General features: G+C 42.4%; 1 protein-coding gene and 1 long non-coding RNA gene across 5 annotated transcripts; one reads left to right on the forward strand and one right to left on the reverse strand.

Annotated features, from left to right (window-relative positions):
• Positions 1-252: 252 nt before the first annotated feature.
• Positions 253-38,019, reverse strand: lrrc38a (leucine rich repeat containing 38a). Its single transcript, XM_085444148.1, has 2 exons — positions 37,392-38,019; positions 253-533 (listed from the first exon to the last, which is right to left on the reverse strand). Exons 1-2 carry the CDS (start codon positions 38,017-38,019, stop codon positions 286-288), a joined length of 876 nt encoding a protein of 291 aa, XP_085300274.1. The 3' UTR covers positions 253-285.
• A 17,353-nt stretch (positions 38,020-55,372) lies between these two features.
• Positions 55,373-58,100, forward strand: LOC146684952 (uncharacterized). Of its 4 annotated transcripts, XR_014917272.1 has the most exons (6): positions 55,373-55,457; positions 55,552-56,028; positions 56,515-56,635; positions 56,887-56,925; positions 57,101-57,222; positions 57,299-58,100. It is a non-coding gene; the product is annotated as an uncharacterized LOC146684952 (long non-coding RNA). The 4 variants fall into 4 exon arrangements; XR_014917271.1 differs by having other exon boundaries at positions 55,373-56,028; positions 56,510-56,635; XR_014917269.1 differs by having other exon boundaries at positions 55,373-56,028.
• The last annotated feature ends 13,989 nt before the right edge of the window (positions 58,101-72,089 follow it).

Here is a 72,089-nt window from a genome sequence, read left to right on the forward strand (position 1 = left end):
ACTTCAATTTATAGTCATTGATTCACCATAATTCCAGTGTTTTTCATTGCAAACATCCCCATCTATAAGTACTTCAGTTTTAATAAGAAGAATGACATTGGCTCTTCTGTTCCTAGTAAAAATAAATTTGGTAATCATCTGCTAAAGGTTTTTCTGTTCCTGTGTTTTCATGGCAGTATTATTTAACACAGCATTTTCACCTTCTCCAGCTTGCTCTCATTTTTGTTGAGCTTTCTTATTGGATACTGGCATGCTCCTAATAATCCATTTCCCCTTCTGTGACCATCAGTCATTTCCTTCTCCCTCATCTCCTTTACTGATTTTGCTTAGACGCTGGAAACAGTGGACTGTGGAAGCAAGAAAAAAGCTGGCCATGATGGCAGCCACAGAAACACAGATGCCAGAAAAGATGACAATGAGGTAGTCAGCGAGGGTGAGAATCCTATGGCACGGTCTGAAACTGTCTTCAGAAAGTAAACTCAGTGGTACCCGACGTCCATCCAGAGGCAGGGTGCAATCTATCCCTTCCAAACCTGAAAAAAAAACCCCAAAACAAGTCAACCAGCTGACAGACAGACACTGAATTTTCTCAAAGTCAGCCAACAGCAGCTTGCCTTAACTATAAGGCTAAGTGGGTGTACAGACCAATGATGGCATTAAACCACGCCCACAATGTTGTACATGACCTAACACCTGAAATAGCTGACTGGTTATTTTAAAAGATATGTATGAAGTAATTGCATTCATGATTCACTTTAGTTTTATCAATATAGTGACAATTCACCAAATTTATCTCAGGACAATTTTGGAGGTCAATAAATGTTTAGTGTATGTTATTATATCATTATGTGATATTATATGAATTTTTCAGTTATTTAAGGGGTTCAACCAGACTATTGCATTAACTGTTTGGGAATTACAGCCATTTTTATACACAGTCCCCTATTTGCAGACCCTCAAAATTTTAAACATTAAGAGATGGTTTAGGTGACCCACTGAATTGGGGTGGAGAGTTTACTATTCTGCCATTGTGCTAGGTCTACACACTTTTCAGCATCACAAGGGCTGTCAAAAAGAAAGAAGGAATGGGCTAGTGCTGTTATTTGCATAACATTCACCTCCTCACTACGTACGACTCTGGATACTGTAGCTCCTGTGAAAACTAAGGTCTCTAATCAGAAGTACCTGACTCCGTGGTATAATTCTCAAACACGTACCCTAAAGCAGATGACTCGTAATCTGGAGAGGAAATGGCGTGTCACAAATTTAGAGGATCATCATTTAGCCTGGAGAAATAGTTTGCTGCTTTATAAGAAAGCCCTCCGCAAAGCCAGAACATCTTACTATTCATCACTGATTGAAGAAAATAAGAACAACCCCAGGTTTCTCTTCAGCACTGTAGCCAGGCTGACAAAAAGTCAGAGCTCTTTTGAGCCAACAATCCCTTTAACGTTAACTAGTAATGACTTCATGAACTTCTTCACAAATAAAATTTTTATCATTTGAGAAAAAATTACCAGTGATCATCCCACAGATGTAATATTATCTACAGCTACTCTTAGTACCACTGATGTTAAGTTAGACTATTTTTCTCTAATTGATCTTTCTGAGTTAACTTCAATAATTACTTCCTCCAAACCATCAACGTGTCTTTTAGACCCCATTCCTACAAAACTGCTCAAAGAAGTCCTGCCATTAATTAATTCTTCGATCTTATATATGATCAACCTATCTCTAATAATCAGCTATGTACCACAGGCCTTCAAGCTGGCTGTAGTTAAACCTTTACCTAAAAAGCCATCTCTAGACCCAACTGTCTTGGCTAATTATAGGCCAATCTCCAACCTTCCTTTCATTTAAAAAAAACCTTGAAAGAGTAGTTGTCAAGCAGCTAACAGATCATCTGCAGAGGAATGGCTTAATTGAAAGTTTCAGTCAGGTTTCAGAGCTCATCACAGCACAGAAACAGCTTTAGTAAAGGTTACAAATGATCTTCTTATGGCCTCTGACAGTGGACTCATCTCTGTGCTTGTCCTGCTAGACCTTAGTGCAGCATTCGATACTGTCGATCATAATATCCTATTAGAGCGATTAGAACATGCTGTAGGTATTACAGGTACTGCACTGCAGTGGTTTGTATCATATCTATCTAATAGACTCCAGTTTGTTCATGTAAATGGAGAGTCCTCTTCACACACTGAGGTTAATTATGGAGTTCCACAGGGTTCAGTGCTAGGACCAATTCTGTTTACACTATACATGCTTCCCTTAGGCAGCATCATTAGAAGACATAGCATACATTTTCACTGCTATGCAGATGACACCCAGCTCTATCTGTCCATGAAGCCAGATAACACACACCAATTAGTTAAACTGCAGGAATGTCTTAAAGACATAAAGACCTGGATGGCTGCTAACTTTCTGCTTCTTAATTCAGATAAAACTGAGGTTATTGTACTCGGCCCTGAAAAGCTTAGAAATATGGTATCTAACCAGATTCTTACTCTGGATAGCATTACCTTGGCCTCCAGTAACGCTGTGAGGAACCTTGGAGTCATTTTTGACCAGGATATGTCCTTCAATGCACATATTAAATAAATATGTAAGACTGCTTTCTTCCATTTGCGCAACATCTCTAAAATTAGAAATATCCTGTCTCAGAGTGACGCTGAAAAACTAGTTCATGCATTTATTACTTCCAGGCTGGACTACTGTAATTCATTATTATCAGGATGTCCAAACAACTCGCTGAAAAGCCTTCAGCTAATCCAAAATGCTGCAGCAAGAGTACTGACAGGGACTAGAAAGAGAGAGCATATTTCTCCTGTTTTGGCTTCCCTTCATTGGCTTCCTGTTAAATCCAGAATTGAATTCAAAATCCTGCTCCTCACATACAAGGTCTTAAATAATCAGGCCCCATCTTATCTTAATGACCTTGTAGTACCATATCACCCTATTAGAGCACTTCGCTCTCGCTCTGCAGGCCTACTTGTTGTTCCTAGAGTATTTAAAAGTAGAATGGGAGGGAGAGCCTTCAGTTTTCAGGCCCCTCTTCTGTGGAACCAGCTTCCAGTTTGGATTCAGGAGACAGACACTATCTCTACTTTCAAGATTAGGCTTAAAACTTTCCTTTTTGCTAAAGCATATAGTTAGGGCTGGACCAGGTGACCCTGAATCCTCCCTTAGTTATGCTGCAATAGACATAGGCTGCCGGGGGATTCCCATGATGCATTGAGTTTTTCCTTTCCAGTCACCTTTCTCGCTCACTATGTATTAACAGACCTCTCTGCATTGAATCATATCTGTTATTAACCTCTGTCTCTCTTCCACAGCATGTCTTTTATCCTGTCTCTCACCCCAACCGGTCGCAGCAAATGGCTCCGCCCCTCCCTGAGCCTGGTTCTGCCGGAGGTTTCTTCCTGTTAAAAGGGAGTTTTTCCTTCCCACTGTTGCCAAAGTGCTTGCTCATAGGGGGTCATATGATTGTTGGGTTTTTCTCTGTATCTATGAAGCGCCTTGAGGCGACTTTTGTTGTGATTTGGCGCTATATAAATAAAATTGAATTGAATTGAACATAATACAACATTAACCAGGAACAAATCATCCAAAGAGAAGTAGCACAAGGGAGAAATATGAGGATGGACGGACAGAATACACAGAGGGTATGAGGGAAGCAGAAACAGGTGGGAAAACAGCTGACAAACTGAACATAATGCACACAGATCAAGGGTGTATAAAAAATAAAACAGGAATTAACAAACACAGAGAACAACATTAATAAAACCAAAAGCCATACAAAAAGCCTCAGAGTCAAAACAAAACAGAAAAGAGTCCAGGGGCTTGGCCTGGAAAAGGAACTAAACTGTCACGGCTGGGGAGGCAAGCTGTGGGGTGTGGAGGAAGGAGGACCCAAGATGCAAGCAGTGGATGAAAATGCTTGTGAAGTTTATTTACAAGGTGGTGTAGTGGCAAACGAGCAGTGGGGCATGACAAAATAACTGAAGACACCTAAACTGGGAGAACTAAAATAACAGACCTGGGAGCATACGACAAAGGGATGAGAGGCAGACGAAGGGCAGACGAAGGGGAACGCAGAGGAACCAGCACCAGGCAGGAGAACACACAGGGCTTAAATACACACACCAGTAATCAGGGGATGAGAGACAGGAGGGCAACACAGCTGGGAGGAATCAGAGCTGACGGGACAGGGGAAAGGTAAACTGAACACACTCACATCAGACAGAGACCTTCACAATAAAACAGGAAACTCAGACACGGGGAACCAAACAAGACACAGAACTAAACAGACAGAATCACAAACAGACGGGGTGACACCATAGACAGACAGAGACACAGACGCAGACTCAGAGGCAGATCGAATATAACACATAGAACTCAAACAATAATAATCATCATCATAATAAACTAGAAAATGATAATAAACTAAAAGCGCTGGGTCACCGACCCAGGACCATGACATAAACAAAGGGTACCAAAAAGTTCAGGAGGCTAACCGACTGGCCAGTGACAGAAATGGAAGGACCCTGGAGGTGGGAGCTGCAGTCCACCCAGCCATTACTCAGAGTTTCTATCTGATTCTAAGAACCATACCCAAGACATTGCATTCCTGTAAATTAATTGCATGATGTGTGGCCAAATGTTTGTGCATGTAGGAAGTATTTCCCCTTTTTGCTGTGATCAGGGGTCGTTGCTCAACAAAAGTACTGTGTTACACATCACTTTTCTTAAAAAAAAAAAGCAGTACATTACCTAATTACTCGCTGTATAAAAGTAATTTGTTATACAATGTTATGGCATGGTGGTTAGCACTGTTGCCGCACAGCAAGAAGGTCCTGAGTTCAATTCTACCATCTGGCCGGGGTCTTTCTGTGCAGAGTTTGCATGTTCTCCCCGGGTACTCCAGCTTCCTCCCACAATCCAAAGACATGCAGTTAGTAGGGATAGGTTAATTGATCAATCTAAATTGCCCATAGGTGTGAATGTGAGTGCGAATGGTTGTCTGTGCCTCTATGTGTTAGCCCTGTGACAGACTGTCGACCTGTCCAGGGTGTACCTTTTGCTCTATGACAGCTGGGATAGCCCCCTGCAACCCTGGAAAGGATAAGCGGAAGTGAATAGATGGATGGATGTTATATACCTTTCCTGTTTCTATCCTGAAAGGCATTGTCTTATAATTACTAACCAATATACACCTTAGGCTACAGACCCACACACGCCAACACAAATCCCTATCTTTAATGAAGAAACTTAAAGAAGTCCAGTTGCTTTCCTTTCCAACTCCTTAGTGTACTTTCCCATCATGCGCTCATCCTTTTGTGTGATAAAAATAAAAGTACTGGCTATATCCACGATCTAGACCACTCCACTATTTTTCTCCTCTGGCACACAAACTGAAATCAGCTGATTGTAGAACAAGTGCAGGTAGAACTGATAAGAGGAATCGATAGGCAAGCAGAATAATGGGAACCAGTCCTGAGTTCTAGCTAGAGATGGCACGATACCACTTTTTTATGTCCGATACGATACCGATATCATAAATTTGAATATCTGCCGATACCGATATGAATCCGATATAGTGTTTTTTAATCAACAAAACTGTTTTTTAAATATCTTGCTGCATTTTGTATAAGTTCATACTCAAGTTTAAAACAACAACTACACTAAAGCTATTCTGTTATACCTGTATGCAAAAAAAATATTTCATAGTTCAGCAATACTGATCAATCTAATAAACTTAAACCTACACCATCCTCCCTATTCTGGTATTTTAAAGAGTACTTAGCATAAATATTAAGCAACCTAACTAATAGGGCTCCAACTCCCAGCAACAACAAAAATAAATAAATAAAAAATAAGGAACCACCCCTCACGCGCCACCTCATGATGCTTAATCGACGTAATCAACCTTAATTTGATGCAGTGTGAAAAAAAATGCACAGAAATCAATTATTTTTCAAGAAATATTAAATAGATTCAACATCTTTCTTCAACAAAATTGCAGACTGCACAGATGGTACCTTCCCAAAGGAAAAAGTACTATAGCTTACTAGGGTATATTAGACTTAATAGTTACTATATACAGTAATTGACTTCTATTCATTTTACATCAAATTAAAACTTTGGGTGTCAGATAATTATTTATTAAAAGCTAGACATTTTAAATGAGAATAAGAAAGAAAAGTATGTCTTTGTGCCCCCTTTTCCCTGTTAATGCCCTATCGGCCCCCCTGGCTAAACTTTGCTAGATCCGCCCCTGCACAGTTACCAGCAGTCAGCTACGTAGAAAAAGATCCTCGAGTAGAAAGTAATATTAAATACATTCTAACAACAGCTGATCAAGCTTAAACTTGCTGCTGTTGTTCAGCCGCTGGTTTCCTCTTTCTGGTGCAAAGTGGGCCAAAAGCAAACTAGAGACACGACTGGCGACAGAAAAGCCGATCAGCTGATCGTTAAGCAGTTTCATGATTGAAGTAGCAGCAAGAAGAGGCAGTCGCTCCATATATGGTTTGTTAAGCTTAACGCAGGAATGCTTTACAAACATTCAGAGATGGACTTACACACTTGCTTTACTTCTCTCGGGATAACTTTGTCGGAGATGAAATGCCGGGTTGCTAGCGAAGCTCCACATGCTATCCAGACCACCGACAGGTCCTGCATGCCACAGCCGCTCTATCACGTGATGCATACTGCTCCAACGTGCTAACGTTCTGAGGTGAGTTACGGCGTGTTGCAAGTTTTGTGAGGTGCTTTCGTGATATTTAATGGATCGGATTACATTTTTTATTTTTCTCCTATATCCGATCCAGTAATTTAGGTCAGTATCGGACCGATACCGATACGTAATATCGGATCGGTCCATCTCTAGTTCTATCACAGCTTTCTTTGTAGCTAACATTTATGTTCAGGTCTATAATTAATGGTTTAAAATGGCTTCATAGAAAAAAGGAGCTTTATCATTGATTCATTGGATTGTGAGTAATAGAAATGGTTACTGGTTTAAAAAAAAGTTGCAGCATAATTGATTGATTGGTTGATTGATTGATTGCTTGATTGATTTATTGGTCGATCGATCGATCGATCGTGCTGCAACTTTTTTTTAGTTGCAGCATAACTGAAACTGTAGAACTGCTCTGAAGCAAATTAGGATTTTAAAGTATCAAAGTAAGAGAAGAGACAAAATATCCACTCAACTACACAGAACATGACTAAATTACAATAATGAGTTTAGTCACTCATTGTTTCTCATTACATGCTTATAAGTAATACTGTAACTGTTAACTATTGTTACATATTTTGTTTTATCAGAAAAAGCAACTGATGCTGAGCAATATTTATTTGTATTTATTTATATATAAATAACATTCAACTGAATTGAATTATTGTAGAGCTCTTTTAGTTTCTGCAAGCCATGTTTAACAAAAATGCTATTACACTGTGTGTGTGTGTCATACTAACAACTTAAAAATATTTTTTTAATGTGTTTAGAGAGGCAGTTCAATTTTATTCCTCTGATGCCATATTATTCCCAAATGTGTGTGTGTGTGTGTGTGCGCGTGCCTGAATCACTGTAAGACCAGAGGAGGTTTTCCACATGAAAAGGGACTAAATGACCTTACTTGGTGTCACGTACAATTACAGCAGGCTCAACACTTGCTACAGTAGGCTGCTGTAATTCAGTGCTACCTGTGGTATCACCAGCCAAGAATAGGTGGCACAAGAGTACAAAGATATTTCTAGAGAAACTGAGTCCATCGGTTTTTGGGCAAGCACCATATTTTATAGTTTTCCTTCTGTACATGTCAAGGCTGGCTGAAGGAGAATCCAAATGCTGGACTTGAATGGAGAAAGTGTTTTTATTTACAGAGAAAACAGTGCCAACAATCCACAGTGTGTGTTCTTCCAATTCCCTGTGCCGTGATTCCTCTCCGTGATGCGTGGTAGTGTTTCGTCCTCCTCAGTGCCTGTGTTCAACAGTGTGCTGCTCCCTCCACACGTTTCCGTAATCACCCTGGAAACAAGAGATGCCACAATGAGTACCGTCCCATCCACCGGCCAACTAAACACGTTAAGCATTTCAACAAGAGAGCAATTGAAAACACGAGCTGCGTACTAACTGTATTTCTAGTTTAACAATCCTGCGCCGACTGCTGCGCCACAGCTCTCTTAAGTAGAGCTCCTTGATTTAGGCAGATCGGCAACAGGTGAGTGATTATCAGAGGTGTGGCTGGCTCCAAGGCAGGGACTCTCCAGGCCTGGTGGGGCAGCAAACCACAACAACACACACAAGGGAAATGAGGAACCAGGAGCAGATCACACCACAACCATAAATGATTAAGAAAGACGAATAAAACTATTCATTAAACTCAAAAATGACACATGATCCTCAGGTCACAGACCCAGGCCCATGACAGTACACCAACAAAGTAAAATTTAAATCAAAAATTTTGAAGTGAAACCTTTTAGCCCTAGTTCAGCCCTAGTTAAATACTAAACCGGTGGGACCCAAGTTGTCATGGTTTGTCGGCCCAGACTTAAACGCAGCACTCAGAGATGCAAGTAGCTGAAGGTGCTTCCTAGAGGTTGCTGTTGGCCACTCCAAAACAACCTGGATCTTTGCTGGGTCTGCTCTAATGTGTCCCTCCTCCACTATGTGTCCTAGGAATGAGATGGTGTCATTGGTGCCAATGAGATGGTTTGTCTGGTCAGTCTCACACATAGGACTCAGAGATACAAGTTTAGTGAGTTTATTTACAGTGCAGGTGCAGATTGTGCAAAGTCTTTCAGAAGTTCTCAGTTCAAAATTCAGTAACACTTTATAACATGACCCGCGAATAAGGTAAAGGACACTCAAAAAAATAATTCATTGGATGAACGTAATTTTATCTTGCGACTTATATTCCATCTAAACCAGGGGTTGGCAACCTGCGGCCCTTTAGTCCTTATAGTGCGGCTCCGCATGGTTTGGGAAAATAAATTAGAAGTATTTCGCTGAAGTGTATTTTATTTATGTTAGCTCCTTTTTAACTTGTAGTTATAAATTGGAAGATTATTGTGATATTGAAATATAAAAATAAAATTATCTTCTATTATTTTTTCATTGCTCAAAATAAGCATCACACTCGCTGAAACCGGTATACCCGCCGAAACGCCGTGCATTTATTGAGACTTTCAACCCCAGGTAGGCCAATTATGGATCTTTGGATCCACATTATGTCAGCAACTATTCTCCACCGTGAACTATGTTAGAAACGCCTCACAGATGACAGCTTACAGTCCTGCGTAAAGATGAAAGTGACTTCGTACAGCCCCGATTTGCAGACGCTGTACGCAGAGGTTCAGGAGCAGAAGTCCCATTGTAAACATATCACGGCAGACCCGACGATGTTTGCATGAACACACTTTTTAGCATCTCTCTATTGACCACTTTTCACACACGGTTGCTGTATGCATACAGCCGGCTGTAGCTTTGCAGCTCACAGCCCGACACATACCAAGACCGGAAACTGGGTCCAAATGGCTCTTTGGGTGTTAAAGGTTGCTGACCCCTGATCTAAACAAATCATGTTATATTAATCCATTTTGATTGGCCTGTAAATGGCCTGTATTTATATAGCGCTTTACTAGTCCCTAAGGACCACAAAGCGCTTTACATATCCAGTCATCCACCCATTCACACACACATTCACACACTGATTGTGTTGTTTCAACATGATACATGTTTGTAAGTGTAACATAATATTCACATTAACATTCAATTAATTTGACTTTTATTCAGTTAACATGTTTGTACCAAGTTAGTCTAATTAAATTAATTTAAATTCATGTTATATTGTTTGAACAATGGCACATCAAAAGTCAGTCTTATTACATGAACTAGTAAATATGTCATGGTCCTGCGGCCATGACTCAGTGACTTTGTGTTTGTGTTCCTTATTGTTATTATTCTCTTTATTATTCTTGGGCTGTTTTGGGATGGTTTGTGTTTTGGGATTTTAGATACTGGGTTTTGGGTTTGTGCTCCCTCTATTGGTCCCTGGTGTTAGTGTTCCCCTGTCTCGTCAGGTTAATCAGGTCCAGCTGTGTCTCCCACCTGTGTGTGATTTCCCAGTGTCTCTTTGTGTACTTATAGTGTGTGTTTTCCTCTGCTCCTCGTCGCGTCGTCTGTGTTCATCCTCTGTGTTACCCTGCGTACTCTGCATTTCTCCGTGAATCCCCTGCGTGCTCTCCCTGCTGTTCTCCCTTCATGTTCAGGTTTGCCACTCCCTTTGTGTAGTTTCTCCCAGTTTAGTTCATCCTTAGTTCTGTTTGCCATCTCCACTTTATGTTCAGTATTGTCAATAAATCACCTTCACATCTGAGTAAGTGCTGCATCTGAGTCCTCCTTTCCACTCTTCACACGGCCGCTGCCCCGGACCGTGACAAAATATTTGTTTGTTACACCAATGTTAATCTTGTTGAATTAACAAGTGTAATTTATGTCTGTAGTACACACCAATTGTATTTCAGTTAGTGTTTGTATTGCTTATGTAAACATTACTTTTAACTCAATTAATGAAACATACATAAACGATAACTTGCAAAACCATCTCTTTTATTTTGCTTGAACATTCTTAAAACAGTTGGCAGGATCTCAGTTCAGCTCAGCTTTCTCCCCTTCAACCATCTCATACTAAACTTATTAGCTAACTTCATAGGAAGTTAAAAATTGCGCCCACACTTGGAATGGCTCAAAGCTAAGAGATCACTGAGCTCACTAGCTGAGTAAATAACAAGTACATTTAACTCAGATCTTTCTGAGTTAACTTCAATAATTACTTCCTCCAAACCATCAACGTGTCTTTTAAACCCCATTCCTACAAAACTGCTCAAAGAAGTCCTGCCATTAATTAATTCTTCGATCTTATATATGATCAACCTATCTCTAATAATCAGCTATGTACCACAGGCCTTCAAGCTAGCTGTAGTTAAACCTTTACTCAAAAAGCCATCTCTAGACCCAGTAGTCTTAGCTAATTATAGGCCAATCTCCAACCTTCCTTTCATATCAAAAGTCCTTGAAAGAGTAGTTGTCAAACAGCTAACAGATCATCTGCAGAGGAATGGTTTATTTGAAGAGTTTCAGTCAGGTTTCAGAGTTCATCACAGCACAGTGGTTTGTATCATATCTATCTAATAGACTCCAATTTGTTCATGTAAATGGAGAGTCCTCTTCACACACTGAGGTTAATTATGGAGTTCCACAGGGTTCAGTGCTAGGACCAATTCTGTTTACATTATACATGCTTCCCTTAGGCAGCATCATTAGAAGACATAGCATACATTTTCACTGCTATGCAGATGACACCCAGCTCTATCTGTCCATGAAGCCAGATAACACACACCAATTAGTTAAACTGCAGGAATGTCTTAAAGACATAAAGACCTGGATGGCTGCTAACTTTCTGCTTCTTAATTCAGATAAAACTGAGGTTATTGTACTCGGCCCTGAAAAGCTTAGAAATATGGTATCTAACCAGATTCTTACTCTGGATAGCATTACCTTGGCCTCCAGTAACGCTGTGAGGAACCTTGGAGTCATTTTTGACCAGGATATGTCCTTCAACGCACATATTAAACAAATATGTAAGACTGCGTTCTTCCATTTGCGCAACATCTCTAAAGTTAGAAATATCCTGTCTCAGAGTGACGCTGAAAAACTAGTTCATGCATTTATTACTTCCAGGCTGGACTACTGTAATTCATTATAATCAGGATGTCCAAAAAACTTACTGAAAAGCCTTCAGCTAATCCAAAATGCTGCAGCAAGAGTGCTGACAGGGACTAGAAAGAGAGAGCATATTTCTCCTGTTTTGGCTTCCCTTCATTGGCTTCCTGTTAAATCCAGAATTGAATTCAAAATCCTGCTCCTCACATACAAGGTCTTAAATAATCAGGCCCCATCTTATCTTAATGACCTTGTAGTACCATATCACCCTATTAGAGCACTTCGCTCTCGCTCTGCAGGCCTACTTGTTGTTCTTAGAGTATTTAAAAGTAGAATGGGAGGGAGAGCCTTCAGTTTTCAGGCCCCTCTTCTGTGGAACCAGCTTCCAGTTTGGATTCGGGAGACAGACACTATCTCTACTTTTATACTTTTAAGATTAGGCTTAAAACTTTCCTTTTTGCTAAAGCATATAGTTAGGGCTGGAACAGGTGACCCTGAATCCTCCCTTAGTCATGCTGCAATAGACGTAGGCTGCCGGGGGATTCCCATGATGCATTGAGTTTTTCCTTTCCAGTCACCTTTCTCACTCACTATGTGTTAATAGACCTCTCTGCATTGAATCATATCTGTTATTAACCTCTGTCTCTCTTCCACAGCATGTCTTTTATCCTGTCTTCCTTCTCTCACCCCAACCGTTCGCAGCAGATGGCCGCCCTTCCCTGAGCCTGGTTCTGCCGGAGGTTTCTTCCTGTTAAAAGGGAGTTTTTCCTTCCCACTGTCGCCAAAGTGCTTGCTCATAGGGGGTCATATGATTGTTGGGTTTTTCTCTATATCTATGAAGCGCCTTGAGGTGACTGTTGTTGTGATTTGGCGCTATATAAATAAAATTGAATTGAATTGAATTGAATTTAGAATCTTTCATTAACAGCAATGCATGTAGGAGACTACAGAACTTCCAGAGCAACCAAGACATGCTGACTGAAAGAAATAGTCTGTAGAATAGTTTGCCAACAAAAAATAATATCCCCAAAGCAACTTTGGTAAAATGTAGTAAAATATGCATTGCAAGCAAAAACATGAATTTTAACACAATTTAACATTCAACATTCAAATTCAAATTTTATTTGTCACATACACAGTCATACACAGTACGATATGCAGTGAAATGCTTACACAACTGCTCGTGACCTAAAGAAAAATGAAAAGGCTATGAATAAGGAAATAAATATGAGAATTAAAAAGGGTAAATTTAACTGGGAAAGAATAAGATAAAATATATAAATTAAAGTTGAAAATAAAATAACTGTACAACAAAATACACAGTACACAGTATAGAAATATATAAGATATAAACATCTTATATATATATATATATATATATGATATAATGTTATATAATATATAACATTACTATAATGTTTCTTGCATACATACATTAGTGCTCCATTTAATCAGGCTGTATCCATTAATGATAACTTTAGTCTATTTAACGTGTGGAGAAAACATTTAACAAGTTTGAGAAGAACTGCTCCACTCAAACAATTTGTGAAAACCTGTGGGTACATTTCCCTTTGTAACAATTGCCCAGCTTGCACAAATCAGTGTTTACACTGCAAGTGTATGAGACTTTAACTTATGAACCAACAATCTTTGTATAATGCCAACTGAGCAAACCACATAGTACTTATGAACATTTTATAACTTACAATTTTGAACTTTAAAAGGTAAACTCATTGCAGAAATATGGAAAAATATCTGGCTTCCCTGAATCTGAAACCTCTGCCCATCTAGCTTCATGATAATCTTTTGCAAGACTTCAAAAGTGCATTTGAGCTCCGGTGGGTAGCTTAGGTTCAGACAGTATATCAGTCCAAATAACAGAGCACAAGCAATTGCAATGCTCCTCAAACCAGTGAAAATCTCCACACCTTCAATCAGGACACCGATGTTCTCTGGGTCATCTCCAGGCTCCACATCCTGCTGCTGTAGGACATACACTCCCATCACAGTTTGTTCCATGGCTTCAGTGTTGGCCTCAGTGTTCTGTGATGTGAAATATAATAATACATTTGTTTGAGTCTAGACATGCGGGGGAAAAAAAGGAATTCAGCAATCAGCGTGGATATGCTGATATCATATTTACCAAATTCTATGTCTCTGGTTTCACACCTCAGAAATTTGACATTAAACAAAACTAGGAAAAATTACAATACGTTTTTGTTGTACAGGGTGTCACATTTTGCTGTTTCATATATCAAAATTACCCCTGCATTAAATTACATAACACAGAACACCTTGTGAATGTAACTCACCGTATATTGCTTAACAAGTTTCTCGTGGTCTCGTAGTCACACAAGGACTTCAGGATGGATGCTCGTCTTGTATGTATTTTGTCATCCTAGGGAGAAAGGGAATCCATAATGACAATATTTAGCTTTCAGGCAGCAGTTTGAAAAAGGAATACTTAGTTTGGAAGGACCAAAAGGCAAGTACTCATATATCTCAACCAAATCAGACACAAAATGAGGCAACCAAACAGGTTTGTTTTTTCATTTTGATCAAGATTAACCATATGACTTTATCAATTACTTATTAACATAAGACTGACGCTTATATAATTCGTATAACAATATGAAAACAACTTAGGACTTTTGCCTACCATAAGTATAGATATTTTTACTCATAAAATTGGCATGTTATGGGCATAAAAAATTCTTAAACACAGGTCTAACCATTTTAGCACATACCTTGGAGATGGTCCCCATGATGTGTCTCATTTTTCTTCCAGCCCTTCACCTTTACCTCTAAAGATCTCCATCATGTGTAGTGTACAAGTCTAGCTCAGAAAGGAATGTAGATAGCAGCGGTAGTGTCGATATGCGCAAGAATTCCTTGTCAATCTGAAAAACATGAACATGACGCCAAAAAAACCAAAGAAAAAACTGATTAATAATAACAACAACAATACTACTAATACTACTACTACTAATAATAATAATATGTCAAACATATGAAACTTACCATGTATTGTTGAGGTGTAAGAATCTCAGAGCATGGGAATGTGGCTTTATTTTGAGACTTATTTCTGGGGAGAGAAATTATTTAATTAAAATACAATTATTACTCTTGATTAATTTGTGTTAATATCTACATACTGTGAAATGTGAAGACTGTTAGTCAGCCTTAATGCAGAGCACCAGAGAGCAGAGAAACTATGACCTGAACTAGGGGTGGGCGATATAAACGATATACGATAGAAACAATATAAATTTGGCAAACGATAGAGATTTTGACTATACCGCTCTATCGTGATAGCGCATGTTGATGATGTCATCAAGCTGCGCCTGTTTTGGTCGAAAGCATCGCAGTGGCTAAAACCATTATCATCTGCAAATTATGCCGACAGTCATAGCAAAGAGATGAAGCACTTTTGAAATATGGAGAAAGCCAAAAATTGCGCTTCCTCCACTTCCGTAACATTGATACATTAATGTTGAATTCTCTCACAGCTGCTCTATTCCCATGTTGTTGCAGTATATTAATAACTAACCTTGTATTGTGGATGAATGATCTCAGTTGTTCTCCTGACTGAAGTTTGGCCCATGTATAGCATCCTGCTATGCGATTGCATTTGTCCCTAACCACCAGAATACCTCATGTTAACTTTTATCGAGTAGAAAAAAAGTTGGCGTTCATCCTCCAGCTTCACTGTGCTAATGTTATGGTAACATAGCTGTGTTGCTAGCAATCACGTAGCACAACATTATATACCAGGTAGTCCAACTTCAGTAACCCTGCAAACGCCACTGCTGTTTAGTTTTCTCTCTTCATTTATGTCGGAAGTGGTAGCAGAGCTGTACGTTTTAATTAGTTTCAAAGATCTCTCAGTCAGAACATGGTATGTCATTGTAACAGAGTCATAAATCACATTGTTATAATTACACAAAATGTGTTCTAAACCCCCAAACTGCTCCTTTTATACCTGACTTTTAGGACCTCCAAGCCTGTAGTTGTGTTCATTATCAGTTAGAGCCCCTCCTCATTCTTTTCTTCTTCTTCTTTGGTGCAATACTATAAATACAGTGTACCCCTTTTGCCTCTCCCCTTTTCCTACAATTCCCCTGTGGGAGAGGTGGGTGTCATTTCTTTCCAACACCCTGAAACACACATAATTCATATTTAGCCACCCTGATGTTTATGATTGCGATGTTAGTTCAGTTATTGTCATTATTAAGCCTGTTTTTGTAAGATGTTATAAGTGTGTAGTATGTGTGTATCATAAATGTGTTTTAGGCGCCATAAATGCTAGCATGAATATATACTCCTTGCTAGCTTGGGAGCTGTGGTGGGTTGAGCTAACCCTCTTCCCCACTGTTTGTATTTGGTCTAGGAGCTGGAGTGGGCAAATTATTTACTTGGAGGTCTTTCTTTCTTTTACCTTTTTTATCAGGTATGTCGGATTTCATGTTGTTGTTTTTGTTTTATCTTATGTCAAATATGTTACGTGTAAATGCATATTTTATGTTTAATGTAAAAATAAATGCCGCCCTTTTCCTACAATTCCCCTGTGGGAGAGGAGCTGGAGTGGGCAAATTATTTACTTGGAGGTCTTTCTTTCTTTTACCTTTTTTATCAGACACAACGCAGAATCACACTGGTTACATCATGTTTAGGTGGAAACTAGCGAGCTAACTTCCTGCTAACTTCTAACTCCGTTAAATTTAATAACTTCTGTTTTCATGGATGCCTGGATATTAAACTTAATTGTTACACCTGGTAAAGCAGCAACACTGATGATTTTATTAAAGATTAAAGAATTTAGACCGAATTTCTCAGTGTTCGTTTGACTTTGGGACCTGAAATGGACAGAGTTTTGGACACAGATTACTCCGCAAAGCTCCTCACTACGGCAACCGTAATGCTCTGACAATCCATCAAGCAGTGCGGCTTACCGAAGTTGTACTAAAACATTTTTTAACAGTTTTCTGCACGCCCAAATCGGTTCGTGATCAGTAAGCACAACCAGAATTCATACATAAGTGCATACACTCTCGATTTCTGAGAAAATTAAAGGATTTTAAGTGTGCTTTATAGTGTGGAAAATACGTTATACAGAAGAAAAGAATATATCGCGATATATATCGTTACCGCACATGCCTCAAATTATATCGCGTTATGAATTTTAGGCCATATCGTCCAGCCCTAACCCGAACAATGATCTACCTAAATCATTCTGAATTCAAAAAATAAGTGAAGATATTACAAAAAAAAGAAAATGCACATGCAATTATTGTGACAGATTTTCTCTTACTCCTTGTTGTTAAATCCGCAAAACACTGGTTTAGTTGAATTCAACCCTTCATCCATCCAGTTAATGCGGTCGTTCCCTTACTAAACTCCACTGACAAAAACAGCAATTTTAGGTACAGCATCATAAAAAAATCACCAAAACTGTTTCGGTCAGTCTTACCACTGCTACCAACAATCACCAACTTCGGTTAAGGAGAAAGTAACCCTTCATTCAAGGCGTTATATGCGAAGACATTACTCTACGCGGCTTTCCCGCCGACATGACGCGCTTCAAAGTTAGCTAACTCCAGAGAAAAAACAGTCCTAACCTTGCAGATAACCATGAAACACACCTCATTCAAAGTCGACAGACACAAAAACCGAACTTACCAAAATAGCCTCGTCAGTTTTTGCTCTGTTGCAACAATTAGCGACTCTGGTTAAGTTGGAAAAAGTTGGAAGTGTTAGAGCGCAAGCAGTTTTTTTTCTCCCAGCGCTCGACAGGGAAGGTCCATTTCTCTGTGTCTCTGTAATTTCCTGCATCTGACGCCCTTGAAAAGGCATAATCTGTAAGTGTGCCAAAGCGGTTTATTGTTCCCACTTATTAGTACCTTGTTCAGCAAAGTAATGAGTTTCTTGTGTGTTTAGCGAGTTTGTTACATTACTAGCACAAGCTAGCTGTTAGCCCTTTGTTTAGCCTGCTAACATGAAGCATACCAGCATGTGGTGTTAGCTGTATCTCTTGACATGTGTTGATACTGAGATTGTGTAGTGACTGTTTACATAAGTCAACAATATTTAATGTAATCTTTGTGTATTTGTATGGAGAGTGAATACACTGTATTCTGTTTCTGTTATTACAGTTTTACAAAAAGAAAAATAAGGATCAGTAAAGCTCTGAAGAATGCCACACGGTCTCCTGAGTGTTTACTGAAGCCATTTAATGTTTAGCTCTCTGCATAAGCCGGATAGAGACATTCAGCTGAGGGCAGAAGAGTAAAAAGATTGTCCACGCATCAAGTGCACTGCCAGGATCCTGAGACACTCCACTCCAGCGACAGCAATCATGTCCAACCACAGAGACACCTCGCAGCTTTCACAGCTGGAAGTCAGGTCGGAATGCAGATCAGCAGCTTCACGCCGGTCAAACAGCTCAGCAGCAAGCCTTGCTGCAGCACGAGCACGAGCTGAAGCTGAAGCTGCTCGAGCAAGAGCAGAATACGCCAAACGCCAAATAGACATGGAGGTCGAAAAGGCCTGGATGGAGGCAGCGCTAAATGCTCTGAAGCAGGAGGGAGAAGCAGAAGCAGCACTTGCAGCCGCAAGGGTCCTAGAGGCTGCAGTTCTGGACCAAGCAGAGTCTGTGAAGCCACCAGACATTCCTGCCACAATAGCTGCGGCTGTCAGCCGCACTCAAGAGTACGTAGATACCCACTTCCACAACAACACTAATATGGAAGGTGAATCAAAACACAGTAGAGAGCAAAAATGTGACTTAGACAACACCCACACTACAGGGCCGGACATATCAGCAGCAGCTGCGCGTGGGTATCCCCCCAGTTCTCCACCCGTTTGGCAGCCCAAACTTCCACCTCCCCGTTGGTCCAACCATGTTGGCGCAGCCACACCACAACGACAAGCAGATGTATCAGACCTCGCTGCCCTCCTCTCACGTTGTGACCTACTGACAGCAGGATTGACAGTGTTTGATAACAAGCCAGAGACTTATCTAGCATGGAGATCTGTGTTTCACAATGCCACGGAAGATTTAAACCTAAAGAGCAGTGAAGAACTTGATCTGCTCACTAAGTGGCTTAGTGGGGAGTCTCTCCAGCATGCTCTGAGAATCAGGGCTGTCCATGTTAACAATCCAGAAACAGGTCTTCAGTGTTTATGGCAAAGGCTAGACAGGATTTATGGCTCATCAGAAGTTATTGAAGCTTCTCTGTTCAAACGCCTAGAGAGCTTTCCCAGAGTTACTCCGAGAGACAATCACCTTCTTCACAAACTTGCAGATCTCCTCCTGGAACTTGAAGCAGCAAAAAATGAAGGATATCTGCCAGGCCTCAGCTTTCTCGACACTCCAAGAGGCATAAACCCAATTGTGGAAAAACTCCCACATACCCTGCAAGAGTTATGGATCAAACAGGGGTCCAAGTATAAGAAAGAACACAGAGTGCACTATCCGCCTTTCTCCTACTTTGTTCAGTTTGTGAATAGCAATGCTGAAATGAAAACTGACCCCAGCTTCATTCTACAAAATTACAGCACTGGGCACATGAAGATAGAAAGGCCACTGGTGAGACAATCACATTTTAGAGCCCCGCTAACAGCAAGCAAAACACAGGTTGGCACACCCAGCAACAAATCTAACACTCACTCTCTTGATCCCGACAAACAGTGTCCAGTACACATGAAGCCCCATTCACTTGCAAAATGTAGAGGGTTTAGGATGAAAACACTGGATGAGCGGAAAAGTCTGCTCAAAGGGCTCTCGATCTGTTACAAGTGTCTCTCATCAACAGAACACAGGGCCAAAGACCGTAAAGCTGATATTCGTTGTCTGGAGTGCAAAAGCGATACCCACATCTCCGCCATACTATGGATTCAAGAAAACTGCTGTGGAAGTAGAGAAAGAATATGGCAGCGATGTATGGGAATTTATTGAGCGCCATTTTTATGTAGATGATGGGCTAAAGTCATTTCCCTCTCAGACCCAGGCGATTGACGTCCTTCACAGAACACAAAGGATGCTGGCTCAGTCTAACATCCACCTTCACAAGATCTCATCCAACAGCCCTGTAGTCGTCAGTGCCTTCCCAAGTGAAGATCTAGCCACAGGCCCGCAGGAACTCCAACGTGGACAACACGCCCCACTCATGCAACGCAGCCTTGGGTTAGGCTGGGACCTGTCGACAGACCAATTGTCATTTCAAGTTGAAATCAGTGACAGGCCTTTCACCAAACGTGGTGTATTGTCAGTCATCAACAGTTTGTATGACCCACTTGGCTTCGCTGTGCCAGTCAGCATCGAAAGCCGCTCCATTCTGAGAGAGATTTCTATGGACATTAGCGAATGGGATGCATCGCTGCCGAGGGAGAAACAGGACAAGTGGCAACAATGGAAAGATTCCCTAAAGCACTTACAACAGCTCAAGATCTCCTGCATGTATACAGTGGGGCAAAAAAGTATTTCGTCAGCCACCGATTGTGCAAGTTCCCCCACTTAAAATGATGACAGAGGTCAGTAATTTGCACCAGAGGTACACTTCAACTGTGAGAGACAGAATGTGAAAAAAAAAAATCCATGAATCCACATGGTAGGATTTGTAAAGAATTTATTCGTAAATCAGGGTGGAAAATAAGTATTTGGTCAATAACAAAAATACAACTCAATACTTTGTAACATAACCTTTGTTGGCAATAACAGAGGTCAAACGTTTACTATAAGTCTTTACCAGGTTTGCACACACAGTAGCTGGTATTTTGGCCCATTCCTCCATGCAGATCTTCTCGAGAGCAGTGATGTTTTGGGGCTGTCGCCGAGCAACACGGACTTTCAACTCCCGCCACAGATTTTCTATGGGGTTGAGGTCTGGAGACTGGCTAGGCCACTCCAGGACTTTCAAATGCTTCTTACGGAGCCACTCCTTTGTTGCCCGGGTGGTGTGTTTTGGATCATTGTCATGTTGGAAGACCCAGCCTCGTTTCATCTTCAAAGTTCTCACTGATGGAAGGAGGTTTTGGCTCAAAATCTCACGATACATGGCCCCATTCATTCTGTCCTTAACACGGATCAGTCGTCCTGTCCCCTTGGCAGAAAAACAGCCCCATAGCATGATGTTTCCACCCCCATGCTTCACAGTAGGTATGGTGTTCTTGGGATGCAACTCAGTATTCTTCTTCCTCCAAACACGACGAGTTGAGTTTATACCAAAAAGTTCTACTTTGGTTTCATCTGACCACATGACATTCTCCCAATCCTCTGCTGTATCATCCATGTGCTCTCTGGCAAACTTCAGACGGGCCTGGACATGCACTGGCTTCAGCAGCGGAACACGTCTGGCACTGCGGGATTTGATTCCCTGCCGTTGTAGTGTGTTACTGATGGTGACCTTTGTTACTTTGGTCCCAGCTCTCTGCAGGTCATTCACCAGGTCCCCCCGTGTGGTTCTGGGATCTTTGCTCACCGTTCTCATGATCATTTTGACCCCACGGGATGAGATCTTGCGTGGAGCCCCAGATCGAGGGAGATTATCAGTGGTCTTGTATGTCTTCCATTTTCTGATGATTGCTCCCACAGTTGATTTTTTCACACCAAGCTGCTTGCCTATTGTAGATTCACTCTTCCCAGTCTGGTGCAGGTCTACAATACTTTTCCTGGTGTCCTTCGAAAGCTCTTTGGTCTTGGCCATGGCGGAGTTTGGAGTCTGACTGTTTGAGGCTGTGGACGGGTGTCTTTTATACAGATGATGAGTTCAAACAGGTGCGATTCATACAGGTAACGAGTGGAGGACAGAAAAGCTTCTTACAGAAGACGTTACAGGTCTGTGAGAGCCAGAGATTTTCCTTTTTTGAGGTGACCAAATACTTATTTTCCACCCTAATTTACGAATAAATTCTTTACAAATCCTACCATGTGGATTCATGGATTTTTTTTTTCACATTCTGTCTCTCACAGTTGAAGTGTACCTCTGGTGCAAATTACTGACCTCTGTCATCATTTTAAGTGGGGGAACTTGCACAATCGGTGGCTGACTAAATACTTTTTTGCCCCACTGTAAATCAAGTTTAGGTGTAGTTTTTTTTCTTTTTTTTTTTCTTTTCTTTTTTTTTTTTGCCTGTCCCATTCGTTAGCCGTCAGAATTGTTGTCTGAAGACCAACAAGGATACCCAATGGATTTACTTTGCCAAATGGATCATCACAGCCTTGCCGTATTGGTCCATTTGATCGACCTTTGCTGTTATTTTTTCTTTTCTTTTATTTTCAGTTGTTACAGACTGGACAGATATGACTGAGGGATAGGAAAGGGAGAAAGAAAGATGAAGGAAAAGAAAAACAGAAGGGAAGAGGGACAGTGAGAAAGGGCACTTAAAAAGAGAAAGAAGAGAAAACTTACTTCAGGTAAGAAGTTATGACCTGCAGTCTATCTGGGTCAGATATAAATCAAGTTTAGGTGTGGTTTATTTTCGCTGTGCTGACTTTTTACCGTCAGTTACAATAACTCATACTGCGTACTAGCTAGCATGATGGAGTTTCTATACAGCTGGGTGGGTGCTCTGATGTTACTGATAGTGAACTTTATTTTATTCATAAGGCTAAGTTATTAGAGTTGCCAACCGTCCCGTAAAAAACAGAATCATCCCGTATTCATAGAAAATATTACGCATTTTGTATTGAGCTGAAAAGGAACACAGTTTGTCCCATACTTCAGCTAGAATGGAAAAAGACACAAAGCTGGAGTTATTCTGTGTCTTTATGCTGCAGCTGTTTCTTCTTCTCTCATTCTGTCCCCTTCCCTCTCCTGTTGCTACTTCAATCATCGAATGTTTTCTGGAGCCACAGCTGTAAAAGCTGCTGGTCCTGATGTCGGTTTGGATATGTGGTGAGAGGGAAATATGAAGATGAAACCAGGAGATGTCCTTACTGAATCATCAGAGCTGAACAGGTGATGGAGAAACAGGTTTATTGTTTAGGTGACATGAATGAGTTTAAGGGAAGTTATGAACTGTTTCTGAGAGACAAATAACACCAGGATCCTTTTCTAAGTAGCTGACAGCTGGTAACTGTGCAGGGGCGGGTCTAGCAAAGTTTTGCCAGGGGGCCAGGTAGGGCATTAACAGGGAGAGCGGGGCACAAAGAAATACTTTTCTTTCTTATTCTCATTTAAAATGTCTAGCTTTTAATAAGTAATTATCTGAATCTTACAACCAAAGTTTTTATCTGATATAAAATCTATAGACATCATACATATACCAACAAGACAGTGTACATCACTGTCACAACAGCATTCGTTTTCATTCAAAGGCTTTATGGCTTTTCCTATAATACCTGGTGGACCGGTCTCTAGTCAAAATGCCCGGGCTGATGTTTTGTCCCAGTCCAGCCCTGTGTCACCTCAACCTATGGGGCGCCATTTATAAAGTGAAACATGCTGAAATTAATGGCAACATTTTTCCACATTTAGCTCAAAACCTTACAAAACATGTTTTTTCGAGTCATTTTTTACAACATTTAGTAAAATATTTGTAAACTTTTCATATTTAAAACACAATTTTAAATGTTAAATCTAAATGTTAAATCTAAATATTATATTTAAATCTAAATGTTAAATTGAAATATTATATTTAAATCTAAATGTCACAGGAAACTAAATATTTAGCTACCATGCAAATTTATTGCATGGATCAATGGAAATACCAAAATAAAAGCTTCACGAAAACCTAGTAGTGGTCAGATTGTGTCTGCTATCCCCCTCACTTCTCATCGCCATGAGCTGCTTCACTTCTTGCCTACCAACACGTCCAGCGATTTAGCTGAAATCATCGGAAGATCCGTTTTGTTGGCCATCCAAAGGTTCAGCAGTAGTGGAAGCCAATCACTGCAGCACTCGTAGGCAAGAAATGAAGCAGCTCATGGCAGTGAGAAGTGAGGGGGAGAGCAGACACAATCTGACCACTACTGGCACACTTTTGCACCGGAGGTTTTTGTAAAGCTTTTATTTTGGTATTTCTGTTGATCCATACAATAAATTTGCATGTTAGCTAAATATTTAGTTTCCTGTAACATTTAGATTTAACATTTAACATTTAGATTTAGATATAAATTTAATATTTAGATTAACATTTAACATTAAGATTTAATCTTTAACATTTAGATATAACATTTTTAAAATTGTGTTTTAAATATGAAATTTTTTTTTTGTCTGTTTGTTTTGTTGGTTTTTGGTTTTTGCCCTTTATCACCGCTCCTCTTCCCCGCTGTTTTTCTTTCCCTCTTTCTTTCTCCCTTTTCTTCTCCCCAGACAAGTCTGTCCCGTGTTCAGCAAATGAAAATAAAATAAACAATAAAAGCAAAGGTGAATCAAATAGACCAATACGGCAAGGCTGGGATGGTCCATTTGGTAAAGTAAATCCATTGGGCATCTTTCTTTGCCTTTAGACAACAATTCTGATGGCAAAAGAACCAAACGGGACAGGCAAAAAGAAAAAAGAAAAAAAGAAAAGAGAAGAAATGTGGCCCTGAACTGGAGATAGCTATACATGCATTTATTTCCTCACGCTTGGACTATTGTAACTGTTTGTTTATGTGTCTAAGCAAAGGATCTCTGGATCGTCTGCAGGTTGTGCAAAATGCTGCAGCTAGGCTGTTGACAAATTCGTTTTCTGGCTCTTGGCGAAGGCGGTCGCACTTTTTCTCCTCTCCTCCTTCCCCTTATCTTCCCTGCTTAGCCTCTTGTGTCCTTGTCTTGTCTCGTGTGTATTACTTTCCCTCGAACAGTCTCTCACTGTCGTTCTCTAAAACCTAAAAGAGAATTATGGATTTGATCAACTGGTCTCTGAATGCTATTGACACCCTTTTCTCAACGAGAAGTCTGGGCTCGGGAGAGCCCGAGTGCCCTGGAGGGACTTTCCCTGCCGGATACACGATGGACGGGTGGCAGAACTGGAGGGTCATGTGCCTGGCGGGACTGTCGATCGAGGACGCTGAAGATATCTACCTATTCGGAACCATGATAACAGGGTTCTTGCTGATCGGAGCTGGCTTGGCCCTGATCTATCGGAGAAATAAGAGAACGGAACCAGCTGTTCAAACCCCCCCCCCCCCCCAAGGCTGACCGCTGGAATTGAAGCGATGGGACGAGGCGCGACCTCTCACAACGAACGCAGCATGGTTAACACCTTGGAGACGCTTACAGCTGCCGTGAAGACTCAAAATAACAACATTGAGCGTATATTGGGATACATCAGAGAGAGGCCTGCTCAAAATGACACCCTTGAGCGAAAGTTGGATCACATCGCAGAACGGCTCACTGCAGTTGTGGGGTCTCAGAATCAAAAGAATGACAACACCACGGAACAGAAGTTAGATACCATCATGGGGAGGCTCACGGCTCTCCAACGGGAGATCGAGAGACCAGTGTCGGAGTGTTAAAAAACAGCTTGAAATTTGGAGCTGCTTGCATAAAGGAGAAATCAACAATATTCAACATATGGACATCACGGCGCCAGCTGCTCAGGCCCAAGGCTGAAGCCGAACAACAACTCCCAGATAACGACTGTGTGATGACTATTCTTCCCATCCCATGGAAGGCCACCTGGGTTGGCTGGCAGACTGTTTACTTAGCCTGATAGCCTCTTGTACTTTTCCCATTGTTGTGTACTTTTTCAGTATTTTTTTTCTGTAACGCTGCCGATCTCCGACTGTATTCCCATGTGATGTCTTGTTGTGTGTGTACGTCGGGGGGGGGGGGGGTCCTATTCCTCTGTGGGGCAACCTGCAAATGGCCAATAAAGCATTCATTCAATTCAATTCAACTATTCACATGTGACACCATTGCTATTTCAGCTACACTGGCTTCCTGTTGAATGTAGAGTACATTTTAAGATCCTGGTCTTGACATTTAGAGCCTTGCATGGACTGGCACCATCCTACATCTCCGATCTGCTACAGCCCTATGTCCACAGCAGGTCCCTGAGGTCATCTGATCGGGGCTTACTTGCTATAAAACAGACAAAGGGTGACAGAGCTTTTGCCACTGTGGCCCCAACACTGTGGAACTCTCTCCCTCATACATTAAGAATTGTGGACTTGGTAGTTGTTTTTAAAAAACAACTCAAAACTCACCTTTTTAAAACTGTTTTTGGTTAAATTTCTGCCTGTTTTATATTGTCTGTTTTACCCTTTTATTATTTGTTATCTTATGTGCAGCACTTTGTGATTCTGTCTAGAAAGGTGCTATATAAATAAAATTTTATTTATTTATTTATTTATTAAGGGGCAGTGCCAGGGTAGCTGGCTGAGTAGCTGCTGCCACTCAGTAATCAGGTTCTCCTCTTTTTTCATTGACACTGGGACCTAGGAGGGGAGAGAGGTGTGGAGCGGGCAAGCAGCTGGAAAGCTGACTGCCCTGATGTCAAAACATAGTCTTGGTCTCGAGACTTTTGGTTGGTCTTGATCTTGTCTTGATCTCGGATCCCTCGGTCTTGTCTTGGTATCGCTGTCTCGGCTTACTGGGCTTAAGCCCGTGTCATTTCTTTTTCAGAAGCCTGGGGTCTTTTGGAGTGTAATTTGTTTCATAGCTAGATGCCTGACTGACAACTGTATAAAACAAAAACTACACACAATATTCGAAGCACATAGTGCACAGTCGTAAATTCACCCTGATTTTGGTATGATCCGAGCTCAGGCACTGGGTGACTGAGCACAGCACTTACGCATGTGAGCAAGGAGGGAGAAGCTGCTGCCTGCAGTCCTGATTTTGAACTGTTGTAGTCCTGTTTTAATTCCGTATCAGTTCTGGGTCTGGTTGAATTGGGGTTTAGTCCTCGTGTCTTGATGCAGCCCTGATTTTGTTCTGCCTTGCTGCTTAATTAAAAAACTAGTTTAAGGTGTCCTGCATACGTGATATATACTTTTTTCCTATATGAAGTCATTCTTTTTTGAACAAAACTCAAAACACAGCCTAATAAATCTTTCAGTCATTTCTAACTGGTAAGACAGTAGACAGCGATGAGGAGGGCTGTGCGAGTGCATCATAAAAACACATAATTATGCCTGACACCCGTAAACGAAGCAGCATCTGGCTGCAGTTTAAAGACTTTTTTGTCTCGGTCTTGGTCTTAGTCTTGGTCTTAATACCCTCTGGTCTTGGTATTGTCTTGTCTCGGTTTAGGCGGTCTTGACTACAAGTCTACCACACACAGAGAAGCAAGCACACAAACCAAGATGTATCTTTATAGAATTTTGATTTTGTCATAGTTTATCTTTTCTAGTCTTTTGGTTTCTGTTTCTGTGTTCTTGGGTTGCTGTCTCCCCTGTCAGCTGTATCCCCTGGTCAAGTCCGCATCTCTTATGTTTTCTGTTTTACTTTGAAAGTCTGTGTCCTATGTCAATGTATTGATTTTTCCTTCCCTTGGTCTTGTCATGTCAGATTACTCCCAGCTGTGCTCTCCTTCTGTCTCATTCCCCTCATTATCCCTCAGTGTATTTAAGCCCCGTGTTTCTCTTTGTCAGTGTCGTGTTGTCTGTGTTCCACCCCCTATGTTATGTCAGGTTTCAAGATTCTGTGCAGGACATGATTCATGTTGCTTGTTCTTGTATATGTTTCATAATTCTTTCATGTTCCGGCACAAAGTCTTGTTCATAGTCGTCACAGTCTTCATAGTCATAGTCTTCACAGTTCTTAGTTTCTTCCCAGTTTAGGATCCTGTTTAGTTGTTGCTCCTGTTCTGCTCTCATTTTGTTTTGTTCATGATCTCCAGTCCCAATAAAACGCTCGCTTTTTGTTTAAAGTTAATTTTGTCTCTTCTTCTGTGTCTGACCTGGGTCCTGCAAACACCCTCACACCGTCTGCACCCGCAGATTATGACAGTCATAACCAGTACATAAAATGAAATACAAGCCCCTAGTGATAAAGATAGATAAACAATAGAGTATGCTAAAATTATCTTACTACAAGGCTCATTCACCCATTCATATAAGGGCTTTTTCAATGCCATAAGCACTTTTAAACTAATGTTCACACACTCTGACACCCGATGGAAAACCTGGATGAAGGAGCCAGGCTGGAGACCACAGCAATCTCCAATATCAATCAATATTACAAACCACAATCAGTCTTAGGGCCTAAGTCTTAGTCTTACCGGGAGCTGACATGATCCAGGTATTCTGCGTGACAAACCTAACAGCACTCCATGACTCCTGGTAGCACCGAAATGTGAGATGCTAACAGCTAAACATCTATACTAATCCTGATCATGAAGGAACCCTATAGTGGTACTTATATTTTGATTTTCTACTCAGCTATATTGTTTATTATATGCTTTGATTTTGTTGTTGGTTTTATGTTCATAGGTGGGAGAAGTGTTTCGTCACTCATCCAAGTGGCTTCAGTTTTCTGTCTCCAGACTGAAGAAGTCACTTCGATGAGTGACAAAATGTTTCTCCCACTGAAAACACTACGTCCAGATGAACAGAATCAACCTAATGTAGTCTATACTGAGTTGTGCGCTCAAACGAAAAAATATGTAACATATTGCATTACTTTTTAAAAAAGAAATGAGTAATGTGTAATACAGTGGTCCCTTGCGGTTCACCTTTCACACCCTCGCTGTTTTGCTTGTTTTTTTTCTGCAATTGTTTTTTAAAATTGTGTTCTGCATCCTGATTGGCTGTAGACCATTGTCAATCAATCTCCTCTGTGTCTCCTGTACAGTACAGAATGCGTTCAGCTTGTCAAATTTACATAAATCTTCGATCGCTAGCAGTGTGACTCTGAAGTGCTGCACTGTATGTTTGTAAGTTTTCTCCTCAACAAACACAACAATGTCAACGAAACGTTTTGCACCATCAAAGGCTCCTGCGGTAGCACCCAAAAGGCAGAGGAAGATGCTAACCATCGCACAAAAACTTGGAATTCTGGACATGCTAAAGGAAGGTGGAAGTTACCATATTTTTTGGACAATAAGGTGCACGGGATTATAAGACGCATGAGGTGTAACAAAACAGTCAGATAAGTCAAACTTTACTCAACTCATTCTTATTGCTTCCTCCACTTCCCTATCATTGATTCATTAATGTTGAATGAATTCGCTCGCAGCTGCTTTATTCCCATGTTCTGGACCTGAAAACAGGGTTTGATCTTTGGTTTCATTCTATAATACTGGACTTATTTTTCTACGAAGGTTTGAACTTTGAGAGTGTTTGAACAAGAGAGAAATGTGTGAAAATGTTAATGCCTGTCTGAGGAAAGTGTATAAAGTCTGTAGTGAGGGGTTTTACAGCCTTAAACATCTATAATAACTGTAAAAAATAAAGTTGGCAACTTTGCAGATTTCACCTATCGCGTGTTATTTTTAGAACGTAACTCCCGCAATAAACGAAAAATTATGTTATGTCTATTTTAATAATAAATCATTTTGATGAATAAACCTTTCTATGTTTAAACATGTGCCATGGTGTGTTCTTTTTGCTTGTGACTTCTTGATGTTTTTTATTAATAAAAAACAAACACTATATATATCTATATCTATATAACAATATATAATACGATCTTATAAAAGGTTGTGAGTATGCTTGTGCTGTGAGGTATGTTTATATATAATATACTATAACTTCTATAATTATAACTATATACATATAGTATATTTCTTATGTACATTTTAGACCTGGGAGACTGTTTCCAGGTAGGAATAGGCAAGCGTCCTTGGGGATCAGGATTGTCTGCCCTTCAGGTAGCCATTCTAGGCGTCCTTTATTGAATTGCAGCTGGTTCAGTTGTGTTGCCAGACTCTCGTGGAGTGCAGTCAGCACCTTCAGCCAGTAGGCATGAATCATGCCAGGGTCTGGTGCTGTCCAACTGTTCATACTGGAGACCCTTTCTTGGATGTCTGCCACTGTGATGGTTATTGGATCCTGTTCAGGGAGGTTGCTGTGGTCTGCTCTTAGATCCACAAGCCACTGAGCATTGTTGTTATGAGTTGCATCCTTCTCCCACATGTTCTTCCAGTATTGCTCCGTCTCCAGCCTCGGTGGGGCTGTTCTCATATTGTTCCCCTGCCACTCAGAGTACAACTTGAATGGTTCCGTGGAATACAGCTGGTTTATGGGATTGCCTATAGTGCTGCATTCACATCTTCTAGTAGACCTTCAGGGGGTACTTCACATATTCTTGGTAACCGGCTACAGAGTGTCCAGATTTTCATCTTTGCCATGATTCTGTCTTTCAGGTCAGTTCCTTTCACACTTAACGCTCCTTCTTCCATCATACTTTGGGCTTGGTACCCAATCTTGAGTGGGGGTGACGATGTCTCCCTCCTGACCTGTCGTCCTGGCTCGTCTTTGCCGTAGCTGGACCCGATTCGTCATGGGCCCAGCTCAAACGGTCCAGATCTGATACGGATCTGTTCATGTACCAGCTCATCTACCTTGGATCTGTTTTTGATCCGTTCATCGTGACATATTGCTGTTGTTGTTGTCAGCTGTCCGCAGCCCGAGTGTCCAAAAAAATGCACTTTCCCTCTGATACAGTTTGATTAAAATCAACCCTTAATCATAAATATAAATATAAAAATAGGTAGAAAAAAACTGAATCCTGAATAAATATTATATTATTCAATAATTTGCTACAAATAGATCAGTGTGTTTGGGATCTTAGTAGATACATCTGTAGATCTGTACAGTGATATTATTGACTGCTCTGAAATCTCTGGAAGTTTAATGTTCAGCCCATGGACTCAGTTCAATGGTCTCAAGGTTCAAGGTTCTTTATTTGTCACATGCATAGTTATACAAGTATAACACACAGTGAAATGTAGCCTGACACGCTCCTCGACATGGGGGGGGCTGTAGAGGAAGAACATTATATATATATATATATATATATACATATATATATATATATATATATATATATATATATATATATATATATATATATATATATATATATATATACATTGGGTGAACGTGCAGTAGTAGCAGCAAGCAGGTGAATTCTGTACATTAATATGAATAGACATCTGACTATTTTACAGGATAGACAATATAAACATGTTTAAAATTAAAGGAATTTGAAATGTACATTGTACCTTGGTTTAGTGTCTGGAAGAGTCCTGTCTCAGTCAATTATAGATGATGTGAGAGGGCGGGTGTGTGTGTTTAGGGCACGGATGGCTTGGGGATAGAAGCTCCTCTTGAGTCTCTCTGTCCTTGCCCGGAAGATGCGGAACCTTCTACCAGATTGCAGAAGTTGGAACAGTTTGTTGCCAGGATGGGACGGGTCCTTCAGTATCTGCGCTGCTCTAGTCCGGCATCTCCTGGTGTAGGTGTCCTGAAGCGGGGGGAGAGCAATCCTGCAGCAGCGTTCTGCTGTACGGATCACTCTCTGGAGAGCTTTTTGGTCCTAACACAGCTGTTCCCAAACCACGATGTCATGTTCTGTGTGAGGATGCTCTCCACAGCGCCTGTATAGAAAATCCTGAGGATCTTTGGAGAGACCCTGAACTTCCTCAGTTGTCGTAGGTGATACAGGCGCTGCCTAGCCTTTTTGGTCTGGACCTGAATGTGGGCAGCCCATGTCAGGTCTGAGGAGATGTGAACACCAAGATACTTGAAGGACTGCACCCTCTCCACTGGCGCTCCATTGATGATAATGGGCTTGTAGTCTCTGTGCTGACCCCTTCTGAAGTCCACCACCAGCTCCTTGGTCTTGCTGACGTTCAGCTGGAGGTGGTTGTCCTGGCACCATGATGCCAGATTCTTCACTTCATCCATGTAGGCCGCCTCATCGTTGTTGGAGATGGCACCCAACACCACTGTGTCGTCAGCAAACTTCACAATGGTATTGGAGCCATGGGTGGCCACACAGTCTGAAGTGTAGAGGGAGTAGAGCAGTGGCGAGAGGACACATCCCTGAGGTGCTCCTGTGTTGATGGTGATGCTGTTGGAGAAGCACCTGCCCACCCTCACCACCTGAGTTCTGCCAGTGAGGAAGTCCAACACCCATGCACACAGACGGCTGTTAAGTCCCAGATCCCTGAGCTTTGTGAACAGTCTGCAGGGCACTATTGTGTTAAACGCTGAACTGTAATCAACAAACAGCATTCGCACATAGTTACCCTGTTTCTTGTCCACGTGGCTGAGAGTGGTGTGTAGGACGTGGGCGATGGCATCCTCTGTGGATCTGTTGGATCTGTAGGCGAACTGCAGTGGATCTGTAGTGTCTGGGATGGAGGAGGAGATGATGTTCTTTAGCAGCCTCTCAAACACCTTCATTACTACCGAGGTCAGTGCAACTGGCCGGTAATCGTTCAGGGATGAGGGTTTGCTGTTCTTGGGCACAGGGATGATGGTGGATCTTTTGAAGCATGTGGGGACCACAGACTTCACCAGGGACTCGTTGAAGATGTAAGTGAACACACCTGGTCAGCACAGCAGCGCAGCAGACGGCCGGTGACGCCGTCTGGCCCCGCCGCTTTCCTTGTGGTCACTCTCCTCAAAGCCGCTCGGACGTCATGCTCCGCGATGCTGGTCACCGGTCTCTCGCTGATGACGTCACTGTCCTCGGTAGTCAGGCGGTAGATAGCATTAGCCGCCTGGCTAACCTCGAAACGGGCGTAGAACTGATTAAGCTCATTGGTGAATACAAAGTCGGCGTTGATCTGCGCAGTGTCCCTGGCTTTGTAGTCCGTAATGGTGCGTAGTCCGTGCCACATACTCCGTGTGTCCCCCTGGTGGAAGCGGGACTCCACATGTTCCCGGTACCGGCGTTTGGCATCTCTCACCGCACGCCGCACGCCGTATGAGGCCGCTTTGTAGGCGCTCATATCGCCAGTGGCGAGACCCGCGTTGTAGGAGGCGGTCCTGGCGTTTACTGCAGTGCGGATCGATCTGTCCATCCACGGTTTCTGGTTTGGGAATGTGGTGACTCTCGCAGTGGGGATAATCTCCTCCGCTAGCATATTGACGAAGCATACAGCTACTTCCGTAAACTCGTTGATGTCGACTGCGCATGCTCTGAACATGTCCCAGTCGACGTCGTTGAGTGCGTCCTGTAGCGTAGCTTCTGATTGGGCAGTCCACCATTTTACCTCCCTCGTGGTCACATCTTCCCTCCGTATGCTTTGTTTATACTGGGGAATGAGGAAGATGGCGTTGTGGTCAGACTTCCCAAAAGCCGGGTGTGAGACAGCTTTGTAGCCCTGCTTGTATGGCGTGTAGCAGTAATCCAAAATTCGATCCCCTCTCGTTGGACACGAGACATGCTGGTAAAAGTTTGGCATGACTTGTCTGAGGTTCGCTTTGTTAAAGTCTCCTGCTACAATGAGGGCTGCGCCCGGGTCCTTGTTTTGAAGTGAGCTCAGCACATCATGTAATTCGGACAAAGCCATACCTGTGTCCGCTTGGGGTGGGATGTAGACCGCCGTGGCGATGACCGAGGTGAACTCACGGGGCAGATAGAAAGGGCGGCACTTAATGCTCAGGAACTCCAGATGTGGCGAGCAGCCGCTGGAGAGAGTAGAAATGCTCCTGGCATCACACCACTTTCTGTTTACCATGAAACACACTTCTCCACCTTTGGTTTTGTTCGACTCTGCCGTTCTGTCCGCGCGGAGCACAAAGAATGAATCCGACGGAGTTACGGCCTGATCCGGCACGGTGGGGGCCAGCCATGTCTCCGTGAAGCACAGAATGTTGCAGTCCCTCATGTCACGTTGGAAGGTGACCCTTGCTCTTAGGTCATTGAGCTTGTTCTCCATGGATTGTAAATTGGCCAGTAGGATACTGGGCAGTGGTGCGCGATGCACCTGCTGTCTCAATCTGTTCCTAATACCAGCGCGTTTCCCCCGGCGCTTCTTTGTTCTGCGCCTCGGATGAGCGGCCCGTCCTTTGTTGTTCTCCGCGCCGCGTAGAATCTCTGGCGGCCAGGAAGGGTCGGGTTTAAAAGTGTCCAAGATTAGATGTGCAACCTTGGCACCGATGTTTACAAGTGATCCGCTGTCGTAAACTATAAGACTAGAGGATTTTGGGATGTAAACCAGAGCAAAAAATAGGTAAAAAACAAGAAAAGTAGATAGTCAGAGCGGAGCGGTCAGGAAGGCGTTTGGACGTGGCCGCGCCATCAAATCAATCAAATAAATTAGCATGACTTCTTTTTTTAATGTCATCAGTTCAGATGTCAGTTTGATCACAGCATTGCTCTGTGGTGTCAAATTCATGTTCAAACATTATCACTTACAGAGTAAGTAAGTAATGTCTTGCATCAGGTAGATGCATCTACCTGACGTTTTCTTCCGCTTCTAATTGATCTTCCTCCAACATCTTCAAAGCAAAGATGGCAGCCAGGGAGGAAATCTATACTGGACAGCAGACAGAGAGAGAAAAAACTTCCTCTTAATATCATATAATCACACATATCATTTCATATATTGTTTGTTTTGTCAGACATGTAAGATTCATAGCAAAATTGTCTGATTGAATGTTCACTGATATCTGGCTGATTTCTTGTTACATTTTAAAACACCTTCTGCTGTTTTAGAGTTCTCCTGGATAAAAAAAAGAAATCTGGCACTTCTCACCTAGCCTCCAATCAAAAGAAAACTGTAATTTAAAAATAGCTGTACCCAGATTTTTTTTTGGTGGGGATTTAATTAACTCCCACAACAGGAAAATACACATGTGAGGTAACTCAGATTCATTGCTCTAACCGTAAGAAGATTATTATAGATTTTCATCATCCTTTTTCCTTCTGACTCTGCATGTGCACATGACTTTAACACAGAGTGTTAACACTTCATAGTTAGCTCATAATTTATATTTTACCAATGCAAAAACAGACTCAGTGCTAAAAGCAAAGACCCCCCCCCCCCCCCCCACTCCGAATAACTGAGACTGGTGCTGTTGTAGTGGATTCCAGTGATTCCAGATGTTCACAAAACATTAAAAAAACACACGTGACTGATGCAAAGTTTAAACTGTATTTACCTTATTTTCCCGAGGCAGTGTGCAAAGATGAAACAGGCCCTGAATAAGATCAACACAGATCAGCACAGATGTATAATATCATTAATAAATATATTATTCTGTATTATTCTTAGTCTGAAAGAAAGTGGTGACATTTATATGGTCTAGGGCTTATTTTCAGATCAAGATCAAGATCGTCCCTGATTAGTTAACTGTTTTTAATATTATTTAACAGGAGATATGTGTAGGGACCGAGAGGGGGATTCGATAAAAAGAAACCAAAAACTGGATCATGCATGAACTCAAGTTGAGGTAAATATGAGTTGGTGAATTAAAGACAAAATAAATAAATAATGCAGTGTCATGATCATAACTCCATCAAATTGGTCTTGAAAGATAAGAACATATCTCACAGTGTGATGAAACATTCAGAGGATGACGCTGCTGTTACAGATTTCTTATTGTTGCCCTTTAATGTGCTGATAAATCAGAGAGGAAAAGGGGCCAATTCAGAATTTTCTGGAGTATTTTGACCTTTTCTTAAGAATGGTAGAAGCTGCCTGTAAATGCATGGCTATGTTTGAAAAGGAACTGTTAACAGCTCAATCAGGATAATTTTATGGCCAACAAATTATCAACTGTCGCCCAAAATGGTGGCTCAAACTCTGAGATAACAATTCAACTTATGATACTCACTTTAATGTAATGGATGTGCTCAGATGTGGAGAACAGAAAAGGCAGAGTTAGCTTAACTTTACCGGCAGTTTCTACTGGAATTGGGGGGGAAATTCCTTCACGTGTTCAGCCCTGGAGTAACAGCTAGCGGGACAGATAACTTTATCACCGCAACTGCCACACCAAAATAAACCACTCAGGGGCTTTTTAAACGTTTAACCTCTTAATATATGTTCACTGAAATGGTAACTTCATGAATGAAGTATATTTGACACAAAAGTGTACAGTACTTACCTCTTTAGAGAAGTGCTGCTGCCCAATCCACTGCTTAAGGAAAAAAGAAAAAAGAGAATAGCAGGCACGCAGGTGTACCCTCTCCGTAGGTGGACTGGATCCTGTCCAGATGCCAGAAAGTGGGGCGGATCTGCTGACCTGAGGGCAGATCCATCCCAGAATATGATGCTATCTGGGTTTATTTTCTTGCTTTATTCTTTTTCTTGTGCTTATGAGTTCTATCTTCTAGTGCTTTTTATAGACTCCTTATTGTTTTTTGTGTTTCATGCCCTCAGTTCTCAGTTACAGATAACCTTGGGTTCCTTTTGTTTTTGATGTTTGTTAAGTCCTACGTTTGTTAAGTTACTTCCTGTTTTATTTTGGTGGTTGTTTGTCGCTTCTGCTTTGATAGTTTTTGTTCATCTATCTTGTTTTCTTTGCTTCACTGCAGCTGTTTCTTCGCCCAATTTTTCCTAATGCCTCTAATCAATTTATTCTCTTTATTGTGACAGCTGTTATCCTTCCACTGAGTTCCTGTTATCATCTCCAGCTTGTCTTCCATTTATATTTATATACTTCACTTTATCCTGCCTTTCTGTGGACTTCTATTACACCTGAAAAAACCCTTTCAATAAGTACCGTGCCTCAGTGTCTGCACTTGGGTTTTCATTCCACAACACATGATATCTGTGCTGATATGCGTGTTTAATTTTGTCCTCATTTGGCAATCAGTCATCATTTGGCCAAATGTTTTTACTTTGGTCTCATCTGTCCAAGATAGATTTAGTGTTTTAGAAGTCTTGTGGTTTATTCAGGTGCAACTCCTGTGATGAATGTGATATTGTGTTAACACCAGACCAACAAAATCCCAAAACTTCAGCTTTTCATAGAGGGGCATAGAATCTGGCTGCTTCTAATGTTTTAATTCTGATGTAAGTAGCAAGTGTGTGTTTTATTTTCACATGATGGTATGTTAATGTGAAAGTACTGGACTAGTGTGATGCATCAAGAGAAGAAAGACATGATGACCTCACATGTAAACTCATGTTTTAGGTTCTTTCCCTTTACACACTAGTAAAACCTAGTGATTTTCTAGCCTAGTGCATCAAAAGAAGCAAGAAGTGCACAGACAGTAGTTCAGGGCAGAGGTTTCAAGGGTCAAGATAAGAGGAGACAGGACCTCCGCCACTTGTTTCTAGCAAATTAAGAGGGGCACCCTGCTGGGGACACAGGGCAAATTTGGAATACAAAGAATGTCAAATCACTAAAGCAAAAAGCTAGCACTTTTCTAAGTTAAATTCAAAAGAAAAGAAATAAGGGAACAAAGCAACAATTAAAAATAGATCTTGGCAAGTTGTGTATATTACAGCTGAAGTTACAGTTGTGATAATAATGTCAACGTAGCAAGAGAAAATAAAGACAACATTCATTATTATCATCATTATCAATTACTGAAAAATCTAAAAAAAAAAGAGTGTGACAGGGAGGAAGAAAAGATAAAACAGAAAACTCACTCATATTTCAGATGTTAGAACAACAACAGTAACAGTTGTGTTTTTGTTACGCTTTCTGCTGCCACGTAGGAATAGCTGACTCATATTGATTACTGTACTGGATATCAGTAGGTGCTTGAGGAAGTAGGAATTGGTAGTATGTATGTGTGTGTCTTATAATCATTAAAATATAATTCATGGAAATAATTACATTTCTCAGATGCTCATTCACACTTAGCTAACATCTTACCTGTTGGGAGCTTATGCTGATTATTTGTCAGCCATACAAACAATTTGGCAAAGTGGCAGTTGCAAAGCCAGGGGTTGCCCTCCAAACGCACCATGTTAAGGGAGGGCAAAAGTTCCAGGACCCTGACATCCAGCCCTGTGAGACCATTCCTCTCCAGCTCCAATTCCCTCAAAGACGTCAACCCTGTAAAAACATCTCTGCTTACCATAGTTAGATAGGGATTGTCCCCTAGTCGTAGTTTAATCAGACTCCTTGATTCCCCAAATGTTCCTGAGGGGATTTCAGTCAGGTTATTGTTTCCCAAGTCCAAGAAGACTAATCTTGAAGAAGTGCTCAAGGTCCCTGGCTCCAGCTGGGAAAGGGAGTTATTCCTTAGGTCCAAATACACCAGATCTGTGTAAAGGACCAGGAAGTCAGAAGGGATCCATGGAATCCAGTTGTTGGATAGTAGGAGACGGCGAACGTCCAGAGGAATGGAATCTGGTACTCCAGTTAGACCTTGGCCAGAGCAGTTCACAGTGTGGTGGTCTGGACACAAACAGCTGGTTGGACAATTCTGGCCTTGTTTAAGCAAGGTGGAAAACAACAAGGCAAGGAAAGGCTTCAACCAGTTAATACATAGTAACATTGTCAAGGGGGTCTCAGCATTAATCATGAAACAGAGGGGTCAAAGGGTAGGTTAAAATGCAGGTCAGACAGACAAATGGATAAACAGGTTACGAGCACAGAGGAGGAAGGGGAAGAAAAGGTTAAACACTGTTGGTTAAGCTAGCATCCGTTCGTGCTTTGCAGTGTGAATTGAGAAAAAAAAAGTCGAAAAGCCATGGAGTAGAAAAGGTATGCTGTATTCCAAGAGACCATGTAGTAAGCAGGCAGGATCAAGCAGGAGGCTGCTGGCTTTGAGGGAAGAGAGGGGAGGAGCAAAAGAGAGAGCATGCAAGAGAATCGGGAGGAGGGGGGATGTGAAAAGGGAACAGATTAACACAGTGGTAAATGGAAGCTAGCAAACCAGAAGCGATCAGGGTGGGGCTTGTAGGGGTGACATCTGACAGGGATCGTTTTGTGTGTATAAATCTGTGTATATTTAGACTACTGAGGACAGGCCTATATGCTTTCTCAATGCTTTTCAGGTAAAACAGCTGTCCGTGTCATCATTTGGGTCATTTGAAAAGAATACTAGTGTGAATTCCCACTGAAAACCAACAAAAATCCTTTTTTCCAGACTGGCAGGCTCCAAGTGAAGATGGCATCATGAGCTGTGACTCATGTCTGAGGCTTTAGCATATGTTCAGCCAACATCAACATCCCACATACTCATATGTACCGAAATCAGGACATTTCAGCATCCCCTCTTTGGGAATCACAGTCAAACCATCCCCCGTGTTCTTTTGCTTTATGTGTAAATACTCAGCATTATGGTAGGGATTTTTGATTTAAAAAGTAAAAGAAACCTGCCAGTGGGTGTTCCTTAACAGTTATTGCATCAGTTTTTTGCATCAGTTTCTATGTAATAAAATTAAGAAATAGACTAATACAAACACAAAATTACGTAACAAAATAAATATTTAATTATACATTATAATAAAAATAAATTATAATTATAAATTATAATTATTATGAAATACCATGCTTAACATAGAGGGACGGGAAATGCCATATTCTTCAATGACCACGTATTCTCAGTCCAACAGAGGGCTCTTTTCATTTACAGAAGGCAGAGAGGATGCCAATTCATTTGAACTAACATGCACTAAACAAGCTTATTCTGAAATGGCACTCCACCAGTTTCTAAGTGGTTTCAGTTTGCTGATGGTAACTCACAGAAGTAGTTAAAAAAAACATTATGTTAACCAGGGTTTCTCATTCAGTCATTTCTTACTGTGTTACCATGGTAAATGCTGGTTTCTGTGACCAGTGTTTTGTTATTCTTTCTGGTTCCCCAGTCAGTCATGTCTCCATGTTTTTCCTTTTTGTCTGTGTCAGGTTTGTATGGCACTATCCAAAAGCTCAATGAAATTATATGATCTATCTATCTACCTACCTATCTAGGTAGCTAGCTTTTCCAGTCCCGGGTTGCTGCTCGTGCGGTCGACCGGCCATTCAGCTGAGCAGTTTTGCGTTCTTTTTCTAACTTTAATGCTCTTTTCGTTGTTGTATTTCACCGTCTGTTCTGTATATTTGGATTCTCTTCCTTTTCCTCATTTTTGTGATTTCTTGGACTTGTTTTCGACACTCGACATGACCCCAAGGCTCACCTACACCAGGGACTCCCTCATCCGCCAGCTGCAGCCTGGCCTCCAGCTTTTCCGCTCCGCTTCCACGGACTACTTTCCCAAAGAAATACTCCGTGGACACGGAAATCAAAAAACTCACAATAACAAGGTAACCGGGAGGGGATTAAAGAAGAGTGGGGTGAGAGCCAGACTAAAGATGGAGACACACAAACAACGAGTGCTTCCGTCCATTATCCTTGCTAATGTACGGTCTCTCCGCTCCAAGCTGGACGAGCTGCAAGCCTGCGTCAACCACCTGCATGAGTACAGAACTGCCTCCGTTCTGGCATTCACGGAATCGTGGTTAAACAACAGCGACGATGACAGCATGCTGCACATTGATGGCTTTTCACCACCTCTTCATATGGACAGAGACCGCAAATGCACTGGGAAGCAACATGGCGCCGGCGTGTATCTGTATGTAAACAACAGCTGGTGTTCTACAGTCACTGTGAGGGAGAAGCTGTACACTACAAACATCGACCTTCTGGCTGTTTCCCTGCACCCCTACTATCTCCCCAGAGAATTCCCACAGCTTTTCATCATCTTGGTGTACAACCCACCCCAGAGCTGATGCAGCTAAGGCCACAGACTACTTCACCAACGCTCTGTACAAACTGGAACAATTATCACCGGACTCCCCCCAAGTTCATCTTGGGTGATTTCAACCACTGTTCCCCTGACAAGTCGCTTAGACTCTGGATAAATACTATGGCTCTGTACCAGATGCATTTAAAGCCCTACCCCTCCCCCCTCTCAGCTCAGCAGACCACCACACCATCCTGCCTGCCCCTGCTTACATCCCAGTCATCAAGAGGATTAAAAAGGTCACCAAAAACATCGAGCAGTGGACAGAGGAAAGTATCCTCACCCTACAAGGATGTTTCGAAGCCACTGACCGAGACAGCCTTCTTTCTCCGTCTGATGAGTACAAATACCTGGGAACCATCTTTGACAACCTCCTGAAACTCTCTGCCAACACAGAGGAGATTCTCAGGAGGTGCCACCAACAGCTATACCTCCTTAGGAAACTCAACTCCTTTGGAGTCAGCACACTCATCATGATGACTTTTTACTATGCCTTCCTGGAAAGCATCATGACCTTCTCCATCACCTGCTGGTTCCACTCACTCAGCCTTCAGAACAAGAACAGACTGCACACTGCATCAGTGTGCTCTAAAATCATTGGCCTGCCTGTCAGAACTCTGGCACAGGTTTTCAGCCAACAGGCCCTTAGACAGGCAGCCAAAATCATCAACGACCCCTCTCACATTCTTCACCCCGCATTTCAATCACTCCCCTCTGGGCGACGCCTCTGCTGCATTTCCTGTTTGACTGAGAGGAAGAGAGCCACCTTTGTCCCCAAAGCCACTCTGCTTTTTAACTCCAGGCGATAAGACCATTTCCCACACCAGAAACATAAACTACACTCTTCTTATACTACCGACACTTTATTCACTCTTAGTCACTTACAGTTATTTATTCACCTTTCAGTCACTTTAATTTTAAAACTGTATATACTGTATAATCTGTGTATTTATTATTTCCCTCTTATTGCCTGTTCTTATTGTCCTTATCTTCAACGTTATGCTGCTCTGTTGTTTGTTAATTGCCCCTATAGAGGACCTGTAGAGCGCCTTGAAGATGAGGAGCTCTACATGATCTTCTTTCCTTTCTTGATAACCCGCTAGCTGTTCCCCAGCAGACCCCAAGCAGCTGGGGAAAGAGGGCGGCTGGGTGACAGTGAGGAGCAAGCATAGTCCTAAACAGAAGCCCCAGGTACACCACCAACCCATTCATGTGTCTAACCGTTTTTCCCCACTCGGTGACACACCCGCCGGGGGTCAAACTCTGGTAATTGGTGATTCTGTTCTCAGACATGTGAAGCTAGAGACACCGGCAACCATAGTCAATTGTCTTCCAGGGGCCAGAGCAGGCGACATTGAAGGAAATTTAAAACTGCTGGCTAAGGGTAAACGTAAATTCAGTAAGATCATAATTCACGTCGGCAGTAATGACACCCGGTTACGCCAATCGGAGGTCACTAAAATCAATATTGAATCGGTGTGTAACTTTGCCAAAACAATGTCGGATTCTGTAGTTTTCTCTGGTCCCCTCCCCAATCAGACCAGGAGTGACATGTTTAGCTGCATGTTCTCCTTAAATTGCTGGCTGTCTGAGTGGTGTCCCAGAAACGATGTGGGCTTCATAGATAATTGGCAAACCTTCTGGAGGAAACCTGGTCTTGTTAGGAGAGACGGCATCCATCCCACTTTGGATGGAGCAGCTCTCATTTCTAGAAATATGGACAAATTTATTAAACCCCCCAAAATATGACTATCCAGAGTTGGGACCAGGAAGCAGAGTTGCAGTCTTACACGCCTCTCTGCAGCTTCTCTCCTCCTGCTACCCCCCCAAAAACCCATCTCCATAGAGACTGTGTCAGCTCCCAAACAGACAAAAAACAAACTAAAAACCAGCAACAAACAACTTAAACATAAACAATTACAAAGAAAGAACAATACAGTATCCACATCTGAACCAAAGAGTAAAACAGTGAAATGTGGATTATTAAATATTAGGTCTCTCTCCTCCAAGTCTCTGTTAGTACATGACTTAATAATTGATCAACAAATCGATTTACTCTGCCTTACAGAAACCTGGTTGCAGCAGGATGATTATGTTAGTTTAAATGAGTCAACACCCCCGAGTCATTCTAACTACCAGAAATAATTATTGTGGGTGATTTTAACATCCATGTAGATGCTAAAAATTACAGCCTCAACATGGCATTTAGTCTGTTATTAGACTCAATTGGTTTCTCTCAAAATGTAAAAGAACCCACCCACCACTTTTATCACACTCTAGATCTTGTGTTAACATATGGCATAGAAACTGAACATTTAACAGTGTTTCCTGAAAACCCTCTCCTGTCTGATCATTTCCTGATAACATTTACATTTACAATAATTGATTACACAGCGGTGGAGAGTAGACTTTATCAAAGTAGATGTCTTTCTGAAAGTGCTGTAACTAAGTTTAAGAATATAATCCACCCACTGTTATCATCTTCAATGCCCTGTATCAACACAGAGCAGAGCAGCTATCTGAACGCTACTCCAACAGAGGTCGATTATCTTGTTAATAATTTCACCTCCTCACTACGTACGATACTATACGATACTGTAGCTTCGGTGAAAAGTAGAACCTCATCAGAATTACTTGACTCCGTGGTATAATTCTCAAACATGTAGCCTAAAGCAGAGCTGGAGAGGAAATGGCGTGTCACAAATTTAGAAGATCATCATTTAGCCTGGAGAAATAGTTTTTTGCTTTATAAGAAAGCCCTCTATAAAGCTAGAACATCTTACTATTCATCACTGATTAAAGAAAATAAGAACAACCCCAGGTTTCTCTTCAGCACTGTAGCCAGGCTGACAAAAAGTCAGAGCTCTGTTGAGCCAACCATCCCTTTAACGTTAACTAGTAATGACTTCATGAACTTCTTCAAAAATAAAATTTTAATCATTAAAGAAAAAATTACCAATAATCATCCCACAGATGTCACATTATCTACAGCTACTTTCAGTACCATTGATATTCATTTAGAATCTTCCCCATTCCTACAAATCTGCTCAAAGTAGTTCTGCCATTAATTAATGCTTCAATCTTATATATGATCAACCTATCTCTAATAATCAGCTATGTACCACAGGCCTTCAAGCTGGCTGTAGTTAAACCTTTACCTAAAAAGCCATCTCTAGACCCAACTGTCTTGGCTAATTATAGGCCAATCTCCAACCTTCCTTTCATTTAAAAAAAACCTTGAAAGAGTAGTTGTCAAGCAGCTAACAGATCATCTGCAGAGGAATGGCTTAATTGAAAGTTTCAGTCAGGTTTCAGAGCTCATCACAGCACAGAAACAGCTTTAGTGAAGGTTACAAATGATCTTCTTATGGCCTCTGACAGTGGACTCATCTCTGTGCTTGTCCTGCTAGACCTCAATTGCAGCGTTTAATACTGTCGACCATAATATCTTATTAGAGCGATTAGAGCACGCTGTAGGTATTACAGGTACTGTGCTGCAGTGGTTTGTATCATATCTAACAGATAGATATGATACATGTAAATGGAGAGTCCTCTTCACACGCTGAGGTTAATTATGGAGTTCCACAGGGTTCAGTGCTAGGACCAATTCTGTTTACATTGTACTTTTTTTTCTGCTCTTGCTCTTGACGAAGGTGGTCGCACTTTTCTCCTCCTCTCCCTTAGCTTCCCTGCTTAGCCTCTTATGTCCTTGTCTAGTCTCGTGTTTTTTATATTACTTTTCCCTGGAACACTCTCTCACAGTCTGTTCTCTAAAACCTAAAAGAGGAATTATGGATTTGATCAACTGGTGCCTAAATGCAATTTACACCCCTTTCTCAAAGAGGAGTTTGGGCTTGGGTGAGCCTGAGTGCTGAAGATATCTACCTATTCGGAACCATGGTAACAGGGTTCTTGCTGATTGGAGCTGGCTTGGCCCTGGCTTATCAAAGAATTAAGAAAGCGGAACCGGCTGTTCAAACCCCCACAAGGATGCCCGCTGGAATTGAAACGATGGGAAGAGGCGTGAGTTTCTCAAAATGGGGGGGTCCTATTTCACTGCAGGGCAACCTGCACGTTACGAATAAAGCCTTGATTGATTGATTGATTGACATGCTTCCCTTAGGCAGTATCATTAGAAGACATAGCATACATTTTCACTGCTATGCAGATGGCACCCAACTCCATCTGTCCATGAAGCCAGATAACACACACCAATTAGTTAAACTGCAGGAATGTCTTAAAGACATAAAGACCTGGACGGCCGCTAACTTTCTGCTTCTTAATTCAGATAAAACTGAGGTTATTGTACTCGGCCCTGAAAAGCCTAGAAATATGGTATCTAACCAGATTCTTACTCTGGATGGCATTACTTCGGCCTCCAGTAACACTGTGAGGAACCTTGGAGTCATTTTTGACCAAGACATGTCCTTCAATGCACATATTAAATAATTAGGACTACTACTAATTGTCAAGGGTAGTGTCGTGGATGAGAGAAGGAGGACCCAAACGCTGGACTCACAGGCAGGTAGGTGAAGGTGGATGTTTATTGCCGAAGGAGTGAGCAAACGGTACAGAGGGAGGAAATGGCTGGCTGACCGAATGAACAAAGGACTGACTGACTGGACATACAGACGACATTGACATCAGACATACATCATTAATGACCCGACATTGAATGGGTAGAACAGAGGGCTTAAATACACAGACTGGTGATAATGATGATAATGAGAGACCGGTGAGTACACAGCTGAACATAATGAACTAATGATAATGGGAAGAGGACTGAACATAATGCACACAGACCAAGGCTAACACAATAAAACAGGAGGTGAAGCAGACAGAATATAAACAGTGAACATGAACTAAGAATACTGGGTCAAAGACCCAGAAACCCTGACAGTACCCCCCCCGCTAAGGCCGGCACCCGACGGCCAAAAGAACGAAAAACCAGAACAGGGCGGGCGGAGGGGGCCCAGGACGGAGGGACGGAGTCCACACAGAGACAGTTCAGGAGGGCGGCCACGTGGAAGGCAGCAGTGACCACTGAGCCGGTCCGGTGGGCGGCTGCGGCGGTCGAGACGAGACAGTTCAGGGGGCCGACCGTGCGGACGGCAACGGCGGCGACGTGGACACAGTTCGGGAGGCCGACCGTGCGGACGGCAACGGCGGCGACGGCGGCCACCCAGGCGAAGGGGGTCCGGGGGCCGGCCGTGCGGAAGGCGACGGCGGCCACCCAGGCGATGGCGGTCCGGGGGCCGGCCGTGCGGAAGGCGACGGCGGCGGCTCTCCAGTGTCAGGCGTACTGGCCGAGGCCCGGTGGGCACGGGACCAGTCGAGGCGGGACCAGTCAAGGCGGGACCAGGCGAAGCACAGGCTGAGGCTGCAGCAGACGAAGGCTCTGAGGCCGGGCCGGGCGTGGGTGCAGCTGAGGCCGGGCCGGGCGTGGGTGCAGCTGAGGCCGGGCCGGGCGTGGGTGCAGCTGAGGCCGGGCCAGTCGAAGTTGAAGCCTCTGGCTGGAGACAGGCCGGGCCAGCGGGTGCGGAAACCCCTGGCTGAGGAGCGGCCGGGCCAGCGGGTGCGGAAACCCCTGGCTGAGGAGCAGGAGAGCTCACAGCTGGCTCTGGGTGCTGTGGCTGCAGGTCCGGGAACCGAACAGGATGGTGTACGGGCGACTGGAGGACAGGAGGAGACTGAGCTACAGGAGGCGACTGGAGGACAGGAGGAGACTGAGCTACAGGAGGCGACTGGAGGACAGGAGGAGACTGAGCTACAGGAGGCGACTGGAGGACAGGAGGAGACTGAGCTACAGGAGGCGACTGGAGGACAGGAGGAGACTGAGCTACAGGAGGCGACTGGAGGACAGGAGGAGACTGAGCTACAGGAGGCGACTGGAGGACAGGAGGAGACTGAGCTACAGGAGGCGACTGGAGGACAGGAGGAGACTGAGCTACAGGAGGCGACTGGAGGACAGGAGGAGACTGAGCTACAGGAGGCGACTGGAGGACAGGAGGAGACTGAGCTACAGGAGGCGACTGGAGGACAGGAGGAGACTGAGCTACAGGAGGCGACTGGAGGACAGGAGGAGACTGAGCTACAGGAGGCGACTGGAGGACAGGAGGAGACTGAGCTACAGGAGGTGACTGGAGGACAGGAGGAGACTGAGCTACAGGAGGTGACTGGAGGACAGGAGGAGACTGAGCTACAGGAGGTGACTGGAGGACAGGAGGAGACTGAGCTACAGGAGGTGACTGGAGGACAGGAGGAGACTGAGCTACAGGAGGTGACTGGAGGACAGGAGGAGACTGAGCTACAGGAGGTGACTGGAGGACAGGAGGAGACTGAGCTACAGGAGGTGACTGGAGGACAGGAGGAGACTGAGCTACAGGAGGTGACTGGAGGACAGCAGGAGAGTGAACTGACTGGAGGGAAAGCTGAACAGCAGGAGAGTGAACTGACTGGAGGGAAAGCTGAACAGCAGGAGAGTGAACTGACTGGAGGGAAAGCTGAACAGCAGGAGAGTGAACTGACTGGAGGGAAAGCTGAACAGCAGGTGAGGGAACTGACTGGAGTGGAGATGCTAAGGGAGGAACAGAGGCAGGCGTGGCTGACAACGGAGCTGAGGTTGGTGTGGCTGACGGCTGAGCTACAGACTGGGCTAGACAGGGAGATAAAGCTACGGCCTGGGCTAATAAAGCTGGTGCATGAGCAGGGGACACCTCAGCTAGTCTAACCAGTGATACTGCGAGGGCGTGAAAAGCTGGATCAGGAGGTGGATGAAAGGGTGAAGTAGTAGGTGGACCGGTTAGCTCTTCCAAGCCTCCAGGGAGGTCAGGCTGGGTTCTGGCTGCCCTCAGCCTGGGCGCTGGGACAGGCACAGAAGGTGGCTGGACACCAGTCACCCCCACCCGAGAAACAGGAGCGGGTGTGGAGGTAGACTGGGTCGCAGCTGCCCTCCTTCTGGGAGCTGGCACTGGAGTGGGTGTAGGCTGACTGATAGGAGTGGAAATAACAACTGGGTGAGTGACACTGACAGGTCTATCGGGTTGTATTCTGGTCTTTCTGCCACCACTATTTACAGTTTTTGACTGAACAGTCTTTGGGGAGCCAGAGCAGAAAAAAATCTTCCCAGTCCACATCATCCTCAAGGAGGGAAACTCCCCATGAATCAGAAAAGAGTCTGTTGTGTGTTTTAAGTGGATAATTAGATGAGGGGTGTGGAAAACAGTCACTGGAACTCACCACCGGGAGTTGCTGAACAGAGTCCGTTTTATGGCGGCGTGTGCGCCGCTTTCCCCGGGAAGGGGAAGCGGGCCGGGTAAACGGCTGAGCCTCTGGCGCGGTAGCCTCCGCTGAGCCGAGATGGGAGGTGTAGCCGCTGTGCCGTGGCGAGGCGGAAAGGCTGGAGAGTGAAAAGGCTGGCGGGCGAGCGAGGAGCGAAGCGGCGGGAGAGCGAGCGGCCGAAGCTTGGGCTGTGACGCCCACTCTCCGCGGAGAATGCTCCGGTGCAGCTGAGGCAGCAGGTGGGGGAACGTGGCGTCTCCGAGGCCCGCCCAGAGCCAGGCGAGTCCCCTCGAAGACGTGCTCTCTCTCCGCGAAGAGCCGCTGTTTTCCCCGAAGCCCCTCCGTCCAGCGAAGGAGCGCTGCCTCCTGCCGCTCGAAAAGTTCAGGGTCCGCTGGGTCCACAACGCGTGGTCGGGTCATTCTGTCAAGGGTAGTGTCGTGGATGAGAGAAGGAGGACCCAAACGCTGGACTCACAGGCAGGTAGGTGAAGGTGGATGTTTATTGCCGAAGGAGTGAGCAAACGGTACAGAGGGAGGAAATGGCTGGCTGACCGAATGAACAAAGGACTGACTGACTGGACATACAGACGACATTGACATCAGACATACATCATTAATGACCCGACATTGAATGGGTAGAACAGAGGGCTTAAATACACAGACTGGTGATAATGATGATAATGAGAGACCGGTGAGTACACAGCTGAACATAATGAACTAATGATAATGGGAAGAGGACTGAACATAATGCACACAGACCAAGGCTAACACAATAAAACAGGAGGTGAAGCAGACAGAATATAAACAGTGAACATGAACTAAGAATACTGGGTCAAAGACCCAGAAACCCTGACACTAATATCCTGTCTCAGAGTGACGCTGAACAACTAGTTCATATATTTATTACTTCTAGGTTGGACGAGTATAATTCATTATTATCAGGATGTCCTGAAAACTCCCTGAAAAGCCTTCAGTTAATACAAAATGGTGCAGCAAGAGTACTGACAGGGACTAGAAAGAGAGAGCAGATTTCTCCTATATTGGCTTCCCTTCATTGGCTCCCTGTTAAATCCAGAATTCAGAATCCTGCTCTTCACATACAAGGTGTTAAATAATCAGCAGATGGCCCCGCCCCTCCCTTAGCCTGAATCTGCCAGAGGTTTCTTCCTGTTAACACCTGCAAAGCCAGGCTTCTACCTTTCTACCTATAAAACCCGAGAGCAGCCAAATGGCTGGTAGGCTTTTAGCTAAGCTTTAGCTTCAGCCAAGTGGAAGCTAAATTGGCTAGTCATTCATATGTATATTAGGTCGTTACCTGGGAATTCTGGAGGGAGGGGAGTGGGGGTGTGTGATTGAGGGCGTGGGGGAGCTGCTAAAAGCTGTGCACTTCCTTTTGTGTTTCATCTTGATGCATTCTCAATCATCCAGGGAAATAAATCTCCAAAAGTCACCAACTTGGAGTGTTTCAGTTTGCCATCTTAGGGAGAAATCAACACACATGGGTGTATGTCCTTTGTTGCTGCGATTTATTGATAAAAACAGTACAAAAAACCAACCATTTGTACACATATTTACGGGCTTTGTGCCTTCAGAACTGCCTTAATTTTCAGCAAGATGATGGAAAGATTCCTTAGACTTTGACATGATAGCATTACTCTGTTGCAGTAGATTTGTCAGCGAATATCCATGATGCACATTTCCCATCTAAGGTGCTCTACTGGATTGAGATCTGGTGACTGTGGAGTCCATTTGAGTACTGTGAACAAGGAATGGGAATGGATAAGAATTTAGTAATTATGATTCTATTATTGATATCACTTACTGATTCGATTCCTCATTGATTCACTTTGACAATGACCACCATTGCTAAGCTGCATACGAAAGACATTACATTGATACAATGTTGTTGCATGTTTGTTGTGATCAGTGTTCGGATCTCTACTCAGAAAAAGTAATTATTACACACATTACACTGAATGCGTTTCCCTAAAAGTAATGCAGTATGTTAATTACACCAAGAAAAATTAATTCCTCCACTTTACCATCGCGGTGTTGTGCAATAAAAATAAAAGTTATGTCCATATCCACACTATATACTGCAATGCCATTTCCCTCCTCTGGCACACAACCTGAAATCGGATGGATAAACAAGCAGACTAGCAAATTCAAAAAATTGGATGCTGGGTACCGGTTTTCTACAAGAACCAGTTCACGATTTTTCTATGGTGCCAGTTAATATTACTTTTTATTTTTCGCATGTATCTTTTGACAGTCTAGTCTGGCCATGCATCTTGCGGGGGGTTACCAGGGTTCCATCTCTAAATGACTGCTGGTCAGCAAACCTGGGAAACCCACAGATAATTGGAACTATGGCACGAAACCGCTTCCAAGACATCATGCAACACCTACGCTTTGATGAAAAGTCCACCCGCAGTGATCGAGCAAAGTTCGCTGCAATTTCCAGTGTGTGGGGATCATTTGTCACCAACTGCATCACGTGCTACAACCCTGGTCTACATATTACCGTTGATGAACAGCTTTTCCCATCAAAGACTCAGTGCTGTTTCCTGCAGTATATTGCAAGTAAACCTGACAAGTTTGGGACACAAACACACAAATGCAAGAACAATCATGCCACTGTGCGATGTGTTCACTGCAACAGATACACATGTGGTAAATGCAGACTACAGATACCATGGCAGTGCCAGGATTGTGAGTGATTGCTGAAAATGTTGAAATGTACTCACTCACTTTTTATTATTATTTGTAAATATGTGTACAAATGGTTGGTTTTTTGTACTGTTTTTATCAATAAATCGCAGCAACAAAGGACATACACCCATGTGTGTTGATTTCTCCCTAAGATGGCAAACTGAAACACTCCAAGTTGGTGACTTTTGGAGATTTATTTCCCTGGATGATTGAGAATGCATCAAGATGAAACACAAAAGGAAGTGCACAGCTTTTAGCAGCTCCCCCACGCCCTCAATCACACACCCCCACTCCCCTCCCTCCAGAATTCCCAGGTAACGACCTAATATACATATGAATGACTAGCCAATTTAGCTTCCACTTGGCTGAAGCTAAAGCTTAGCTAAAAGCCTACCAGCCATTTGGCAACTCTCCGGGTTTTATAGGTAGAAAAGCCAAATGGCTGGTCTCTGAAAAACTCTGAAAAACTCTCAGAGAGTTTTTCCTTTCCACTGTCCCCATAGGTCTTGCTCATAGGGGGTCATATGACTGTTGGGTTTTTCTCTCTATATATTATTATTATTATTGTAGGGTCTACCTTACAATATAAAGCACCTTGAAGCGACTGTTGTAATTTAGTGCTGTATAAATAAAAATCAATTGAATTGAATTGAATTGAATATCCACTCGTGCCTGCTGCCTCTCACCAAGTGCAACTCTACATTGGAACAAAGTCCAGCTCCTCTTGAGGAGACTGATTCCAAAGCTCAAGCGCTGCATTGTGGTGAGCTCCATCATATCTATCCGGCATATCCCAAGCTCACGTATTACCTCAGGCACCTTCCACACCGATGAGGTGACGTTCCATGTCGCAATGACCAGCGCGGGATTGGCCAGGTATTTTTTTTTGGTTTGTTCATTCAGATGGTTGTTGCAGAACACTAGTTAATGTGTTTCTGTTTCTTTAATTATTCATTTGATTTTTTTTAACAAAACAAAACAAATCAATTACATTACAAATCATTAAAATTTATATATAATTCATATATAATTCACAGGTATACCATTAAATATGCATTTATACAACAAATATAACGTCCAAGTAAGATCACAGTGATAAAAAAGTTGACTGTCACAGTTGTAAATGTTTTCAGGGAACAGATACTTTATAAAGCTGAAATACTGGATTATATAATTAAATTTTGACATATCCCTTTTATTATATATGTATTCTGACAGTTTATTGCAGCCTTAAAAAATTCAGAGTACAGTAACTATACTGAACATAGGGTTCTAAAAGTCAGCAGTATAAATTCATTTGAGCTGTTTGACTTCATTTACTCAATATTCAATACTCATTAAGGAAGTCATGATGCATGCTCAATCATCCAGCTAAGCAAATCCCAAAAGGTTGATTCTGTTCATCTGGACGTGTTTTCAGAGGGAGAAATGTTTTGTCACTTATCCAAGCGACTTCTTCAGTCTCCGCTGACTGCAGGTTTCCCGCTCAAACCAGCATTCCTTCCTGTCCAGAATGTGTACATCCTTATCATTGAAAGAGTGTCCACTGGCCTGTAATTGTGAATAGACTGCAGAGTCCTGGCCTGACGAGTTAGCTCTTCTGTGTTTTGCCATGCGCTTAGCCAAATAATTAATTGCCATAATTGCCATGATGTGTAAATCATAGCAATTATCCTGGCACTTAACAGTGTACACTATATTATTCTGTTTGTGCTGGGCAGAGCTAATTCTTGGGGTGGACCAATTTTTGGCGCAGCATGCTTTGGTGTTAGAAATTCACAGAGAAGCAGTGTTTAGAGAAAATGCTTCTCAGCTGTTCTGATACTCCTGGCACATAAGGGATTACTAAGGGTTTCCGCTTAGGCAACAGTTGTGCTTCTTCTCTCCCTGGTCACCTGGAGCTTTCTTTAGGTGCCTTCCCAACTTTGACAAATGTCCAGCTTGGATAACCACATTTACTCAGGGCCTTCTTGATATGATGTCCCTCTGCATCCCTGACCGCTGTATCTGTGGGGATGGTGTTCTCTTGGTGTTGTAGTGTCCTGATGACACCCAGTTCGTGCTGTAGTGGATGATGAGAGTCGAACCTTAAATACTGATCCGTATGTGTTGGTTTATGGTACACATCAACTTTTAAATGTCCCCCATTACTGATGGAAATCTCAGAGTCTAAAGCTAACATATCATTTCATATCCTGCCTGGTGAATTTGATGTCTTTGTCCACCAAATTGATGTGATCAGTGAATTGTGGTACATCCTGAGATTTAATCCTCAACTCATTGTTAGGCAGCTCAAACTCAAACTAAGGACATCTCTTGGATAAGTGACAAAACATTTCTCTCACTGATAACTCTCTGTCCAGAAAAACAGAATCAACTTTTTCAGATTCATAAAGATGGCTGACTATTTGGATGGATACTTCTTTTTTAAAGCTTACCTTAAAAATGTACTGTAGAATTTAGTGAATTATTATTGTAGGGTCTTTACCTTATGATATACAGGGAGTGCAGAATTATTAGGCAAGTTGTATTTTTGAGGAATAATTTTATTATTGAACAACAACCATGTTCTCAATGAACCCAAAAAACTCATTAATATCAAAGCTGAATGTTTTTGGAAGTAGTTTTTAGTTTGTTTTTAGTTTTAGCTATTTAAGGGGATATCTGTGTGTGCAGGTGACTATTACTGTGCATAATTATTAGGCAACTTAACAAAAAACATATATATACCCATTTCAATTATTTATTTTTACCAGTGACACCAATATAACATCTCCACATTCACAAATATACATTTCTGACATTCAAAAACAAAACAAAAACAAATCAGCGACCAATATAGCCACCTTTCTTTGCAAGGACACTCAAAAGCCTGCCATCCATGGATCCTGTCAGTGTTTTGATCTGTTCACCATCAACATTGCGTGCAGCAGCAACCACAGCCTCCCAGACACTGTTCAGAGAGGTGTACTGTTTTCCCTCCTTGTAAATCTCACATTTGATGATGGACCACAGGTTCTCAATGGGGTTCAGATCAGGTGAACAAGGTGGCCATGTCATTAGTTTTTCTTCTTTTATACCCTTTCTTGCCAGCCACGCTGTGGAGTACTTGGACGCGTGTGATGGAGCATTGTCCTGCATGAAAATCATGAAAATCAGTACTCCACCTCCACCTTGCTGGCGTCTGAGTCGGACTGGAGCTCTCTGCCCTTTACCAATCCAGCCACGGCCCATCCATCTGGCCCATCAAGACTCACTCTCATTTCATCAGTCCATAAAACCTTAGAAAAACCAGTCTTGTGATATTTCTTGGCCCAGTCTTGACGTTTCAGCTTGTGTGTCTTGTTCAGTGGTGGTCGTCTTTCAGCCTTTCTTACCTTGGCCATGTCTCTGAGTATTGCACACCTTGTGCTTTTGGGCACTCCAGTGATGTTGCAGCTCTGAAATATGGCCAAACTGGTGGCAAGTGGCATCTTGGCAGCTGCACGCTTGACTTTTCTCAGTTCATGGGCAGTTATTTTGCGCCTTGGTTTTTCCACACGCTTCTTGCGACCCTGTTGACTATTTTGAATGAAACGCTTGATTGTTCGATGATCACGCTTCAGAAGCTTTGCAATTTTGAGACTGCTGCATCCCTCTGCAAGATATCTCACTATTTTTGACTTTTCTGAGCCTGTCAAGTCCTTCTTTTGACCCATTTTGCCAAAAGAAAGGACGTTGCATAATAATTATGCACACCTGATATAGGGTGTTGATGTCATTAGACCACACCCCTTCTCATTACAGAGATGCACATCGCCTAATATGCTTAATTGGTAGTAGGCTTTCGAGCCTATACAGCTTGGAGTAAGACAACATGCATGAAGAGGATGATGTGGACAAAATACTCATTTGCCTAATAATTCTGCACTCCCTGTAAAGCACCTTGAGGCTACTGTTGTTGTGATTTGGTGCTATATAAATAATAATAACAATGAAGAGGCCTGTATAACACACAGATTTTAGGCTGATAGCCATCTTCACATCTTACTTTCAGCAAGAAAGTAAGCATATTACTTTGGTTATTAACCACTAAGGTATTTTCTTTTTTTTAGCTGTAAACTAAAACAAAAACAAACAAAAAAAGAACACCTACAGGCAAAACTAGGCACAATTTAGCTCTATGACAGTACAGAGAAGCTGCCGTAGCGTAGTTAAAATAATGGCCAGCATATGGATTGACTACACACACACACACACACAGACAGGAATAATTTACCAAAAACATTACATTACAGAGAACTGAACTTTTCTACAAACAGAGAGATCATAATGGAACAGAAACATCATAAGCAAGGATGTTTCTGTTCTTTTTGTTTGTGAATGACCCCTCCAATAAAATGACTAGCTAGTGTTTACAGAAGTGAATATGCATATAACCTCACGTGGTTATTTAAGTTTTGTAATGAGTGCAAAAACAAAAACAACAGCAACAAAATCAACAACAACAATATTATTAATAATACCAGAAGAAAGGAATATAATAATGTAGAGCGAAAGATGGCTCCTCCTCCCTGAGCCTGGTTCTTCACGAGGGTTCTTCCTGATAAATTGAAGTTTTTCTTTCCCATTGTTGCCAAAGCACATTCTCATAGGGAGTCATATCATGTTGGGGTTTTCAGTGTTTTCTCTCTATTAATGTAGGGTCTTTACCTCACAAACAGCTTGTTCGCCTGGGCCATTCAGGCTGTTAACAAACCCTATCCTCTTACGCTCCACCCCTGCCCACTCACCTCACCAATCTGACCCATGGTCTCAGTAACTTTCATATATTTTGCTTGATTGTATATATTTCTCCTGTTTGTTATTTATTCCTGCTGTTTTACTATTTATATCTTATACCCCCACAGTTGCTATGGAGCACTCATAATTTCGTTGTACATGTAAAATGACAATAAAGGGCCAGAGCACCTCTGACACTTTCTGTGTAATAAGCAGGAATGTAATAACAAGGCAGTGATAACTGATTAAAATGCATCAGGAAGTCTGGAATGAACTGAAAACATGTATGCATACATAGTTGTGGGGAGTCCCCCTTACTGGGGTGGGGGGGGGGCAGGATGACAGACCAGGGGGCTCCTCCAGACAGCATTTTCTATCTCCCAGCTGGAGTTTTTGTTTGTCTGTGACTGGAGAGTCAGATTTTTGTTGAGCTTCACACTTGCAGACCTAAGTCAGTTTGCAGAGATCCCTCCCACTCTGGCTTTTATGTCCTAGATTTCTTATCTGAAACAGTAATATTTCAGTGACTGCTGCTTGTACCACAGGTTAATACACGCTACTGATCCCTGATAGGAGAATCATCAATTTTGGCAACAAAGAAGCCTGGTGGATGTTTGTTTACAGTCTGATGATGGGACATCATGCTCTGCATCGTCAAAGTTTGCCTCCTCATTATTATTCATACCCAGTAATGTGAAGTATGCTCATATCTACTATAACTGAACCAACCTGGTGCTCTTCATTTATGGAGGCTGTTGAGTCTGAATGTTGGATGTTGTGTATCTCGTGTTCTCTGGGCTTTGTTGTCCTCAGTCTTTTCGCAGGATCAGAAAACAAAACCAGGAGGCGCGTAAATGTTTCTTCAAATGTTTCTTCTGGATGATGATAAGACTGTGACACGGGATGCCACCTTTGGTCTTGTGATGAAGCAAAGCTCAGGAAGAAGTGGGATTAAATGGTACCCACATGTGTGCTGCTGAGAAGGATGTACAGGGGCACCTGCAGCCAAATCCAAGCCTCAGGTTAGTTGTAGTTGCAGAACGCTATAGACTGAGACAGCTGAGGCATCAAATGTTTGATTAAACGGATGAAAAAGAGAAGTTTCTTCCCTATAATTATCACTTCTTAAAATCTGTAGCAACTTCAAGTCTTTCAGCATGCTGAGCATGCAAAGAATGTGACAATATATTTTTGTTCAATATTTAATTTCTTTTAGTTGCAATTGTTAAATGAAAAAAAATATATATTCTTATAATTTAGCAAACTAATTTATCAAAAAAAATATACATATATCTGTATTAGTTTTAATAAATTAATTTGACACCTGTATTGAAAATACCATATTGTATTCATACAGAATCAGTTTGGTATCATTGTTTGTCTGCTCACTGATTGTTGAAACTAAGAGCTACTTTGATCTGTTTAGATCTAAAGTATCCAAAGTTGAGCTCTGATGTTTCTTCACCCCTGTGTGTGTGATATGTGATTCCTACATGCTGGCAGAGCAGCAGTTTGTGCTCACAGATGGTGACGGTGTGGAGAGACGGTGGTGTTTCCTCAGAAGAACCAGCAGAGTCACTTGCTGACTGATGCTCATCTGCACTGCACAGAGGAAATCAACTGACCGAGGTTTGTCCAGTGACGTGTTATGAATGTATATTTGTTTTATGCTTACAGTTATGTTTTTCTTGACAGAGGCTCTGCAGAGGTTAGACAAAGCAGAGAAAACATGTGCTTTACATTTTACTGTGATTTATTGAGATATTTGTTGCCTGATGTTCAGCAGGAATGGAGAAATAGAATCAAAGGGAGATGTTTTTGATGTTTTTGTAATGATGTAAGTAAATCTTCAATATTATTTATTTGCTTGGTTATATTAGGAGTGTTTCTGAGTGAGGGGGAGAAGAGTCATCATCCAGGTAAAGTGACGTAGATCAGTGGATACACTTGTCTCCCCTTTAAAGGAGACAATCCAAGTCATCCTTAAATGTTAGTGCTTTCAAATACACAAACATTTTTAAAGGACAAAAATGAACATCCAACTTTGACTGTAACACAAAATAAATCTTTCCATGTGTGTTTTCAAACTCTCAGATGGGCAGCATATCAGTCTTGGACTGTCTAACCTGCCGGAGCAGCACTGAATGACCACCACACATGAGCATGTTCCTGCAACATTCAGCATCTGATCCTTCATCTGTGTGCTTCTGCTTTTGGTAAGTAGAGTTACCCAACTCCAGTAACTCTACACACATGCCATCCATTTCTGACGGCCTGGTTACTTCCTGTCAGTTACTTTAGAAACCATGTGGTCACCTGACCTAACACTATTCAAGTGTCACATGTCAAACAGCTGGAGAGGAAACTACACCAGTGTACTGGGATGTTTCACCAACACGTGCCAGATGCTGTTCCTTCATGGTGACATCACAGAGACAGCCCCACCCACCTCAGGACCTCGCCATTTATCATGATGATTATAATGATGACAGCGAGCGGAACTAAGACTGTAAAAATCCACGACCAGAATTTTTCTTTCTAATTATTAATGAATACTGAGAGCCTCTTTCTGTGTTTTGTATGTTTTGGGGTTGTTTTTTTTTTACCTCATTTGTTACTAACAAAGTTCACCAAACTCACACAGTTTACATTCTGTATGTTTCCATCTTTACCAGCCACACTCTAACTGCATTTAAGAAAATAATCCTTAGAAATCGTCATTTTTCTCTTTTGTAATTGATGATAATTCAGTGAATATAAGATAAGATAAGATAACTCTTTATTGTCATTGCACAGTCATACATAGTACAGTAGTACAATGAAATTGGAAAAACTGTCCTACGTCGGCACTACATATAACACAACACGACACGATATGACACATCACAACGTAACAAACAACACAACACAGTAACACACTGCTTCCTTCTATTGCGTCACACATTGCTTTAAGTTTTTCAGTGTCCAGTTATTTTTTACTGCTGTTTAAATTCTCTGAATGTTTGACCCTGTAGACTGTTTGATGGACTGCTTGTCTTCCTGTTTGTAACCGCCGCCTGTTTTTTTTAATAAAGATTTGGATTTCTGACTTCAACACAGCCTCTGCGTGTCCTCCCTTTGAGTCCTCTTCCTCTGTGAACGTGTTGCATGTGTCACAGATTCATTTTATTAGCAGCTTTCCCACAGTGAGTTGCATCAGCATTCATTCACAGCACATTTCAGAAGGATTCAGATTAATACAGTGATCTTATAGTCAGAATGATCCTGACAGAGTGCCACTGTAAACTATCTTTCATCAGGTAAATTTCAAAGTTCAGTATTTCAAAGCAGGAGTTATGAAGACTCATACTGGCATTAGGACTAATAATATGTACTTACAAAGTCAAAGTTTTTTAATTATGCTAGAATATTGGAAGACAATCAACTTTTAGTGTTTTCCGCATATTAATTATTCTGAAATAGAGACGTGACCCTAACTGTACAGAAGCAGTAAACAACTGACAATGTTAACAGACATCATTGGCCTGAGCCGTCATGCACAGTGAGTCTGATCCTTTGCTGTGAGAGTCTGACAAGCATGTTTCTGGTCAGTTTGGAAGAAATAATATCACAATGTTGATCTTTTTTTCAATATTCCTTCTCTTTTACAACACAAACTGTGATCAAAGGTACTTATGTTCACAGCATGTAACTATACTGACAGTCCAGGGCATTGTGGTCTGTTGAGCTAGGGTTAGCAATTCAGACATATGTAATCAATATTAAACGTCTCTGACGTGGGCCACTGTCCACAGTGTTGGGAAATCCATACCAGGCTGGAACGAGTCAAGGTAGGTGAGCATCCACGAGAAGACACAGCAGATGCATCCTACTAATACTGACAGGACCAGGAGACTCCAGAAACCGAGCATCTTCTCTTCAGTGCCATCCTCGCCTGTCACCCTCTCTGCCCGCAGCTGAGTATGGAGTAGATAAGGGCGCAGAGAAACCCTTATTACTAATTTGTATTATAATTCAATTTTCATGAAATATTCATATTCAGTATTGGTCCTTTTATATTAATAACCACGTATCCACCCAGGCTCATGGTGGGGCAGGGCTCTGTCCTGGGATACTTGAGTACAAGGTAATGTACACCCTGACCAGGTATCCAGTCTGTCAGAATTGTTTTCAATATTTGGTTCAAAAATATGAATGACAACAAAAATCCAACTAGGATTCTTGCATATGATGAATGAAGTCTGTCTTTGACTGAATTGTCCAGCTGATCCATCAAACCCCCAGCAGGTGAACCTTATTCATGACATAACACCGCAACAATGTAAAAAATGAAACAGCAACAGTCTAAATGTAAAGTGCATTCTAAAGTCCTCTTCAATAAATCATATGCAAAGAGTCATTCAGGACTGTAAAACGTGAACTACAGAACCCAGAGTCTTCATCATTAAATCTCTGGTTGCTTCGTTTTTCTATCCTATATCAGATACTTTAAGGTTAGGTTAGGTAAACTTGCATTCTCATGGTGAGGCAAAATGCTTTATGTGTGTGTGTGCGTGTCATGAACGGCTATAAAAGGCCTATAATTAAAGAACAAAGCGGGGTTTGAGTTCGAGTTGCGGCAGACTGTCACTACTTGTAAATGGAACGCAGCCTTCCTACGGCGGACAGCTAATAACAGGAATCGGACGCGGTCCACCCAAGTCCACAGCAACCACCATAGCAACCGCCTAGCATGACCTTAAAAACATATTCTGTCTTCATAACTATCAAAACCATGAAATGATTTGCAAAGTGTGAAAGTGTTACAGCTGCAGAGAGCTATGGCGGTATCTTTGGAAGCTGTTTACACAGCTAATAATATACGATGTAACCATGGAGACAGTCAGTCACGTGAGCTAGCGGTGCATGTTTACTACAGTGAATAAGGTGATTGTGTGCACAGCGTCCACACGCTGCAGAGGGTAAAGACATTACTTCAATATTGTTTTATATTGATATATATTTGCCTTCTGTTGACCATCACCTCAGGTTCACCATTACAGTTTCAGCATACAGATGCACACTGTCTAAATATCAACACATTCAAAAACTCATGTCTCAGAAATAAGCACAGCTGTTCATGTTTGTCATTAGAGTTTTATTTGTAAGAAAATTATGAACTTCATATTGTGTATCAAATAAAAGAACATTTCACAACTCTGAGTCAACAGAAACAGGAAACAGAAATGTCTCTGAAGGAAATTTCCGTCCCCGGTTTCCTCCAAGGCGTGAGCGATAAGCAGAGTTTTGTCCTTTCCTTATAAGATTCCTAATTATTCAAAGTAACACTCAGGTATGCCGCTCAGCTGGGTTAGTTACGACGTCGGGAGCAGCTTGGGAGAACAAGGAAACACAGACTGCTTCAGGTTGCCTTCCCAAATCGACTCAAAGGTTTATTTAGTACATAACAGCTTATATAGAGGAAAAAAAGGTTCGTGTGTCAGCAGGTTCCGGTACAGACCAAATAAGGAAACGTCTTCCTGCCTTCTGAGCAAAGAAGTATCCTTTGTGTAGTTTATCTCTTCAGTTACAATTTATGATCATCCCAGCAAAATACACTCCTAGACATAGAATACAGAGTTCTTTCATTAGTGAATTCTGAAACAAACCACCTGGCCTTTAACGAGCCTTTTTCTAAGAGATAAAGAAGGGAGGATGGGAGTAAGGAAGTGGTCTCGTCTCTGTGGTATTTTCGACCTTGGGGTACCAGCCTGTGATTCTTACACATCAATTCTTGGGTCAGAGAGAAAGAGAAAAACAACTAGTAAATGGGCCTTATTGAGTAACTCTTTTCTGTATAATATCACTACAAAACAATATCCTGTAAATGCTACCATGGTATCAAAATATCACAACAGTCTCTAATGTAGACATGTACAGTGTAGTGTAAGCATTAAAAGATCATAAAAGAAAACACTCATAAGACCCTTATGAAAAGGACACCGAGGGAACAGTTTACCCTGCCTGGGATAGGGTTACCGGGGCCCTGCCCTGGAGCCAGGCCCGGGGAGGGTGCCCGAGGGCGAGCGTCTGGTGGCCGGGCCTTAGTCCATGGGGCCTGGCCGGGCACAGCCCGAAGAGGAGACATGGGCCCATCCTCCCGCAGGCCCACCACCCGCAGGAGGCGCCATAGGGGTCGGGTGCATTGTGTGCCGGGTGGCGGCCAGGAGTGGAGGCCCTGGCGGACTGACCCCCGGCTGCCAAGACTGGCAATAGGGACATGGAATGTCACCTCTCTGGTGGGGAAGGAGCCTGAGTTAGTGCGTGAGGTTGAGAGGTACCGGCTAGATATAGTTGGGCTCACCTCTACGCATGGCTTGGGCTCTGGAACCAGTCTCCTGGAGAGGGACTGGACTCTGTCTCAGTCTGGAGTTGCCCCTGGTGAGAGGCGGCGGGCTGGGGTGGGTATTCTAATATCCCCTCGGCTTGCTGCCGGTACGTTGGGGTTTTTCCCGGTGGACGAGAGGGTTTGTTCCCTGCGCCTTAGGGTCGGGGAACGGGTCCTGACTGTCATCTGCGCTTATGCGCCGAGTGGCAGTTCAGAGTACCCAGCCTTCTTAGAGTCCCTGGGGGGGGGGGGGGGGGGGGGGGTGCTGGAGGGTGCTCCACCTGGAGACTCTGTTGTCCTGCTGGGAGACTTCAATGCTCACGTGGGTAACGACAGCGAGACCTGGAGGGGCGTGATTGGGAGGAACGGCCTCCCTGATCTGAACCCGAGCGGTGCTTTGTTATTGGACTTCTGTGCTAATCACAGTTTGGCCATAACGAACACCCTGTTCGAACATAAGAGTGTCCATAAGTGCACGTGGCACCAGGACGCTCTAGGCCGTAGGTCGATGATCGATTTTGTAGTCGTATCAGCAGACCTGCGACCATATGTTCTGGACACTCGGGTAAAGAGAGGGGCTGAGCTGTCAACTGATCACCACCTGGTGGTGAGTTGGATCAGGTGGCGGGGGAGGACGCTGGACAGACCTGGTGCACCTAAACGCGTAGTGAGGGTGTGCTGGGAACGTCTAGCAGAGGCCCCAGTCCGCGAGATCTTCAACGCACACCTCCGGCAGAGCTTCAACAGCATTCCGAGGGAGACTGGGGACATTGAGTCCGAATGGACCATGTTCAGCGTCTCCATTGCCGAAGCTGCGGCATTGAGCTGCGGCCGCAAGGTGGTTGGTGCCTGCCGTGGTGGTAATCCCCGAACCAAATGGTGGACACCAGAGGTGAAGGGAGCCACCAGGCTGAAGAAGGAGTCCTATCGGGCTTGGTTAGCCTGTGGGACTCCGGAGGCAGCCGACAGGTATCGACAGGCCAAGCGGAATGCGGCTCGGGCAGTGGCTGAAGCAAAAACTCGGGTGTGGGAGGAGTTCGGAGAGGCCATGGAAAAAGACTTTCGGACTGCCTCGAAGAGATTCTGGCAAACCGTCAGACGTCTCAGGAGGGGAAAGCGGTGCTCTACCTGCACTGTGTATAGTGCTGGCGGAGCGCTGCTGACGTCGACTGAGAAAATTGTCAGGCGGTGGAAGGAATACTTCGAGGACCTCCTTAATCCCACTGACACGTCTTCCAAGCAGGAAGCAGAGTCTGGGGATGAGGGGAATGACCCGCCAATTTCCGGGGGCGAGGTCACTGAGGCAGTTAAACAACTCCTTGGTGGCAGAGCCCCCGGTGTTGATGAGGTCCGCCCCGAGTTCCCGAAGGCTCTGGACGTTGTAGGGCTGTCCTGGTTGACACGCCTCTGCAATGTAGCGTGGAGATCAGGGGCAGTACCTGTGGACTGGCAGACCGGGGTGGTGGTCCCCATCTTTAAGAAGGGGGACCGGAGGGTGTGTTCCAACTACAGGGGGATCACACTCCTCAGCCTCCCTGGGAAAGTCTATGCCAGGGTGCTGGAAAGGAGAGTTCGTCCGTTAGTCGAACCTCGGATACAGGAGGAACAATGCGGTTTTCGTCCTGGTCGCGGAACACTGGACCAGCTCTTTATCCTCTCCAGGATACTTGAGGGTGCATGGGAGTTTGCCCAACCAGTCTACATGTGTTTTGTGGACTTGGAGAAGGCATTCGACCGTGTCCCTCGGGGTGTCCTGTGGGAGGTGTTGCGGGAATATGGGGTGTCTGGCCCATTGCTACGGGCCATTCGATCCCTATACAACCGTTGCAAGAGCTTGGTTCGCATTGCCGGCAATAAGTCGGACTCGTTCCCGGTGGGTGATGGGCTCCGCCAGGGCTGCCCTTTGTCTCCGGTTCTGTTCATAATTTTTATGGACAGAATTTCTAGGCGCAGCCAAGTGGCGGAGGGCTTTCGCTTTGGTGGCCTCAGAATCTCATCTCTGATTTTTGCAGATGATGTGGTTCTGTTGGCTTCATCGGGTGAGGGCCTCCAGCTCGCACTGGAACGGTTCGCAGCCGAGTGTGAAGCAGCGGGAATGAGGATCAGCACCTCCAAATCTGAGGCCATGGTTCTCAGCCGGAAAAGGGTGGAGTGCCCACTCCGGGTCGGGGATGAGTCCCTGCCCCAAGTGGAGGAGTTCAAGTATCTCGGGGTCTTGTTCGCGAGTGATGGGAGAAGGGAGCCGGAGATCGACAGACGGATTGGGGCTGCAGCTGCAGTAATGCGGACGCTGCACCGGTCCGTCGTGGTGAAGAGGGAGCTGAGTGTAAAAGCGAAGCTCTCAATTTACCGGTCGATCTACGTCCCTACCCTCACCTATGGCCACGAGCTGTGGGTAGTGACCGAAAGAACGAGATCGCGGATACAAGCGGTGGAAATGAGCTTCCTCCGAAGGGTGGCTGGCCTCTCCCTTAGAGATAGGGTGAGAAGTTTGGCCATCCGGGAGGGGCTCAGAGTAGAGCAGCTGCTGCTCCACATCGAAAGGAGCCAGCTGAGGTGGTTCGGGCATCTGACAAGGATGCCCCCTGGGCGCCTCCTGGGTGAGGTGTTCCAGGCATGTCCCACCGGGAGGAGGCCCCGGGGCAGACCCAGGACACGCTGGAGAGATTATATCTCTCGGCTGGCCTGGGAACGCCTTGGTATTCCCCCGGATAAGCCGGAGGAGGTGGCTGGGGAGAGGGAGATCTGGGCCTCTTTGCTTAGGCTGCTGCCCCCGCGACCCGGCCCCGGATAAAGCGGATGAAGATGGATGGATGGATGGATGGATGGATGGATGGATGGAAAAGAAAACACTAACATTTATGTGAAACTAATTGTAATAAAAAAAATGAACAGGTGGTTAATAGATGTAAAAGAAAGAATCTGAAAACAACACTTTTTTGGTCTAAGTGATCAAAGTAGAAAACAGAACTGATGTTCAAAAACAAATCGTAGCTGCACTAATATTACACATCTCCATTGTTGTGGTGAACAGACATGTTGCTTTTAAAACCACATGCAGTGTGTGACCATGACTGTTCACTGAGACCATGGCTGTGTCCCAATTAAGAGACTGCATGCTTGAAGTACGCATTTTAAGTGCGGTTACGTCACCGCCACGCGACGACGGCTGTCCCAATTCGAAGTGTACTTCAAATGCATACTCCAAATGCGCCGTCGATTTCCTTTTTTTTTTTCTTTTTTTTTCAAAATATTAAACTTTATTAAGAAACAGTATACAGAACATGTATACAATCAGAACAAAATTAACATATGCCAGGGGATGTAATACAAAGAATTACATACATTCAAATAATTTGTAATTACTACAAATAGTAATAGTTTTCATAGCCTTTTTGTTAAGTGATCCACTAATCAATTTTATGTAACATAAAACATCATTATAGTAATGTTTAAAATTAGGTTTTCTGTTACTGTATTTGCATTTGTGAAAATAAAATTTAGCTAAGATAACTAATAAGTTTATTATAAAGTAAACATCTTTTTTTTGCCTTCGAAAGAAACAAAATACAACATTTTCCCATTTCACAGTAAAGTCATTATAGAGATGTCCAGCAATGAATCTACTGAAGTCTTTCCAAAATGTTCTAGCGTATGAACAGATCCAGAAGAGGTGTTGCACAGTCTCAGGATGGCTTCCACAAAATCCACAGTTCACATTTATGTCCCTTTTGAACTTCGTCATGTAATGATTAGCAGGATAAAATTTATGCAATATTTTAAATGAGACTTCCTTCACTTTATTCGTTACCAGATACTTGTTAGGAATTGTCCATACTCTTTTCCAGTTAATGTCACTGACAAAGGAATTCCAATAAGAGACCACATGTGGGATAGTTAGAGATTCTGTCTGGAACAAAGCACGAATATTCTTATTACTTTTACTGTGGTTTGTTAGACAGATTCTTCCTATGTGTGAATCTAAAGGGTTGGGGAGAGAAACAGATGATATGCAAGGTTGAATACCTTTAAAAAGCATTATAATACCCGTAGGTATTGCATCAAATAATATGGCATATTCTTTGGGTGTGGCTGGAAATTTATAGGTGTTTAAAAATTCTGAATAGGACATGAGCTGCCCATTAGGATTAAACAGCTGATTCACTAAAACAATCCGTTTCTCAACCCACCTAGAAAAAAATAATGATTTATTTTTATACACTATGTTCCTATTATTCCAAATTGAATACGTATGGGGTGTAAAGTTGTGTTTATATATAAGGGACCAAGCTAATAGAACTTGTTTGTGAAACATCGAGAGCTTTTCTGGAAGCTTATCTATATTATAATCACAACCTAAGATAAAACTTAGACCACCAAACTTAGAGAAAATGTAGTGAGGAATAAAATTCCAAATGGATACCGGATTTTTAAGAAAATGTTTAGCCCAATTAATCTTAAATGTATTGTTTAGAGTAGTAAAATCCAAAACATTGAGACCACCGTGTTCATAGTCATTCATCAATACACTTTTTCTGATGTAATGTGTCCGGTTTTTCCAAAGGAAGTTGAAGAGCATTCGGTCAATATCCTTACAAGTTTTGCCGTCCACATGCAGAGAAATTGCTGCATAAGTCAGTTGAGACAGACCTTCTGCTTTTGAGAGCAATACCCTTCCTCTTATACTTAAATCTCTCTGCAACCATTGATTTAATTTGGTTTGAGATTTTTTAATAATTGGGGGAAAAATTAGTAAAATTCTGTCTTTTGTATCTTTGCAGATATTCCCATCCATCCATTCGCTTCCGCTTATCCTTTTCAGGGTCGCGGGGGGCGCTGGAGCCTATCCCAGCTGTCATAGGGCGAGAGGCAGGGTACACCCTGGACAGGTCGCCAGTCTGTCGCAGGGCTAACACATAGGGACAGACAACCATTCGCACTCACATTCACTCGCACATTCACACCTAGTGGCAATTTGGATTATCCAATTAACCTATCCCCACAAGTTGCATGTCTTTGGACGGTGGGAGGAAGCCGGAGTACCCGGAGAGAACCCACGCAAACACGGGGAGAACATGCAAACTCCACACAGAAAGACCCCGGCCTGATGGTGGAATTGAACTCAGGACCTTCTTGCTGTGCGGCAACAGTGCTAACCACCGTGCCACCGTTCTCTTTGCAGATAATCAGACCTAAATATGTTGCTTCATTTTTAACTGTTATATTACAAATACTCTGAACATTACACTCTTTGACAGGTAATAACTGACATTTATTTAAGTTTAGGACCAATCCAGACCCTTTTGAGAAATCCTCTATTACACGTAAAGCAATTGGCACTTGGCTGGCATTTTTAAGAAAAATTGTGGTATCATCTGCCAATTGACTGATGACAATCTCTCTGTCTGCTATGTTTATACCCTTCACAGGGCTATTCGAAATATGAGAGGCAAGAATTTGGGTGCAAAGTAAAAAAAGATAAGGGCTAATCGGGCAACCTTGGCGTACACCTCGATTAAGACTAAAACGAGAAGTGGTGCCATTTTTCATTCTAATAGAACTATTAGCATTGGAATACAGAGTTTTGATAGCTCTGCAGAAGATATCACCAAAACCAAATTTCTGAAGTGTAAGAAATATAAATTCATGCTCAATTGAGTCAAAGGCTTTATAGAAGTCCAGGAGAAGGATAAATGAGTCATCAGATATTAATGCTGAGTAGTCCAGAATATCCAAGACGAGTCTAATATTATTGGAGATGTGTCTGTTTGTCATAAAACCAGACTGTGTCTCGTCTACAATATCGTCCAAAATATATTTAATTCTTCTAGCTAGCAATAGAGCTAATATTTTATAATCATTATTGAAAGAAAACTCCGTCTGTGAGGATCGGGATTCCTTCGAGACATGGGCAGCGATAAGCAGAGTTCATCCTTTAACATAAACAAAATTAAAATATTCTCATGCATGATCAATGGTTAATCACGGTACCAGCTGGAGTACCGGGAGCAGTTTGGAAAAACAAGAAGACGCGGAGACTGTTCTAGGTTGTCATTCCAAACTGACTCAAAGGTTTATTCATCTTACAACAGTATATATAGAGGAAAAAGGTTCGTGTGTCAACAGATTCTCAGTTCAAACCGGTACAGACCAAATAAGGGAACGTCTTCCTGCCTTGTGAGCAAAGAAGTATCCTTTGTGTAGTTTATCAGTTCAGCTACAATTTATGATCATCCCAGCAAAATACACTCCTAGACATAGAATACAGAGTTCTTTCATTAGTGAATTCTGAAACGAACCACCTGGCCTTTAACAAGCTCCTTTCTAGGAGATAAAGAAGGGAGGATGGGAGTAAGGAAGTGGTCTCTGTGGTATTTTCGACCTTGAGGTACCAACCTGTGATTCTTACACATTAATTCTTAGGTTACAGAGAAAGAGAAAAACAACTAGTAAATGGGCCTTATTGAGTAACAGTTTTCCTGTATAATATCACTATAAAACAATATCCTGTAAATGCTACCATGGTATCAAAATATCACAACAATTATTTAGGAGGCTTATTGGTCTCCAGTTGTCTATAAAAAGTAGGTCCTTCTTAGGTTCGGGAATTAAAGTAATAAGTCCCTGAGTAAGTGTTAAGAGATTTTCTACATTATACAATATAATCAAGTATCTCTATAATACAATATAATCAAGTGAGCCTTATATTCTAACCAAGTATGCCTTATATTTTGTGTGTTCATATATTTTCACATAACCAAGCCTATTGTTGAAGAATTACCTAATCAAGTTTATTGTTAAAGAGAACATAATGCATTCCTTACTTAAGTGTCTGAAATGTTTGAGATGTTTTGACAGCATGATATAATGATGCATTCTTTCCTATAATGTCTGTGATGTCAGATAAAGCATGATATACTTCTGTATTTTTAATCCCAGTGTGTGAAAGATCAGATAAGTTGATTTAATGCTTAACCTCTCGTCAACATCTGTTAAAAGAGGAAGTACTATGTAACCCATTTTTGCCTTATAAATAAAGCAAGTGAGCCTGTGCTCGGTGTGTGTGTCTTCTCAGAGGCATTCACCCGTGCGCACGTTTTCTAATTACTCTCTGAGTCGGTCTGCAGTTGTCTCATTTCTCTTATTTGTGTCTTGAACAAATGTCTAAACCCCTGACAGTAAGGCTGGGAGGAAGAGTGCCCCTTTTAATACTTTCATTATAAACCTGCAACAAAAAGGGTGCAAGCTGACAAGAAAATGATTTATAGAATTCAGCCACCAGCCCATCTGTGCCCGGAGATTTGTTGTTTTTAAGAAATTCAATAGATGTCAATATCTCTTTTTCAGTAATTGGACTGTCACAAAAAAGCCTATCAGCACTTTTAATCATTTCAACATTGTTTACAGAGTCAATGAATTGGGTAGCGACCTTTGCGTTATAATTGGATTCATACAACTTTGAGTAGAAATTACAACAAAATTGAGAGATAATTTTTGCATCATCACTGACCGTACCATTTATATTCAATTTATGAATAGTATTGGTTTTAGATCTATGTTTTTCTAAGCGGAAAAAATAAGCAGAATTCTGCTCTCCCTCCTCTATCCACCTTTTTCTTGAACGAACAAAAGCTCCTTCAGCTTTCTGGCGGTAAATCTCATCCAGTTTAGATTGAAAGGACCTAAGATGTAATCTATCCTCCTCCGAGACCTCGTCTGGTGGGAGTTGATATATTGCGGAAATTTGAACAATTAGATTTTCTTCTTCTGCTGCCCTTGACTTAGCTATTTTTGCCCCATACTGTCTCAACATTTTACTTGTCTCAAATTTAAAAATTTCCCAGTTTGTGCTATAGGAATTCTCAATATTAGCCTTGTGTATAAAGTGTTTTAACAGTCGTGTAATTTCAGATTTTACAATTGTATGGCTCAGAAGCGAGCTATTTAATTTCCAATAGGAGGATCTATTAATTGCAATAGTAGGAAAGAGTTGCAGATTAATATATATTGCTCTATGATCCGTAAGTGGAGTTGTAAGGATATTGACCGTAACACTGTCCTTTGATAGACTACTTGATATTAACCAGAAATCAATACGTGATTTCCTTGAACCAGAACAGTTACTCCAGGTAAAAGATATATCATCAGGAAATTTGTCTCTCCAAATATCAATTACATTAAGTTTGATTTGTCACCTTCCTTACGTACTATTTTGGTACAGGAAGTGCTGAATGAAAACAGACCAACCATCAACTAGGGCTAGGGTTAGGGCACAATTCAGTGTTGCTTAAAGAAATATCTAAATAACTGATCACTAATCAGTGCCAGTGTATTTAGATTTAAGAAATATTTAGATTTAATATCAATTTTATATTAGTAAATATTTCAATTTAACATTCAGTCATAACACTTGAATTCAGATGTAAATGTTTGTAAAATTTCCTGTGGAAAAAGGGTGTGTTGAAAACATAATAATCAGAGCCCCATATCCTAAAGATTTTTTTAAACTGTAATTGCTAAAGTTAAGACATATATGGGATGGGTGGGGTTGAGTTGATAATAAATCAGTGCTATCCAGTGACCAATAATAAAAGTTGTCATGTTAAATATAACAAGAAACTAACATCTAACCAGATTATTATGTTTGCAAAGATGGGAATTTCTGCAGAGTAATATTTTATCAAAGGCTGTGTGAATGAGGAAATGAAACCAAGTCAGTCAGCTGGATCAGCTGTAGCAGGACAGGAGGAGTCAGAGAGAAACTCAGAGTTTGTTGAAGATAACTTGCCAGCATGCAGCTTCACTACTCAGGTGACTGTCTCAGAGATCTAGGTAACCCTCTTTGTCGAACAGAAAACCCAGTCGCCCCTATCTTTCACTAAGTCTCTTGTTTAAAAAAAATAATATTTTTATTAAATTGTTGGTAATCAGGTAACAAAGAAAATAATAAATTTAACAGTTACATATCAAAAACAATCACACTTTTAAAGAGTCGATTGTGCCGTTCGAAATATAGAATTAGGGTAGAGTTAGGGTTACAATTGTCACCTATGATGGCTCAAACCCCAAAAGTTAAAAAAAAAAAGTCTAAAATTAGATCACAGTAAAATTCATTAACAAATAAGGAAATTTACTTTTTCATTTATTTGTTGAGGAAAATTACCCACTAGTGAGTGACAAAGGTTTGTAAATCTCTCTCTATATATATTTTAAAAAGTTCTCGCCACTCGCCATGCAGGTGGTCTTTATCCTTTAAGCCTGGATCTTCTACCAAAGGCTTGGGAGCTTGAGGGTCCTGCACAGGATCTTTGCTGTTCCTAGGACTGCGCTCTTTGGGACAGAGATCTTGGACGTTGTTCCTGCGATCTTTTGGAGCAACTCGCCCAGCCATGGGTCACTGTCCCAAGTGCTCTGACTACCAGGGATCACTGTTGCCCCACTGTTGCCTTCACCCTCCACCACGTTGTTTCATCCTGGATAGTGGTTCTGACACTCACTAGTTCTCAGTCACCTTCCTTAGCATACAATCTCAGGGTACTGGATTTGGGGTAAAAACTTCCATGCACGGTAAAAAGCTTTCTTATTTTGGTGATAGTGGCTTCTACCTCTTTCTTTGGTCATCTTATTATCTAAGCAGGGTATCTGATAACCGGCAGGACGTAGGTGTTAATTGTATTCTTTCCATTCAGCTGACTCCTCAGGACTTGCCGGACCCTCTGCAGGTATGTTGCAGCTTTCCTAGCAGCCTTTTCATGATTTGCCTTTGTGATTGGATTTGCCTTCCAATAGCACAATGCCCTTTGTTGTGACTACTTTCCCTCTCATTGATACCATACAATTACACTCCGATATCATTGCTATAAGTGCTCGTGGTTGTGTATCACTTGTTTGATATCACATTCACTCCTTAATGTCATGAGGTTAGCTTCTAGAATGAAAATTTTCATCAAACAAATTGAATGACAAATAATGATTAAAAAACAAAACAAAACTGCATGACATCTGAAGCAAATATCACAAATTTTAAAAAATGAAGCAAATATGTTTCTGGATCCAGGAGCTAAATGCATGCATATTATGAATTTAGTTCCTGACAGCCCTGTTTGGTTTTCTGTTTGTTTTTGGATGCCTCATTTCATGAGCTGTCTAAAAGAATAGTGTACTTTCTAAACATATGTTATCAGCCAATTTGTAAATAACAGATTAGATCGTGTTACAGTATTAGCTAAGGTGAGAGCACAGATTGAGCTCAGATAAAAGCACTATACAGGGAGTGCAGAATTATTAGGCAAGTTGTATTTTTGAGGAATAATTCTATTATTTAACAACAACCATCCATGGATCCTGTCAGTGTTTTGATCTGTTCACCATCAACATTGCGTGCAGCAGCAACCACAGCCTCCCAGACACTGTTCAGAGAGGTGTACTGTTTTCCCTCCTTGTAAATCTCACATTTGATGATGGACCACAGGTTCTCAATGGGGTTCAGATCAGGTGAACAAGGTGGCCATGTCATTAGTTTTTCTTCTTTTATACCCTTTCTTGCCAGCCACGCTGTGGAGTACTTGGACGCGTGTGATGGAGCATTGTCCTGCATGAAAATCACGTTTTTCTTGAAGGATGCAGACTTCTTCCTGTACCACTGCTTGAAGAAGGTGTCTTCCAGAAACTGGCAGTAGGACTGGGAGTTGAGCTTGACTCCATCCTCAACCCAAA

The sequence above is a fragment of the Copadichromis virginalis genome, linkage group LG20 (genome assembly GCF_057382275.1).
Source record: "Copadichromis virginalis isolate Kocher_CV1m ecotype Utaka linkage group LG20, C_Virginalis_male_GT1.1, whole genome shotgun sequence".
Classification (NCBI taxonomy): domain Eukaryota; kingdom Metazoa; phylum Chordata; class Actinopteri; order Cichliformes; family Cichlidae; genus Copadichromis; species Copadichromis virginalis.

Coding starts and splice junctions, on each gene's coding strand:
- lrrc38a (XM_085444148.1), bottom strand. CDS start 38,019: ATGTTACTATGTATTAACTGGTTGAAGCCTTTCCTTGCCTTGTTGTTT. Junction 534..37,391: donor TCAGCATAAGCTCCCAACAG/GTAAGATGTTAG, acceptor TTTTTTTTTCAG/GTTTGGAAGGGATAGATTGC.